Raw genomic sequence first — 66,467 nt, forward strand, 5'->3', positions numbered from 1 at the left:
GGCTGAAGCATGGTGTGCGGCCTGTGTGTCCTCTGCGGGTGCAGATTTGTGTTGTACCAGCCTTCGCTGCATTGATCTGATGTCTCGGCCTTCAGCCATAGGTTTTTGGGATCGACTCCCCATGGCTGGCATATGAGCCGTTGATTCAGGCGGTGCAGGAGAGGGAGGAATCCCAACTCTATCTGCTGGATTTCAGAATTCCTCGAGGCCCAGGAGTGGGGTAGGCCCTGGATTTGCGTTTCTGTTTGTGCAGCTTTTGGCATTGAAAGAAAGGCATCTACCGATGCAGCTTGTTGAGCTGATGCTGATTAGGAAGTTTGTGAGGCTGGATGTGTGCCAGAAAATTAGATATCATGAAGATTAGCTTGGTAGTTCAGGAGTTGAGAGAAATGGCGTCCAGTCAGGTTGATTAGCAAGCTCCGCCCCAGAGGGATTTTTAAAAGGCGGGCAATAGTAGATTATACACCACTAACTGATTCGGAAACACCTGTCTGCAAGTTGGCAGACAAAACACATAGGGATACTTATTTTAACTAATTTAGTTGTTTACTTTCTATGGGAATAATCTGGCGTACTGGAATCCAAAGGAGGTGAAGCTCTTTTCAATGGATTCTACACAAGTTTGCTTTTGATCTGCCTTTACTTTTCTGACAATTATGAGTGCAATATTATTATAATTTATGGTTTTATATCATACAAGTCTGCACTTTATTTGTCACTTTATTCTCTTACACGTTGCTGAGAATTTGGGGATTTGAAGATTTCTGATGCAGCGAGTGTTTTGCTTTGACCACTAGTAGCTTACTTTTGTGAGGGCAATCGTCCACTTTTAAGTAGATGGTGTTTCATTGTATTACACTATTTTTGATATTTTCATTGTAGATTGTATATATTATGTTGTCAAAACTAATTTAATCTGATAACTATGGCAGCTAGGAGGGTTTTAGCGGCTAGATGGCTGAAGAGAGAGGCACCCTTTTATATCCAAAATTTAAATTTAAAATTGATGGATAAACTAACCTCCAAAGATAGACATTCTTACTCCTCCTTTTCCGAAGTATGGGATTCATGGAGGGAATATATGACCAATAGGTGTTGAATAGATAAAAGGTCGTAGACCTTTTCCACGATCCACAATGAATTGTATTTACTGTAAATTCTTAAGATGCACAATATTTCTATTGTCAAACTCATTCTATTGGCATACTACAGTGGTCTCTGTACCTAATATATCATGCTTATCTTCACGATCATTTCATTTAAATAAAGAATTGTTTTTGAAATATGTGTAAATTTAAAGAAGAAAAACCTATGGGGGTCAATATGACTTCCATATTATTACAAGGAGCATTTAAAACCTTTCTTTACACCCATCTGCCATGCAGTGGGTGACAGCATACAAAACAGTACTGGCACTAAAGACAAGTGACTGGGTACCCAGGAAGGTCAGGGGGAAGGTGGCTAGAGGATTAGGGACCTCTAGCCACTGGGAGCAATAGTATATATATATTTGCAGAACTGACCCACCATCCACGGAGCCCCACATTTTTTTTTAGCACCACATGACTAAAAGGAGCCTATTGTCCCAAAAATCTCTGTTTTGTTTTGTTCAGGACTATAGGTTCCCTACTTTAACTAAAAGTACTGTCCACCCCTTTTTGCAAGTAAAAATTAAGTTAAATTAAGTTTACTTACCTTGTTTCTAGTCCCAAGACTCCTTCGCTACAGCCGCCTCTTATAGAGGAGCATCGGTGTAAGTAAACATGTACGGCCAAACGCCACAGTCCTCTAATGAAATATCGCTATGAGCATCATTTAATTGCAAAACCGAGCTTGACTGAATTCTGGAGGTGAAAGCGCCACCAATGGCTGCCAGGAAGACAGCCACAATAATTATATTTAACCTTTCAATGTAAATATTGTTGTTCCTAAAAAATGGCAATGGTCTAAATTGAAGGGTTAAATCGACATGTCCAATACACCCAGACCACTTCACTGTATATACTTTGGATGCAAAAAGCACTGATTTTAATCTGGACACCAAATGCATTTAGTTGGTTGGTGCAGATTTAGCCAGGTTGGGCAAATTCTGGCCGATGAAATCTTTAGAAAATATCAGAATTGCCATTCTGGTCAGATGTGACCATTTTCATAGACTTCTGTCTATTCATACAAAATCAAGTAAATCAAGGAATAATGTCTAAAGTTGTAATGTATACTTTATTTCAACTGGAAGTAAACTAAATGCAATTCAATAAAAAAAACTAAAAAAAAAAAAAAAAAAAAAAGGGAGCTAATGGTGCTTATTACAAGTAGGTACAGTTTAGTGCATTGTCAAATGCAGTGTCTCACATAGTGTTTTCCCCAGAGTGAGTTTGTGCAATACCTCTCTTTTATGTGCAGTGACTATAAATAACATGCAAAACCAATACAATCAGTGTAAAACCATACATAAATATACTTAAATTACAATTTTGCTTGAACTTAGACTTTATTTTTCTAAAGGTCTAAAACTGATAAAACTTCAATTCAAAGGGAAACTATATTGCCAGGAAAACTGCCCCCCCCCCCCCCCCCCCTGTCACTTACCTGGGTCCAGTGCTGATTTTGATGGGCTGAAGTGGTCTGGGTGCCTTTTGTGTTCCTTTAAGTATATTAATGTATGTTTCTACATTGGTTTCATTGGCAGTGTATGTTACATATAGTCATTGAACATAAAAGATTATATTGCACAAACTCACTCTTCTATTTTGGATATTGTAAATGCAATTGTTAGCTTGGTATAAAAAAAAACAAAAAAAAACAACAAATATTTAAAAAAGAAAAAACACACACTGTTTGAATAACTTAGAATGAAACATGCCAGTAAACAAATTACTAATGTAAAACTTAACTTTATTAATAGCAGTAATATAATAAAAATACATTTTAGCTAAAGCTATACAACATAGATACATTTTGAACATGATGTTATGGTTTGTTACTGCTCAGTTTGTACAAATCATGCAAGCACGTGTCCACGTGTCCCCTTTAAAATCTGGCTTGCCTTGCCTTGCTTGAGGAAATACTTTTTTTTGTCTTGAATTCTGTTAACCTTTCTGCTCTCTTATTTACTCCACATGTTTAGTGTCAGAGGATATGTTCTGACAGCTGAAAGAGTAACAGGACATGTGGCTGAAAAAACGAAAACATTTGCAAAAGGCCCAAGGAAGTGAAAAGTGTAGTTTTTATTCTCTTGAGACACAATAATCCCTAAATATTAAAAATACCAACACCTAATAAACTATTAGTTATGTCAAGAATTAGAAAAGATACATTTTCTGAAATACAAAATAAATAGAGTAAATCTCAGATAGATAGATAAATAGATAGATAAAAAAAATAAATGGGCTAAATGTAATTGTTTTCAGTTCTGTTTTTTAGAACAGCAGCAGGGGTCAAGTCCTATATTATATTATAAGTTAATAGTGGGAACTCATCAGATACCTCACCCCTTACTTATCTGTTGAGAAAATATGTATCCTAGGATGTTATATAAACAAGTGTTTATGTAACATCCTAAAATACATCCTAGGATACATATTTTCTCAACAGATAAGTAAGGGGTGAGGAATCTGATGGGTTATGATGTATATAATATGCCCTAGTGCTGACAATAGGCTTTCAACTCTCCTCATTATTGCCAGGCAGAGTGCTCAGAATACAGACTGAGTCGGTCCTTCTGGTGTCCCCTAAGGAAACTATAACTTTGAGTTCTTTGTGTATCTTGTCTTTATATATTTTGCCACCCCTGCGTGCAGGTATGGTGTGCATAAATAACATAAATTACAATATATAGTTTTTATATTTTACAAAAATAACCTTTTTGTGTTTGTGTGAGAATTTGATCAATACTGTAGAAATAGCAATATTATATATAATATACTTCTATATAAACATTTTTAGCAGTGAATTCATAAAACTATGAATATTTGTCTATTTAGTCCCCATAATTGATTGTACAGGATAGAGACCTCCATCACCTGTGATAGAACAGAGAGTTGTGGTGGGGGTTTCATTGTTAAATATCAAAATATGAACAATTGGAATCTATGTACACAGCATTACACATATTCAACTTACATTAAAAAAAACAAAAGAGAATTTTGATGACTTATGGCTCATTGGAGGCTGTGGTTGCCTGTAAATAGGCCTGTCTTCCCCTAGCAGCATGTTGATTGGTGAATCTAATGCCAGCCTTAAGGGACCACTATAGTCACCCAGACCACTTTCTGTCAATGAAGTGGTTTGGGTGCAGTGGTGCTATCATTTTAAAGCTGTAATGTAAAACATTGCAGTTATTTTTAGAAACACAAATCTGGATTGCCGAAGGTTGCCTAACCCTGCTCTAGAGTCATCTAACCTACACATAAAATACATTCATTTGTGAAAATTAAGCAGCATATCCTGGCATGATACACATTCTTTATATATGTAAAAAGACACGGTCACGGAAGCTCCCGTGCCACAGCCTGCTTTAGAGGCATAACAGCTAGCCTCCTGCCCACAGACTATGGGCCCGGTCACAGACTTTAAATGATATATGGATTCTGTGGGGTCCACTTGTTCGCAAATCATGTTAAGGCTTGATTGGAAGATTGTACTTGTCTCATTCTAAATATGATAAATCTGTGGATAGGTATTGTTTCTTTTGGATATGATATTGGAACACAAGGCTTGTTCATATCAAAAGACTCCTTATCTGGGAGGAAATCAGGACATATGGCAAATTAGAGAGTTAGTTTGTGCTGAAGCCAGACTTCCAGGCCACTTATGTGTGACTTCTCACACCTTGCAGAGTGGCTCTGCTGGGCTCTCAGCTTTAAACAGGAATTTGGGTTGTAGGCTCTGACCTCCCAAGAAATCAAATTAACCCCTTTTGAAATTGTCAAGGCTGCCAGTTTAAGGCAGCCAGTTTACCAAACTGACCTGGGCGCTTTTTGGATATGTTGTGTGCTCAGATCTGGGCTATTTGGGAATATAATTTTTGTGGGGTTCCGATGCTGTTGTGATGTGTAAAAATTGTATGAACGTTTTCCTATTTGAGAGATAACTTGATTAGCTTAATTGGAGCTCAATTATCTCTTAAACACAATGGCTTGTGGGAAGGAAACACCGGTGATTTTGTATTAGAAACCGCATGCTGGGGGCACTGCATAAGACGCCGAGTGTGGCCTAATATAGTTGAGATTGCTGCTTTTACCCAATACGACTGGTTGCGTCCACTATATTGGGGAAACTTTACACTGTATGCTGTAGCTGAATCCAGGACCAGCGGAGAATTAGAGAAGAGGTGACCAAGGGACACTAAGAGATCCTGGAATCCGGACAGACACATAAGAATTTAATTGTAGGAGAAATATCCACCAATTCAATGTAATTGCTATTTGATGTCTTCATGTGGCTTTCGTAACATATTTTTTTAAATGTTAAAGAGTTAGAAACAGACCGGAAGCAAAAACTAGAGATGGGCTCCGGGCATTGGTTCTACTAGCATCATTGGCATGATTTGTAAACAAACATTCACTTTTGTGTATGCTGAGATTGTCTATTAGCAGCAATCAGTTTGTTCTGAAGGCAAAACCCAGTGTCAAAGCTAGGCCTGAAAGTGAGCCTCTACTAGTGCATAGAATGCCATAGGAATATTAAATACTACATTCAGAAGATTTAGAAGACCACAACTTTCAAAGGGTTTTTACTAAAGTGTGAATTAAAAGAGAATTTGAAAATTTGGGCCAAAGCCTTCAAACTAGAGTTGACATTTTGTTTTCAAATTGGCTATTTTGACCAAAAATTTGAAATGTATTTTTAATTCACTTTAAATTCCCAACAATTGACACTTTAGTAAAGAACCTTGCCAAGTTGCCAAATATCTCCATTTATATAAATATAATAGAAGGAAAGGCAAATTTACTCCCCATATTTTTTTATATATTATAGAGATAATATGATCAAAAATATATAAACATACTCTTCGACTGTAGCAAACACCCGGTTTCTTTTCCTACTCTGCTGATGTCTTTTTCAATTAGGAAATATAGCTGATGTATCTTAGCCGTTTCTAGTCATTTTATGGGCTTCTATGGGCGTTTTAGTAAGCATGTGTTTTGTGTCTGTGCATGATTTCAAACAACTCGTAACTCTAGTAAGGCAGAAATTGTTTAGGCAGTGTCATTGGTTAACTTCACCATTAATTTTTATATACTGAGAATTATATGCACAGGCTGTTAAAAGAATGACTCATTAAATATAGCATCCAGGCTGTTTAACAGAAAGCTTCCTCTTAACTGCAGGATATAACATGTTGGAGCCATGGTGCAATGGACTTGTGCTAATTATGCATTGCAAAACACAGCTACAGCACCAGCTTGGCTATTTAAGCGTTAAATGTTGTAAGTTGACTTTTTATTCATTACAATTTGTTTTTAGAGAATAAACCCAGCTCTTGCATAAAACTAAACAGATACATTATGTACTAATACCTTGTCTGCTGATTATTCATTATTTGGTCATAAGTGAGAGAAGTGTGTGTGTGTGTGTGTACAGAATAGTACTATTTCACAGCAGATAATATATTAAAAAATTACAATTCCATTGCTTTCTGTAACTAAGTCACAAAACTGTAGTGACTAGTAATGGAAAGACGGGAAGCCAGAAGACAGGAAAAGCTGCATCTAGCTACAGGCCTTTCAATTGTCTCAGTTAGGCAGGACAGCACAGATTTCCTGTCTCACTATCCAGATTTTGTTCACTGGCGTTCTGCATCTAGGACACTGACCTCAGCCAACACATTATTAGGCATGCTCATGCTGTGCTGACGACACAAAGACTATGCAGAGAGGTCCTCAACGGTGCTCTTTCTGCATGGTCAGCTCTCAGTTGGGCGGCCTGAAGGCTGTCAGCCAGTCTTGCGAACAATAAAACTAGTAAACAATTGGTACACTGATTAATATGTACTTGGCAGAGTTACGCTGTTAGTCTTAAGCTTTTTAAATAAATAATTTTGTTAATCATGAGGTCTATCACTTATCCTATAAAAATATTAAACACCACATGTATATTTATGGTTGACATCTTGGAGTTGTCTCACCAGTTAACCAATAGAAGATTGTTGTCTAAAAGACACTTTTAGTAAGAGCCAAACAGTTTCTGGGGCTTAAAATTAAATGACTAATGTACCAAACTCTATTATTTAGCTTTAGTTCAGTGAATTTACAGCACAAAGACATAACATCTTTACCATGTATGGCCACCTTGGCACAAAGTGGCACCACGGGTTAGTTCCATTTCCAAAAACATCTGCTTCCACGTCTGTAGCATTCTGGGATGTTTGGGGGCTGCAGGCACTTTATATACAAGCAGGCTTTTGTTGCTTATTTCTCCATTTCTACTGCCATCTGGTTCATCATAGCACTCTTTAGTGTCAGTGCTAACATTGGGATGCAAGTATACGTAATAAAGCACTCTCACTGCAAGCCCTATAAATAACGCTAGCCCAACAACCAAGAAAATAGTAAGTTCATACGCATCTAAAACAGTTGAGTATCCTAAGTATTTCCACGAAAGGAGCAGTATTGTATTGTCTGACATGATGAATACATAGTAGAAAATGCATCTGTAGATTGTTTTTCCTTCAGAGATGTTAAACCAGGAAAAGTACAGGACTCCTGCAACAATAGCTCTGTAGAAATATTCAAAGAGTGTGTGCTTCATAAAGTCTGTCTTTTGCAGTCCTGCCCAAAGAAAGAAAACAGCCCAAAGGAGAAAATAGTGCAGTGTAATCCATAAGTGGAAGACGGATGTAAAGAGTGTGATGCATATAATACGAGAAAAAATTAGAAGAATGTTCCATAAGAAGTAGACAAGTGAAGAGAGGAAGTCCAACTTCTGCTTATCTTTCAAAAAGAATCTCAATGACTGGTGGTAGTCTAAAATCGCCCAGCTAATTGAAATAAACGACACAGAAATGCCCAAATCTAGAAGAAAAACAAACAAAAACAAATGGTTGTATAATTTTGCACCTATTTTACATTAGAATCTTAAGGGATCAATGGATCCAACCAGAACAAATTTATGATATGCTATATGATATGAAAACATATATTATGAGGCATGTGATAGTGTATAAATAAATGATATATATATGTATATTTTGGTTTGGATCCAGAATGACGTGACTGCAAGCTAGTAAAAACTATACTGCGCCAATACTGCTGAAACTGCAACTGGATTGAATTGGCTTTGGCAATATTTGTGTTTTTCATTATTTTAAAAACACCAACAAACAATGATTATGTGGAAAATAAACATATACATATTTTCTATTTATTAAACACTAAAAGACAGTCCCAAACTTCTTGTCAAGCTTATAAATTGCATACTCACACTGAAAGGTTTGTATTATCCCTCTCTGTAACATAATATATAAGAGCAGGATGAGTTGAGGAGTGTTCTCCAGGAAAGTCTCTATTAGCCGCATCATGCTGATATCATGGGTGACTAGGTAGGCATCCTCCTGATACTGCTTCGACAAAGTACTCCCAACTTTACTTCTATACGCTGCCACCCCCACCTCTAATGAATGTATACACCTGGGGAGATGGAAAAATAAAGAATTTCAATGACTTTAATCCTAAAAACTACTAGTGTTATTTATATCTTACATCTCATGTGTGGTCAAGATCTTTCTTCCTAACATATGCACAAACTCATACTCCTTTAAGATGCCAGGAAATGCCAAATCACATAAACCGTGGCAGCAGCTCCTAATTGTAGGAAGCATACTCTCCACTCAAGTAAAACCTCCCTCTGAATTTTACTTGCCTGGGGTGCCCTATGGCTTGACAGATTGAAATAATATTCACAAGTGGAACATTTTTATTTACACAAGGTGATTAAACAAACATACTTATAACACCATTTATATAAATTACTGGCATATTTAGTGCTTTGGTACTTTTGAAACACACTCATAGGTGCAGCAGATTACATTGAACTTTATTTCTATGGTGGCTAGTTAATCACTCTCGGTCATTGAGCTAAGTTTCCAACTCTCTGGCATCAGTAGTCCATTAACACTACAGTGGGAGTGTTCCTTTAATAAATGATGTATTGAGAATAGAATTCTGTGCCTAAAGGCACTTGACATTCAAATCATTCTCGAAGACATCCCCTGCTCCCCCCTGCGCAACACTGCCAGATAAAGTATAAAGGGACACTAAAGGTACGAGGACAACTATAGCTTATTGTATTTGTTCAGGGGAGTATAATCAATCTCTGCAGATTGCAGGAAACAGTATATTTTCATAACGTAGACGTGAAACTTCTCAAAAAATACTCTCCAACAGATTAGGTCCCCTACTGCTGAAACTCGTCCACCCAGACCAAACCGGATTTATACCCGGGAGAGAGGCCGGGGATAGCACCCTACGAACCCTTTCTATCCACCACCTAGCACTACAAAACAAGATTCAGACCCTCCTCCTGTCCACGGATTCGACCGTGTTAACTGGTCCTTCCTTATGAGCATACGGAGGGAAATGGGCCTGGGGGACCACATGATGCTATGGATTAAAGAACTATACAACGGCCTAAACGCAAAGGTTAGGGTTAACGGAGCACTCACAGACTCATTCCAGATACGGAATGGTACGAGACAGGGCTGCCCACTCTCCCCCATGCTTTCCGCACTCTCCTTGGAGCCTTTTCTAGAGGCAGTATGGCAGTCGGAGGACATACAGGGTTTCCTGTTGCAGGCCTCAACACACAAAGTAGCCGCCTACGCGGACGACCTCCTATTCTATATCTCCAACCCGGAGAACACACTACCCGGCCTGATGACATTACTTGAGGAATACGGACACCTGTCAAATTTTAAAATAAATATGACAAAATGCGAAGTACTAAACCTCACGGTACCTACACCAGAAGCTGAAGCCCTGAAATGCCAATACCCCTTCCGCTGGTGTTCGTCCCACATGCGCTACCTTGGAATAGCCCTCACCGCAGACATGTTAGAACTATACCAGGTGAATTACCAGCCCCTTCTCCAACTAATTCAACAAGACCTGAAGAAATGGATGTATCCCCATATATCCTGGTTCGGTAGAATCGCGGTGCTAAAGATGAATGTATTGCCTAGAATACTCTACTTGTACCAAACAATACCCCTGGCCCTGCCAGCAGCTTTCTTCTCGTCGTTACGTACCGCCATGATCCGCAATGTTTGGAACGGACACCAGACGCAACTCCGCCACGATCTCCTATGCCTCTCGAGACCCTGGGGGGGCTTGGCTTTCCCAGACATGCGCAAATACCATCAAGCGGCTATCCTACAGAGGTTTCTAGATTGGCACGCACACCCAAATTACAAACAATGGGTTACACTAGACAAGGGACACCTTCACCCAACCCTGATTCTGAGGGTGTGGAACACGGGTAGCTCAACGCCAACCACACTAGACCCAGACTCTACAGTAGCTCACACGTTGAGGGTTTGGGACCGCCTCAGAGGAGCCACCCAAGTGTCCCCAACGCCGAGCCCACTGATTCAAGTACAGCACAACCCCAAAATAGGAGAGGGAGTAGCTGTCAGGATTACTGTTTGATCCAGCATGTAGAACTGTATAGCACGGATGACAAATAAGTAACGTATTACCGGTCCTTAGAATGGCCGGATTTAACGTACATAGAATAGTCAAAAATACTAGCCGAGGTCAGGGAACACAGAAAGGGACGCAGCGATGAGGAAAGCCAGGAGTCAGGATACCAGAACATAGAGAAGTCAATAAACAAAGCCAAAGTCAAAAACCAGGTAGAAAACTACAGGGAGTGCAGAATTATTAGGCAAATTAGTATTTTGACCACATCATCCTCTTTATGCATGTTGTCTTACTCCAAGCTGTATAGGCTCGAAAGCCTACTACCAATTAAGCATATTAGGTGATGTGCATCTCTGTAATGAGAAGGGGTGTGGTCTAATGACATCAACACCCTATATCAGGTGTGCATAATTATTAGGCAACTTCCTTTCCTTTTGCAAAATGGGTCAAAAGAAGGACTTGACAGGCTCAGAAAAGTCAAAAATAGTGAGATATCTTGCAGAGGGATGCAGCACTCTTAAAATTGCAAAGCTTCTGAAGCGTGATCATCGAACAATCAAGCGTTTCATTCAAAATAGTCAACAGGGTCGCAAGAAGCGGGTGGAAAAACCAAGGCGCAAAATAACTGCCCATGAACTGAGAAAAGTCAAGCGTGCAGCTGCCAAGATGCCACTTGCCACCAGTTTGGCCATATTTCAGAGCTGCAACATCACTGAAGTGCCCAAAAGCACAAGGTGTGCAATACTCAGAGACATGGCCAAGGTAAGAAAGGCTGAAAGACGACCACCACTGAACAAGACACACAAGCTGAAACGTCAAGACTGGGCCAAGAAATATCTCAAGACTAATTTTTCTAAGGTTTTATTGGACTGATGAAATGAGAGTGAGTCTTGATGGGCCAGATGGATGGGCCCGTGGCTGGATTGGTAAAGGGCAGAGAGCTCCAGTCCGACTCAGACGCCAGCAAGGTGGAGGTGGAGTACTGGTTTGGGATGGTATCATCAAAGATGAGCTTGTGGGGCCTTTTCGGGTTGAGGATGGAGTCAAGCTCAACTCCCAGTCCTACTGCCAGTTTCTGGAAGACACCTTCTTCAAGCAGTGGTACAGGAAGAAGTCTGCATCCTTCAAGAAAAACATGATTTTCATGCAGGACAATGCTCCATCACACGCGTCCAAGTACTCCACAGCGTGGCTGGCAAGAAAGGGTATAAAAGAAGAAAATCTAATAACATGGCCTCCTTGTTCACCTGATCTGAACCCCATTGAGAACCTGTGGTCCATCATCAAATGTGAGATTTACAAGGAGGGAAAACAGTACACCTCTCTGAACAGTGTCTGGGAGGCTGTGGTTGCTGCTGCATGCAATGTTGATGGTGAACAGATCAAAACACTGACAGAATCCATGGATGGCAGGCTTTTGAGTGTCCTTGCAAAGAAAGGTGGCTATATTGGTCACTGATTTGTTTTTGTTATGTTTTTGAATGTCAGAAATGTATATTTGTGAATGTTGAGATGTTATATTGGTTTCACTGGTAAAAATAAATAATTGAAATGGGTATATATTTGTTTTTTGTTAAGTTGCCTAATAATTATGCACAGTAATAGTCACCTGCACACACAGATATCCCCCTAAAATAGCTATAACTAAAAACAAACTAAAAACTACTTCCAAAACTATTCAGCTTTGATATTAATGAGTTTTTTGGGTTCATTGAGAACATGGTTGTTGTTCAATAATAAAATTAATCCTCAAAAATACAACTTGCCTAATAATTCTGCACTCCCTGTATAAACAGGAACGCGCTCTCGGACAACAACAAGGGAAACCACTACAGGGCACTGAGCAGGATGAGAACTGGGCCTAAATACCCCTCCTCTAGATCTGTAACCGGCCTTTGACCCCAAAGTCAGTTACCAGGCTTTATTTGCATAATTGTTGCTCAGCATTAACCCTTCTGTGGATTAGGTTGCTGCTCGGCACAACTTTTCCTCTATTCATAAGCGGATGAATACGTGACAGTACCCCCACAAGCATGGGACTTCATCGATGAGGGAGACCACATCCCCATACACAAAATGCTGGCCAACGCGGACCTGAAACCACTAAGAGAACTGACGGACGACTCTCCACCGTCGATCATACAAACATTCCGCTACGCACAACTCCAAAATTTCTACTGATCACTTCCAAACAGAGATACACTACATCGAGACCTAACATGGTTCGAAGGCCTCTGCGACAACAAAACGACTCTTGACAAAGCCCTCTCCCTCCTCTACCAACATCTCCTAGTTGGACATCTCGACACCAAAAACACCTACAGGAGAAGCTGGGAGCGACTGCTGGAGAAGACATTCACCGAGGCCCAATGGGAAAAAATACTGATCCTACACCATAAAAGCTTGTCCAGCACCTATTACCAGGAAACTAACTTCAAACTACAAGCACAGTGGTACAAAACACCCGACAATCTACACAGAATCTTCCCAATGACACCAAACGAGTGTTGGAGGTGTGGAACAGGCCCAGGAACTATAACACACATATGGTGGGATTGTCCACACATCACAACATACTGGGATCAAGGAAATACTGGGTGACACAGGAGAATTCGATAAAGAACTAGCCCTGCTGCACTCCACACCAATCCCTATTGGAACATACCGAAAATCCATACTCCGACACCTCCTGAATGCAGCCAAAGCCCTGATCCCGCAACACTGGAAACAAACTAAAATCCCTACAATAACACAGTGGCCGGAAAAAGTAGATGGGATATACACCGCAGAATCGGTGCAGGCCACACTAATGGGTACGGAGGAGAGACACACGGATAGATGGCGACCATGGTTGGTCTATGTGGCGAGACGGATGGCAGAGGCGAGGGAGAGCACAAGACCATAAGAGATAAGCAAGGAGCAGGATTGGAAGGCCTCCCCGCATCCCTATAAGGGACGCCCACGGTGAAGAGCAGGACCACCTGCCCCTTGGGAAGTAGCTCAGGTACCTTCCCTTACCCACCCCCCCCTCCCTTTCCCTGCTCCCCCCCCCCACTGACCTAACTTTACACAGCTCTAACCAACCACTCTAATAGCTCTGGCGCTCTCAACCCCCGCTAAAGCCATATGATACCACACTTACCATCCACCCTAACACCCCACAACACAAACAAAAAAGGGAGGGGGGAAAAACACGAGACGGGTACCCACAACACATCAAACCGAAGAAACTGCAAGCTAACACGCAGTGGATAGCGCCCCACAGGCGCTCCAGAAACCACAAAAAGCTGAACTCAACAAAACCCGCTCCAAAGAACGAAACTCACACGCCACGCTCCCAAAAACCACGCAGAGCGAATTGGACATCACAAGTCAACACATTCAACATAAACCTTACACTATTTCGATAGCAGGGACAACAACACTAGGGACAAGACAACATGGTATAGGAAAATCCTCAACACCAAGAGACCTTCACGAAGCAAATGCTTATACAAGGCTACCAAAACGCAAACTAAAACGGGTCACACACCATTACACACTCATCTCATCGCACTAATTCTTTCCTCTCTAAAACCCACCAAACCAGCAAAACACATACTTACTCCATGTGACCTGAATAGTTGCATGCTATGATGTTGACACTCGCTTAACTGCCGTTAAATGCTTTCAGTTGATAGGCCCTGCGAAGCCACATTGTCACCTCCTGATAGGGAGACCTCAGAGTCTCACTTATGCTATGACTATATGCCGTTACAAAACTTTAATAAAGCATTTGATAATTTAAAAAAAATAATAATAATCTACAAAATGTATTCAAAATTAACATGTAAAAGGGGACAGGGGGAGGTTACCGTATATACTCGAGTATAAGCCAACCCGAATATAAGCCAGGCCCCTAATTTTACCTAAAAAAACTGGGAAAACTCTTTGACTCGAGTATAAGACTAGGGTGGGAAATGCAGCAGCTACTGGTAAATTTCTAAATAAAATTAGATCCTAAAAAAATTATGTTAATTGAATATTTATTTACAGTGTGTGTATATAATTAATGCAGTGTGTGTATGAATGCAGTGTGTGTGTATGAGTGCAGTGTGTGTGTATGAATGCAGTGTGTGTGTATGAGTGCAGTGTGTGTGTGTGAGTGCAGTGTGTGTGTGTATGAGTGCAGTGTGTGTGTGTATGAGTGCAGTGTGAGTGCAGTGTGTGTGTATGAGTGCAGGGTGTGTGTATGAGTGCAGTGTGTGTGTGTATGAGTGCAGTGTGTATGTATGAGTGCAGTGTGTGTGTATGAGTGCAGTGTGTGTGTATGAATGCAGTGTTTGTATGAATGCAGTGTGTGTGTATGAATGCAGTGTGTGTGTGAGTGCAGTGTGTGCAGTGTGTGTATATGAATGAAGTGTGAGTGTGTGTGATGCAGTGTGTGTTTGTGTATGTGTTTCTGCTCTATCGGAACTTAGACTACTGACATTTAGATGTGCCATCTGCCACCAGGAAGTTACTTCAGAGCTGCTTAGTAAATAGGTCTTCCAGCTTGTCCCCTTTTTGTACCTGCAGTGCCAATAAAACGAAATGGCTTTAGTGCAAGATTTTCTGTGATGAATGATGGCTTTCAGCTGTGCTTCATCGTATAGATGAGAGCAGTAATGTATAGAGGACAGGAGCTAGACAAGTCAGAATATAATGCAGTACGCTGACCTTTATATAATTATTTATTTTTAAATTATTATTTTAATATTTTTTTTAATTATTATTTTCTTTATTTAATTTTTTTTTCGTCCCCCCTCCCTGCTTGATACATGGCAGGGAGGGGGGCTCTCCTTCCCTGGTGGTCCAGTGGCATTGGTAGTTTAGTGGGGGGGCTGCAGAGCTCTTACTTACCTCTCCTGCAGCTCCTGTCAGCTCCCTTCTCCTCCACGCCGGTCCGTGCAGCTCCTCTGTCAGCTCACACTGTAAGTCTCGCGAGAGCCGCACTATGACCCCGCGGCTCTCGCGAGACTTACACTGGGAGCTGACCGAGGTGCTGAAAGGACCGGCGCGGAGGAGGGAGCTGACAGGAGCTGCAGGAGAGGTAAGTAAACGCTCTGCAGCCCCCACAGCCCCCAGTCTGTATTATGGCAATGCAAATTGCCATAATAAAAAAGAAACTGCTATGTTTATTAATGGGTTAAACCTTCCCACAAATCCTCTAGTGGCTGTCTCATTGACAGCCGCTAGAGGCGCTTGCGTGATTCTCACTGTGAAAATCACAGTGAGAGCACGCAAGCGTCCATAGGAGAGCATTGTAAATGCTTTCCTATGAGACAGGCTGAATGTGCGCGCAGCTCTTGCCGCGCATGCGCATTCAGCCGAAAGGGAGGATCGGAGGCGGAGAGCTCCCCGCCCGGCGCTGGAATAAAGGTACGTTTTAACCCTTTACTCTCCCCAGAGCCCGGCGGGAGGGGGGCCCTGAGGGTGGGGGCACCCTCAGGGCACTATAGTGCCAGGAAAACGAGTATGTTTTCCACGCACTATAGTGGTCCTTTAAGGTAAATTGGTATCAAAAGATAGAGGTTTGCAAGTGTTCAATGAGAGATAAGTGTGTGTGTAAGATACTCTAACGTCTGGGTGTGGTCCCCTCAGCCTTCACCAATAGTACATAACATAAACAAAGATTAGACGGAATATCTTACATATAAATAACAGTAGAAATTCAGATGGTGTGAGTATCGTTCCTATAACAGGATAAAAAACAAAGGGAACAAATAATAGTGCAGTATCGTTGGTACTGACAGGGGCAATTGTATTATTCCCAATGGGATCCCAATGAATTTGCACTCACAAACAAGGAGCCAATCAATATCCGGCTCAGATCATCAGCTTTGTGGGGTATCAGAGGTCCCACTCCCTCCTTTGTGTGTGCAGGGTCTTCCTTTGGTTGCAATCACAGGCATGCAGTAGTAGTAATTAAAGTGCTTTATTCCATAAAGTGCACAAGTATAATAAAAATAAATAAAAACCTTACAGTCTGTACTGGTTAGTCTTGGATAGGGTAGCAATACGCGTTTCGCCTCTCTAGGAGGCTTCCTCAGTTGCTGGTCTAGTGTCCTAGGGGTTGTCGTTCTTTTAAATCCGTTTCTTAACTCGTGTAGTGTGTTACTTCCGGGTCGCGTCTGTTCCTTACGTATTTCCGGTTTGCGTTCCACCGTTGGAACGCATAGAGGAGATGGTCGCAGACTTCCTATGTGTCTGTCTGTTGGAACGCATCCTTGCGTTTCACTCCGCCATTGGTTTCCGTTCTGGATAGTATTTACAATGTTCGTTTAGGTTCTTATTATAGTCCCAATATTGTTGAACTCCAAAATATTTCTCAAATGAAAAATAGAAGAAAAGGGGAGACAAAGGATAGGTAGGGGTAGTCAGGGATCGAAATGCATTATTTTTTTTTGCAGTTATAATCACCATTCCCTAATATCATAATTAAATACTTATGTAGCCAGTGATTATATACAGTATCTTAAAGTGCTTCCAAATGTGTACCATTTCATACCTATATATTTGTTCTTTATGTACTAATGTGCAAAGGGCTTGCTGGTATTACTTAGATATTGCCAAAAATACTCCCATTGGCAAAAATAAATGGTAGTATAAACATGATTATAAATACGAAGTGGGTGAGCTAGTCACCGGATATTTGTATATCTCAGTTTTAATAGACCATTAAAATAAAAAAAAGGTATAAAATGGCAATGTGTAAAAATGCATACAATGAGTGCTTAGTGGGAGTGTCAATCATCATAAAATCACTAGGACATCCCATATGTACAATATTAAGTGCATAAACTTGCAGTAGGATACTTTCTCCGGACAAGGGCAAATGTGGTGATATGTAGATACTCATAGTTAGCAAACAGTATTTCACCGATAATTTTGTAAAAGATTTCATTAAAAATGGCAAACTTCAAAATCAAGGTTGAGGCCGTGGGGGACTAATGTTTTAAAATTATAAATAAATTTAATTTCTTCTTTTCCTAATTGTTTTATATAGTCCCCTCCTCTCCAATCTTTCTTTACTTCTTTAATAGCACAAAAGAACAGGCTCTCTGGGTTTTGGTTATGTGCTTGTTTAAAATGTAGCGGAACACTATGGGTCTCCATTCCATTTCTAATATTCCTTATGTGCTCCGCTATCCTAATTTTGAGGGGCCGAATTGTTCTCCCTACATATAATAAGTTGCACGGGCACTTGAGGATATATATAATGCCCTTCGTGTGACACGTTAGATGGTCTGTTATCGTGTAGGGTCGTTTTATTATATTTTCTATATCTGTCAGGTGTCTTTTATTGCTATTGGTGGTTCTACAAGGGAGGCACATTCCACATCCATAAAAACCCTTTAGGTCCTGTATAAGATGGTTGTTTTTTTTAGGGCTTAAGTGGCTTTTAACTAAATAACTCTTAAGATTTCTTGCTCCCCTATATGTGATTCTTGGTCGTGAAGGTAAAATCTTTTTTAAAATAGGGTCGTTCCTAAGAAGGTGCCAATACTTTTTGATGGCCTTTTGAATATTTTTGTTTTGCCCATTATAGTTACAGATAAATGGTATTTCATTCTTATTAAGGGCTTCCCTTTTAGGTTTATATTTTATTAGTTCCCTCCTTGGTTTCCCTTTTACTTCTTCTATGTCTCTTTCCAAGGCTAGTGTGTCGTATCCTTTTTCCTGAAATTGTTGCTTTATATAATTAACTTGTTCTGTATAATCTGTGTCATTCTTGCAGTTCCGTCGTATTCTTAGGAACTGGCTTTTTGGTGCGTTTTCAAGCCATGGATGATGGTGGCAACTGTTTCTATCAATATATCCATTCGCATCTACAGGTTTAAAATGGTTCTTGGTAATTATATTTGAATCTTGGATGTTAATGTTGAGATCTAGGAAATGGATCTCCTCCTCACTGTATGTGCTAGTTAAATTAATTCCCCAATCATTGGAGTTTAAGTATTTAATGAAATCCTCCAGTTGGTCTCTGTTGCCTTTCCAAATAAAGAAAATGTCGTCTATGAAACGGCAATAGGACACCAAGTTTGCTACCCAGTCATGACCCTGGGTCACATGTGTCTCTTCCCAAAAGGCCATGAACAAATTGGCGTAACTGGGAGCAAACTTGGTGCCCATCGCCGTTCCACAGACTTGCAGATACATATCTCCCTCGAACCAAAAAAAATTATTTGTTAAAATTAATAAAATACCTTCTAGTATAAAATTCACTTGTTCCATTTTAAAATTTGATTTTAATAAAAAGTGTTTAACTGCTGCTATCCCTTTTTCGTGCGGGATTCTACTATAGAGGGAGGTGACATCACATGTTACCAACAAATTTCCTGTTTGCCATTCTGTTTCCTCTAGTATCTGTAAAACGTGCATCGTGTCTTTAAGATACGATGGGGTTTTCGTGACTATCGGTTGGAGAAGAACATCTATATACTCCGATATCCTAGTGGATATGGAGTCTATACCTGATGTAATAGGTCTTCCTGGAGGGTTCGTAGTGTTCTTATGTACTTTCGGTAAGTGGTAAAACACAGGGATTTTGGGGTTTTTAATCCAAAGGTATTCTGCTTCTTTTTCATTTAAAATTCCTACTTCTTTCCCTTTATTAACATATTCCTTAAAGGTGATTGTGACTTCTTTTAGAGGGTTATTTTTTAATTTTTTGTATGTTGTAGGGTCTGACAGTATTCTTAGTGCTTCCTCTATATATTGTGCTTTATTAAAAATTACGATTCCTCCTCCTTTATCCGCTGGTTTCACTACCCAGTCTCTATTATTCTGGATGCTTTTGTGTCCTATTGCCGTTTCATAGACGACATTTTCTTTATTTGGAAAGGCAACAGAGACCAACTGGAGGATTTCATTAAATACTTAAACTCCAACGATTGGGGAATTAATTTAACTAGCACATACAGTGAGGAGGAGATCCATTTCCTAGATCTCAACATTAACATCCAAGATTCAAATATAATTACCAAGAACCATTTTAAACCTGTAGATGCGAATGGATATATTGATAGAAACAGTTGCCACCATCATCCATGGCTTGAAAACGCACCAAAAAGCCAGTTCCTAAGAATACGACGGAACTGCAAGAATGACACAGATTATACAGAACAAGTTAATTATATAAAGCAACAATTTCAGGAAAAAGGATACGACACACTAGCCTTGGAAAGAGACATAGAAGAAGTAAAAGGGAAACCAAGGAGGGAACTAATAAAATATAAACCTAAAAGGGAAGCCCTTAATAAGAATGAAATACCATTTATCTGTAACTATAATGGGAAAAACAAAAATATTCAAAAGGCCATCAAAAAGTATTGGCACCTTCTTAGGAACGACCCTATTTTAAATAAGATTTTACCTTCACGACCAAGAATCACATATAGGGGAGCAAGAAATCTTAAGAGTTATTTAGTTAAAAGCCACTTAAGCCCTAAAAAAACCAACCATCTTATACAGGACCTAAAGGGTTTTTATGGATGTGGAATGTGCCTCCCTTGTAGAACCACCAATAGCAATAAAAGACACCTGACAGATATAGAAAATATAATAAAACGACCCTACACGATAACAGACCATCTAACGTGTCACACGAAGGGCATTATATATATCCTCAAGTGCCCGTGCAACTTATTATATGTAGGGAGAACAATTCGGCCCCTCAAAATTAGGATAGCGGAGCACATAAGGAATATTAGAAATGGAATGGAGACCCATAGTGTTCCGCTACATTTTAAACAAGCACATAACCAAAACCCAGAGAGCCTGTTCTTTTGTGCTATTAAAGAAGTAAAGAAAGATTGGAGAGGAGGGGACTATATAAAACAATTAGGAAAAGAAGAAATGAAATTTATTTATAATTTTAAAACATTAGTCCCCCACGGCCTCAACCTTGATTTTGAAGTTTGCCATTTTTAATGAAATCTTTTAAAAAATTATCGGTGAAATACTGTTTGCTAACTATGAGTATCTACATATCACCACATTTGCCCTTGTCCGGAGAAAGTATCCTACTGCAAGTTTATGCACTTAATATTGTACATATGGGATGTCCTAGTGATTTTATGATGATTGACACTCCCACAAAGCACTCATTGTATGCATTTTTACACATTGCCATTTTATACCTTTTTTTGATTTTAATGGTCTATTAAAACTGAGATATACAAATATCCGGTGACTAGCTCACCCACTTCGTATTTATAATCATGTTTATACTACCATTTATTTTTGCCAATGGGAGTATTTTTGGCAATATCTAAGTAATACCAGCAAGCCCTTTGCACATTAGTACATAAAGAACAAATATATAGGTATGAAATGGTACACATTTGGAAGCACTTTAAGATACTGTATATAATCACTGGCTACATAAGTATTTAATTATGATATTAGGGAATGGTGATTATAACTGCAAAAAAAAATAATGCATTTTGATCCCTGACTACCCCTACCTATCCTTTGTCTCCCCTTTTCTTCTATTTTTCATTTGAGAAATATTTTGGAGTTCAACAATATTGGGACTATAATAAGAACCTAAACGAACATTGTAAATACTATCCAGAACGGAAACCAATGGCGGAGTGAAACGCAAGGATGCGTTCCAACAGACAGACACATAGGAAGTCTGCGACCATCTCCTCTATGCGTTCCAACGGTGGAACGCAAACCGGAAATACGTAAGGAACAGACGCGACCCGGAAGTAACACACTACACGAGTTAAGAAACGGATTTAAAAGAACGACAACCCCTAGGACACTAGACCAGCAACTGAGGAAACCTCCTAGAGAGGCGAAACGCGTATTGCTACCCTATCCAAGACTAACCAGTACAGACTGTAAGGTTTTTATTTATTTTTATTATACTTGTGCACTTTATGGAATAAAGCACTTTAATTACTACTACTGCATGCCTGTGATTGCAACCAAAGGAAGACCCTGCACACACAAAGGAGGGAGTGGGACCTCTGATACCCCACAAAGCTGATGATCTGAGCCGGATATTGATTGGCTCCTTGTTTGTGAGTGCAAATTCATTGGGATCCCATTGGGAATAATACAATTGCCCCTGTCAGTACCAACGATACTGCACTATTATTTGTTCCCTTTGTTTTTTTATCCTGTTATAGGAACGATACTCACACCATCTGAATTTCTACTGTTATTTATATGTAAGATATTCTGTCTAATCTTTGTTTATGTTATGTACTATTGGTGAAGGCTGAGGGGACCACACCCAGACGTTAGAGTATCTTACACACACACTTATCTCTCATTGAACACTTGCAAACCTCTATCTTTTGATACCAATTTACTCTTCCCCTTGCGAGTTAGTAAGTGAGTTTATACTGGAATATAATGTCGTTTCTGGAGAACAGAAACTATCAGACTAACAATATTGATATGTGTTTTGATAAACATACAGAGCAAACACAAATGCCAATTTATAATGATAAACACCAATCTAGATATAATCTAGAAAAGAACCTAATAAAGGAGATGAAAACGAAATGGGAAATAGCTACCCTTAAAAAAATATGTGAGGGACCAAACAACCCCTAGAGGACTTAGATTCCATAAAGATCCCAGTTTCGATAAAGAAGATCCACACTTCATGTCTGGATGGAATAAACTTTTAGATGGCTTCTCATACAGCATGATTGGCTACATAGTAGCAAGGAGAGAGGAAAATCTCCCAAAATTAGATGAAGAAATAAACAAATGGAAGAATAATTTGATAGAATCCACAAACCCAGAAATCTACAATAATATTCTGAAAGAGATTAAGACGAAAGTAGATAAAATAGAGTTAGATATAATAGAAATAAAAAAGAAAAAGTATCAAAGGGATGTCACAGATTACCGGACAGGGAACGTTAGGAACAAAAACCAAAAAGAGAATAGACATAAACAGTACCAGGGAAGAAATAACCGGGAAAAATGGAGAACAAACTACCCAAATCAATGGGAAAAAAAACCCAGGCCCAGCACATTTGAGGAAACTGTGAGAAGGGAAATGGACAAACCACAAAGAGATCGACTTGAAGAAAGAACAAGAAGAGTAAGAGAGAGAGAACAACAGACAAAACCACTACAGAGGAATGAAGAACGGAGGAGTAGATGGGAACCAAACAGAAAACTTGACCAATACCAGGAGAGCCAAACTCCCCATAGGGAACACCACCAATTCAGAAGAAACAAAGATCAGATAGAAGGAAAAGAGAAGCAGACGTCTAAGCCAAAGTCATACAGTGAGGTGGTCAAAGAAGGACCCCAAAGGTACCCTGAAGGTAATAAAGCGAATAGTTCTAAACACCCGATCACAACTAGGTTAGAACCACATAACCCCATGAATAGAAATAGAAGTATAAGCAGATCCCTACCCCCAGATACTCCCCCTTCACCTTCTTTTTTTCGGAAGGACCTGATCCAGAACAGGCGGAAGTGGACACAGAGTCCGCAAGCCTGGGAGATACCAGGAAAAAGACAAAGATCCACGGAAGGAGAAGAAGAAAGAGAAGAACCGGGAAGGAAACACAGGGAGAAGAGAGGCAAAACCTCAATGTAGACGGAATTTTTAATCTAACTACCCAACCCCTTACTGAAGAACAAGTGAATATTTTTAGGAAAGGTCTGAAATTTGCCCCTACTGCGGATTTTAATTCTTTTAACTTTTTTGTAGATATGAACCATTTTATCCGTAAGCTATGCTTAAAGAATTTTTTTTACAATAAGGAAGAAAGACAACAGAGTGAAGTAGAAGACGATTACCTTCACACATCACTAAGGGAAAAATCCGACTTTTTCCCAAGACATTTGATTTCAAGTGAAATAAAAACATTTGAGACCATGGTCATGGATGAAGTAGGCAAATTGAAAAAGATTAATAAATACCAACATAACTTATCAGTGAAAGAAAAAGCAACACTAAAAAGCATCCAGAATAATAGAGACTGGGTAGTGAAACCAGCGGATAAAGGAGGAGGAATCGTAATTTTTTATAAAACACAATATATAGAGGAAGCACTAAGAATACTGTCAGACCCTACAACATACAAAAAATTAAAAAATAACCCTCTAAAAGAAGTCACAATCACCTTTAAGGAATATGTTAATAAAGGGAAAGAAGTAGGAATTTTAAATGAAAAAGAAGCAGAATACCTTTGGATTAAAAACCCCAAAATCCCTGTGTTTTACCACTTACCGAAAGTACATAAGAACACTACGAACCCTCCAGGAAGACCTATTATATCAGGTATAGACTCCATATCCACTAGGATATCGGAGTATATAGATGTTCTTCTCCAACCGATAGTCACGAAAACCCCATCGTATCTTAAAGACACGATGCACGTTTTACAGATACTAGAGGAAACAGAATGGCAAACAGGAAATTTGTTGGTAACATGTGATGTCACCTCCCTCTATAGTAGAATCCCGCACGAAAAAGGGATAGCAGCAGTTAAACACTTTTTATTAAAATCAAATTTTAAAATGGAACAAGTGAATTTTATACTAGAAGGTATTTTATTAATTTTAACAAATAATTTTTTTTGGTTCGAGGGAGATATGTATCTGCAAGTCTGTGGAACGACGATGGGCAGCAAGTTTGCTCCCAGTTACGCCAATTTGTTCATGGCCTTTTGGGAAGAGACACATGTGACCCAGGGTCATGACTGGGTAGCAAACTTGGTGTCCTATTGCCGTTTCATAGACGACATTTTCTTTATTTGGAAAGGCAACAGAGACCAACTGGAGGATTTCATTAAATACTTAAACTCCAACGATTGGGGAATTCATTTAACTAGCACATACAGTGAGGAGGAGATCCATTTCCTAGATCTCAACATTAACATCCAAGATTCAAATATAATTACCAAGAACCATTTTAAACCTGTAGATGCGAATGGATATATTGATAGAAACAGTTGCCACCATCATCCATGGCTTGAAAACGCACCAAAAAGCCAGTTCCTAAGAATACGACGGAACTGCAAGAATGACACAGATTATACAGAACAAGTTAATTATATAAAGCAACAATTTCAGGAAAAAGGATACGACACACTAGCCTTGGAAAGAGACATAGAAGAAGTAAAAGGGAAACCAAGGAGGGAACTAATAAAATATAAACCTAAAAGGGAAGCCCTTAATAAGAATGAAATACCATTTATCTGTAACTATAATGGGCAAAACAAAAATATTCAAAAGGCCATCAAAAAGTATTGGCACCTTCTTAGGAACGACCCTATTTTAAATAAGATTTTACCTTCACGACCAAGAATCCCATATAGGGGAGCAAGAAATCTTAAGAGTTATTTAGTTAAAAGCCACTTAAGCCCTAAAAAAAACAACCATCTTATACAGGACCTAAAAGGTTTTTATGGATGTGGAATGTGCCTCCCTTGTAGAACCACCAATAGCAATAAAAGACACCTGACAGATATAGAAAATATAATAAAACGACCCTACACGATAACAGACCATCTAACGTGTCACACGAAGGGCATTATATATATCCTCAAGTGCCCGTGCAACTTATTATATGTAGGGAGAACAATTCGGCCCCTCAAAATTAGGATAGCGGAGCACATAAGGAATATTAGAAATGGAATGGAGACCCATAGTGTTCCGCTACATTTTAAACAAGCACATAACCAAAACCCAGAGAGCCTGTTCTTTTGTGCTATTAAAGAAGTAAAGAAATATTGGAGAGGAGGGGACTATATAAAACAATTAGGAAAAGAAGAAATGAAATTTATTTATAATTTTAAAACATTAGTCCCCCACGGCCTCAACCTTGATTTTGAAGTTTGCCATTTTTAATGAAATCTTTAAAAAATTATCGGTGAAATACTGTTTGCTAACTATGAGTATCTACATATCACCACATTTGCCCTTGTCCGGAGAAAGTATCCTACTGCAAGTTTATGCACTTAATATTGTACATATGGGATGTCCTAGTGATTTTATGATGATTGACACTCCCACAAAGCACTCATTGTATGCATTTTTACACATTGCCATTTTATACCTTTTTTTGATTTTAATGGTCTATTAAAACTGAGATATACAAATATCCGGTGACTAGCTCACCCACTTCGTATTTATAATCATGTTTATACTACCATTTATTTTTGCCAATGGGAGTATTTTTGGCAATATCTAAGTAATACCAGCAAGCCCTTTGCACATTAGTACATAAAGAACAAATATATAGGTATGAAATGGTACACATTTGGAAGCACTTTAAGATACTGTATATAATCACTGGCTACATAAGTATTTAATTATGATATTAGGGAATGGTGATTATAACTGCAAAAAAAAAATAATGCATTTCGATCCCTGACTACCCCCTACCTATCCTTTGTCTCCCCTTTTCTTCTATTTTTCATTTGAGAAATATTTTGGAGTTCAACAATATTGGGACTATAATAAGAACCTAAACGAACATTGTAAATACTATCCAGAACGGAAACCAATGGCGGAGTGAAACGCAAGGATGCGTTCCAACAGACAGACACATAGGAAGTCTGCGACCATCTCCTCTATGCGTTCCAACGGTGGAACGCAAACCGGAAATACGTAAGGAACAGACGCGACCCGGAAGTAACACACTACACGAGTTAAGAAACGGATTTAAAAGAACGACAACCCCTAGGACACTAGACCAGCAACTGAGGAAGCCTCCTAGAGAGGCGAAATGCGTATTGCTACCCTATCCAAGACTAACCAGTACAGACTGTAAGGTTTTTATTTATTTTTATTATACTTGTGCACTTTATGGAATAAAGCACTTTAATTACTACTACTGCATGCCTGTGATTGCAACCAAAGGAAGACCCTGCACACACAAAGGAGGGAGTGGGACCTCTGATACCCCACAAAGCTGATGATCTGAGCCGGATATTGATTGGCTCCTTGTTTGTGAGTGCAAATTCATTGGGATCCCATTGGGAATAATACAATTGCCCCTGTCAGTACCAACGATACTGCACTATTATTTGTTCCCTTTGTTTTTTATCCTGTTATAGGAACGATACTCACACCATCTGAATTTCTACTGTTATTTATATGTAAGATATTCCGTCTAATCTTTGTTTACTTTAAGGTAAATGATTTTGTTTCAGGTTAAGGTCTGGAATGCTTAAATTTTGGACTAAAGAAAGAATTTGGATGTTTTGGTTTAAAGAAAGAATTTGTTTAGGTTTCGGGAGGGGTTACATTTATGGTTATGGAAAATGGGTTGTTGTAGAAACGTGGAGTTTATAGGGTTTTCTGCAAAGTATTCATCCTCCAATGTTTGATAGTAGAAATGCAGGAATTGTTATACAGTGTGAATCACTCAGTGCTGACGTGGCTCCTGCGGTCTGCCAGGATTACACGTCAATGCATGCACAATATTAAAACATTGAGGTCTCTATGGAAGTTCCCACAAGACTGGGAGCTTCCATAGATATTGACTATTTCACTTTTATTTAAATTCACTTAAAGTCCTATAGTGATCAAGTTCAGAGACAGCATAGAGTTGGGATTGAAAGGGGTGCGAGGTGAAATATCATTAACAAACTTTTGTTTAGTCATAAACAAATGAATAGCCATAGCTGTTTGGCTTGCTGTGGATTACATGAAGAAAAGGGTCTATTGTAAGGACAAAAAGGAGGTGGATATGGGGCACCCCTGCCTAATCGCATTGTTAATAGGGGAATCAGGGAGTACTGATCATTCACACGGACAGTAACCAAGAGATGGTAGAAAAGAGATTCCACCTACCTCATCCCAAACACCAACACCTCCAACACAAAAAAATAGATAAGACCAGTACACTCTTTCAAAAGCCTTTTCAGCATCAATGAAGAATGGAATATAGTGCGTGTTTTAGTAAAAGAAGTGATATGTGTGATGATAATAAAGTTAGTCTGTACAGTTGTCTCTATAGGGAATGAGCTCTGCTTGCTCCAAGTGGATCAGTTCGGGTAGAAGGGGCTTGAGGCGAAGAGCTACACTTTTGCACACAGCTTCAACATGATCTTTAATACATTACAAAGTTTAGGACATGGAAATCAAAAGTAACTGGGAAAACTGCCACACCTTGTAAAATCTCTAATCAGTGGCCTATGGACTTTAATTGATAGCATATATGTTGCGTAGAGATTTATTGCATGGATGACCTCAGTGGTGGGAATTACTCTTTAGTATTACAACCTCCAAAGTTTTTTCTATGGATTCAGAAGTACAGATTGTGTTGTGTGACTTAAAAATAACAGCTATGAAACTCATTTGCATGTAGAGTGTTGACTAAAGCTTAAAATATGAAAGGCCTTCTACTTACAGTCTGTGATACCAGACCAGCATATTGCTTTTTAAAATGTGTCTTAATTTTGGAAAACATGTAACATTTCTGTGACACTAACACTTCCATTTGTATGTCTACAATAATTTCACCCCTTATTATTATTAATAATAATATTTATGGAGCGCCAACAAGTTCTGCAGTGCAGTACAATGGGTGGACTATCAGACATGCATTTGTAACCAGACGAGTTGGACACACAGGAACAGAGGAAATGAGGGCCCTGCTCAATGAGTTTATATGCTAGAGGGAGTGGGGTATAGTGACACAAAAGGTAAGGGTAGGGTAGAAAAGTAGGTTGTTAGGATAGTGTTCACTGAGGGCTAGGTGTTGTTTTGATGACAGTTGCAGGAGAGGAAATGGGATGCGGTGAGAGAAAGCTGTTTACAGTTTAATTGATATGCTTTCCTAAAGAAGTAAGTTTTCAAAGATTTTTTTGAAGGAGTGGAGATTGGGTGAAAGTCTAACAGAGAGGGGAAGGGCGTTCCATAGGAATGGTGCAGCCCTAGAGAAGTCTTTAAGGTGAGCATCAGAGGTAGGAGTCCCTTATGGGACATATAGAGAACCAGTGGACAGGCTCCTCTTCAACACAATCTTTCAGATACTTGTTTACATGCAAACACACAAATTCATATTCACAGTCACAAAGATACAACACACTGACAAATAGGTACACACTACCAGATACAGACAAGCAAATACAAAAAGCAAGATACACACACCACGTAACAGACACACACAAATATACACTGCCAGGTATACAGATGCATAACAGACCTCCACACACATACACACTACCAGGCATAAAGCTCCATCAAAGTTCCATGTGTCTGGAAATATGTCTGGAGGGTGTGTATGTGTTTCAGCATGTATATGTAAGTACTTGTGTGTTTGGGAGCATATATATATGTGTGCATGTCGAAGAGTTTCTGGTCACTGGTTTTGTAGAGCAGACACCCTCCCCCTCATCCCCCTGGTGGAGGCTCTGCATACAGGTGTCAATAACATATATCTTCACTTTGCTTGGGGTGCTGCAGTTCTGTACACACTGAGTGATTTGGTCATCTGCCCTAGTAAACATTTTGCTGTGTGACTTCAGCTGACGGAGCTTGAAATATATGACACATGATCACTGTCCTCTTAAGATCAGAGCAATGTATTGGCAGGCGTTCAATTATACTGTAAATAGGAGCAGAGCGTCTGCCAGTAATCACATTGAGTGTCTACATACCAAGGCACTTCCATGTCTGTGTAACTAAATAGGCTAATCAGAATATAAAAAGTTATTTATATTTATGAAAAGATAACAGTTCCAATATTACGGGCTTTAATTTTTTTTTTTTTATATAACCTGAAGCACAATGGATTAGTCAATGTGTTCTGTTCCAAAATGTGGTCTGAAATACTAAAAGTGTGGCAATTACCATGGAAACAGTGGTACATTCTCCTAGGAACTCCTCACCTTTTACATTTTTACATCACATTTTAAAACAAAACCCTTTGATAAATCCTTGAGTTTTTTGATTGAAAAGGTAAGCTTATAAGAACCTTCCAAGATCACATATAATTATGAGTAAAAGGGAAAGAAGAACTTAATTTATGGTTTATGACTGTGTATCCTTCTCTGCCAAGAGGGCTTCCGGTGGTACTTGGTACTATTAGTAAAAACCAAAGAAAAAAAGTTACCTGCGCTCTCTCCTTAATCCCTATGTATATGTAAATAAATGGAGGTCATTTAGTTGCTCTAATGGCCACTGGAGGGAATGCCTGAGTGCCAACGTCAAAGCAGACCCCCCTAGACGGGTCCTACTCTGACCCTTCACCTTGCTTCCTTGAGTTTCTGGCAAATATATCTCTAATGAGACAGAGAGGGATAATTTTTATGTACACCCCTATATATTATTAACTCTTAATAGGGAACACATGGGATGGGCGGCTGCATTGTAACAAGGCTTAGTGATACAAAAAATGGATACAAATGCAGAAAGATTTATTGTTAAACACAAGAAAGGTTGCCTAAGAGGGTGAAAGCATGAAGGGCGACCAGCCTTTCCTCTAACACTCCCCCTAGGACTCAGGGGTAGGCAACCTTCGGCTCTACAGATGTTTTGGACTACATCTCCCATAATGCTTTTACAGCCATATTGCTGGCAAAGCATCAAGGGAGATGTAGTCCACAACATCTGTAGAGCCGAAGGTTGCCTACCCCTGCCCTAGGTATACCCACAGTAGTGAAAATAACTCATAGGGTATGAATAGAGTAAAAATTAAAAACTTATGTTTATTAAATTCTATTTAAAAATCTCTTTAAGGACAAAAATTGATAAAATAAGTGAAACACACAGTGTTGGTGAATTTAAAAAGGAAAGGTTCGATGCAGTCTAGATAGTCTCTTGTATATGTATATGTAGCTAACTGTAAGTAGTTGCTAATAAATTGATTTATACAGTAAAATACGGTAGTCTCTTGTATATAGAAGTGTAACTAACTGTAAGTTGTTACTAATGAATTGACTTCTACAATAGACACAGTAGTCAAGAATATATTTAAGAGATAAAGGTCAAAAGCTAGTAACTGTCAATAAGTTGCACTTAGTTGGATAGTATCTGATAGGACAGTGATGGCGAACCTTTTTGAGCCCGAGTGCCCAAACCGCAATACATGCCAACTTTTTTTTCCTTAAAGTGCCAACACGGCAATTAAACCTCAATACTGAGGTTTAAGTTTAGAAAAAAAAACTCGTACTGTTGTCCGAACTAATTAACAACTTTTGTTTTAAAAAAACACAACAACAGAGAGTTTAATGATACAAATTTTAAATAATGATATAAATAGATAAAATTAAGATTATATTTATTAGTATCTCCAACAAATGCAATACATACACACAGAGACTGCTGAATACAGAGACTGATGAATACACACACAGTCTGCTGAATACACATACAGACAGACTGCTGAGTACACACACACACACAGACTGCTGAGTACACACACACAGACTGCTGAGTACACACACACAGACTGCTGAATACATACACACACACACACACAGTCTGCTGAATACACATACAGACTAACTGCTGAATACATACACACACAGTCCGCTGAATACACACACACATACAGTCCGCTGAATACACACACTGCTGAATACACACACACAGAGTGCTGAATACACGCACACACACACAGACTGCTGAATACACACACATACTGCATTGAGGGGTGTAGTGTATGTGTTTGTGTGTGGGGTGCTGTGTGTGCTGTGTGTGAGGGGTGCTGTGTGTGTCTGAGGGTTGCTGTGTGTGTGTGTGAGGGTTGCTGTGTGTGTGTGAAGGGTGCTGTGTGTGTGTGTGTGTGAGGGGTGCTGTGAGTGTGTGTGTGTGTGTGAGGGGTGCTGGGGCTGTGTGTGTGTATGAGGGGTGCTGGGGCTGTGTGTGTGTATGAGGGGTGATGTGGCTGTGTGTGTGTGAGGGGTGCTGTGTGTGTATGAGGGGTGCTGTGTGTGTGGGGGGGTGCTGTGTGTGTGTGTGTGGGGGGGTGCTGTGTGTGTGTGTGTGGGGGTGCTGTGTGTGTGTGTGTGGGGGGGGGTGCTGTGTGTGTGTGTATGAGGGGTGCTGTGTGTTTGTGTGTGAGGGGTGTTGTGTGTGTGAGGGGTCCTGTGTGTGTGTGAGGGGTGCTGTGTGTGTGTGAGGGGTGGTGTGTGTGTGTGAGGGCTGGTGTGTGTGTGTGAGGGCTGGTGTGTGTGTGAGGGGTGGTGTGTGTGTGAGTGTATGAGGGGTGGTGTGTGTGTGTGTGTGTGTGTGTATATGAGGGGTGCTGGGTGGGGGTAGGGGTGCTGGGCAGGGGTAAGGGTGCTGTGCTGAGTAGGGCTGCTGTGTGTGTTGTGGGGTGCTGTGTATGGGGGGTAGGGGTGCTGTGTGTGGGGGGTAGAGTTGTGTGTGTGGGGGGGTAGGGATGCTTGGTGTAGGGTAGGGGAGGGAAGCTGGGTGTAGGGGAGGGGTGGGATGCTGGGTGTGGGGGATGGGAGGGATTCTGGGGGAATAGGTGTTGCTGGGAGGGGAGGGTTGCTGTGTGGGGGGTAGGGGAGCTGTGCTATGTGGGGGGTAGGGGTGCTGTGTGGGAGGGGGTAGGGGTGCTGTGTGGGAGGGGGTAGGGGTGCTGTTTGGGGGGTTGGGATGCTGTGGGGAGTAGGGGTGCTGTGGGGGGTAGGGGTACTGTGTGTGGGGGGTAGGGGTGCTGTGTGGGGGGGTAGGGGTGCTGTGGGGGGTGGGGGTACTGTGTGTGGGGGGTATGGGTGCTGTGGGGTAGGGGTGCTGTGGGGGGTAGGGGTACTGTGTGGGGGTAGGGGTTCTGTGTGGGGGTAGGGGTTCTGTGGGGGGGTAGGGGGTCTGTGTGGGGGGGTAGGGGTTCTGTGTGGGGGTAGGGGTACTGTGTGGAGGGTAGGGGTACTGTGTGGGGGGGTAGAGGTACTGTGTGTGGGGGGTAGGGGTGCTGTGCGGGGTAAGGGTACTGTGGGGGGTAGGGGTACTGTGTGTGGGGGTATGGGTGCTGTGGGGGTAGGGGTACTGTGTGTGGAGTAGGGGTACTGTGTGGGGGGGTAGGGGTACTGTGTGTGGGGGGTAGGGGTACTGTGTGTGGTGGTATGGGTGCTGTGGGGGGTAGGGGTACTGTGTGTGGGGGTAGGGGTGCTGTGGGGGGTAGGGGTACTGTGTGTGGTGGGTAGGGGTGCTGTGGGGGATAGGGGTACTGTGCGGGGTAGGGGTACTGTGTGTGGGGGTAGGGGTTCTGTGGGGGGTAGGGGTATGGGTGCTGTGGGGGGTAGGGGTACTGTGTGGGGGGATAGGGGTACTGTGTGTGGGGGGTAGGGGTACTGTGTGTGGAGGGTAGGGGTGCTGTGGGGGGTAGGGGTGCTGTGGCGGGTAGGGGTGCTGTGGCGGGTAGGGGTACTGTGTGTGGGAGGATAGGGGTACTGTGTGTGGGGGGTAGGGGTGCTGTGGGGAGTAGGGGTACTGTGTGTGGGGGGTAGGGGTACTGTGTGTGGGGGGTAGGGGTGCTGTGGGGGGTAGGGGTACTGTGTGTGGGGATAGGGGTACTGTGTGTGGGGGGTAGGGGTGCTGTGGGGAGTAGGGGTACTGTGTGTGGGGGTAGGGGTACTGTGTGTGGGGTTGTAGGGGTAAAGGTGTTTAAAAAAAAAATAACACAGCATGGGGATCCTGTTTTTGGTCCACACCTAGGGTTTACAGCAGGCTTCCCCAAACTCCGGCCCTCCGGATGTTGCTGAACTATCCATGATTCTATGAATAAAATAGATAGGCTTAGAATCATGGGAGTTGTAGTTCAGCAAAATCTGGAGGGCCAGAGTTTAGGGAAGCCCGGTTTACAGTAACAATACAAGTACCATAAACACTACAGCAAGCTGTAGTGTTTGTGGTGTTAGGCATGCCCTGGTGTAAAGTATACTTTAACCCCTTAATGCCGTCCCGCATTAAAAGGGCTTTAAAGCCGTTGCGGCGGCATGGAACGCCGTTGCATGGAACGCCGTAACGGCTTTCAGCCCCAGGAGGAGAGTTGTACTCACCTCCGCCGCGATCCTCTTCTGGGGGGCTGCCTGACAGCCCAGGCAGCCCCCTTCCGGCAAATGAGGCCCCCGGGGGCCATGTGATCGCTCTCAAAGAGCGATCACATGGCCCCCTATAGCTGGCTATGGATCTGCCAGCAGGGGGACTGTCTAAAATATCAGACAGTACCCCTGCTGGTGGGAAAGTGAAAAAAAAAAAATTAAACAAGTGTAAAAATAAATTAAATATATTTTTATATATATATATAATATGCATATATATTATATATATAATATATATACATATTATATATATGTAACGTCATACAAAGTGTATGTTAATATTAATATAAGTATATATATTAATATTAAAATACACTTAGAATGACATTACATATATATAATATGTATATATATTATATATATAATAGATGTACTTATATATATTATATATAAATACGTATAATTAAAATAATAAATAAAGAAAATAATAAAATAAATAAATAAAATATTGAAACAAAATTTAATATAAATTATATATGCATATGTAATTTCATTCTAACTGTATTTTGTTATTAACCCGTTAAGGACTGGACTGTTTTTGCGATGTTGTACATTTGCGACCAGGCCTCTTTTTACACTTTTGTGGTGTTTGTGTTTAGCTGTAATTTTCCGCTCTCTCATTTAATGTTCCTATACAAATTATATATTGTTTTTTTCAGGACAAAAAAGGCTTTCTTTACATACCATTATTTATATAATCTCATGTAATTTAATTTTAAAAAACAAACAAATATGATGAAAAATGTAAAAAAAAATACATGTTTTTTTTTACTTTTACTTGAAAAATCTTTTACTCATCTACAAAAGTGAATAAAAAAAAACTGCTACATAGATTTAAAATGTTGTCCTTAGTTTTAAAATACCCAGTGTTTACATGCTTTTTTGCTTTTTTTGCAAGTTATAGGGTTATAGGTACAAGTAGGATATTGCGGTTTCAAAACATATATATTTTCAAATTTATCAATAGTGACATTGTAACACTATTATCTGTCAAAAGTCTCTGAATAACACCCCACATGTACATATTTTTTTTTAAAGTAGACAACCCAGGGTATTCAATATAGGGTATGTCCAGTCTTTTTTAGTAGCCACCTAGTCGCAAACACTGGCCAAAGTTAGCGTTTAGTAAAAAACTAAATTGAACGCAAATTTTGGCCAGTGTTTGTGACTAAGTGGCTACCCAATTTGCAATACCTGGGGTTGTCTTCTTTTGCAAATGGTATGCCATCATGGGGTAATTCTCATTCCTGGGCTACCATACGCTCTCAAAGGCAATGTAACCAACCTGGCCATTTTCAATGTAAAAATATTTGACCCATATATTTGACCCTGTAACTTTCAAAAACGCTATAAAATCTGTTATACTTGGGAGACTTTCCTGAACACAAATATTAGTGTTTCAAAACAGGAAAACATATCACAACAATTATATCATCAGTAAAAGTGCTGTTTGTGTGTGAAAAATGCGGAAAAAAGTCACTTTCACTGAAAATATCATCGCTGTGATAGGTTTTACTGTTTTGAATCACTAATATTTGTGTTCAGCGAAGTCTCCCGAGTAAAACGGTAGCCCCCATGTACAGGTTTTAGGGTGTCATAGAAAGTTACAAGGTAAAATACAGTGCTAGCAAATTAAAGGACCACTCTAGTGCCAGGAAAACATACTCGTTTTCCTGGCACTAGAGTACCCTGAGGGTGCCCCCACCCTCAGGGACCCCCTCCCGCCGGGCTCTGGAGAGAGGAAGGGGTTAAACTTACCTCTTTTTCCAGCGCCGGGCGGGGAGCTTTCCTCCTCCTCTCCATCTTGATCGCGACGTCATCGGCTGAATGCGCATGCGCGACAGGAGCCGCGCTCGCATTCAGCCGGTCGCATAGGAAAGCATTTACAATGCTTTCCTATGGACGCTTGCGTGCTCTCACTGTGATTTTCACAGTGAGAAGCACGCAAGCGCCTCTAGCGGCTGTCAATGAGACAGCCACTAGAGGATTTAGAGGCTGGATTAACCCTCATTATAAACATAGCAGTTTCTCTGAAACTGCTATGTTTATAAAAAAAAGGGTTAATCCTAGAGGTACCTGGCACCCAGACCACTTCATTAAGCTGAAGTCGTCTGGGTGCCTAGAGTGGTCCTTTAAATTCTCTTGAATTTCAGCCTGGGTTGGCAGGCAGGTCCCTCAAATTGCAATTAATAAAATTACTTAATTATGTAAAAATATTACATAAATATGCACGTAGAATTTAAATATATATGCATATTTATATATTTGAAGTCTTATGTATGTCTTATGTATATTTCGTATTATTTTTATTTATTTATATATACATAGATAGATATACAATTTCATTCTAAGTGTATTTTGATATAAATATATATATATTTTAATATCAAAATACAGTTAGAATAAAATTTCATTTAGATATGTAATTTTTTTTAAAAAAATTATTATTATTTTTAATTTTTTTAATTTAATTTAATTTACTTATGATTTGTATTTTATAATAATATATATATACAATATATATAGTTATTATATATATTATATATATATACGTGTGTAATTTAATTATAAGTGTATTTTTATATTAATACAGGGAGTGCAGAATTATTAGGCAAATTAGTATTTTGACCACATCATCCTCTTTATGCATGTTGTCTTACTCCAAGCTGTATAGGCTCGAAAGCCTACTACCAATTAAGCATATTAGGTGATGTGCATCTCTGTAATGAGAAGGGGTGTGGTCTAATGACATCAACACCCTATATCAGGTGTGCATAATTATTAGGCAACTTCCTTTCCTTTGGCAAAATGGGTCAAAAGAAGGACTTGACAGGCTCAGAAAAGTCAAAAATAGTGAGATATCTTGCAGAGGGATGCAGCACTCTTAAAATTGCAAAGCTTCTGAAGCGTGATCATCGAACAATCAAGCGTTTCATTCAAAATAGTCAACAGGGTCGCAAGAAGCGTGTGGAGAAACCAAGGCGCAAAATAACTGCCCATGAACTGAGAAAAGTCAAGCGTGCAGCTGCCAAGATGCCACTTGCCACCAGTTTGGCCATATTTCAGAGCTGCAACATCACTGGAGTGCCCAAAAGCACAAGGTGTGCAATACTCAGAGACATGGCCAAGGTAAGAAAGGCTGAGAGACGACCACCACTGAACAAGACACACAAGCTGAAACGTCAAGACTGGGCCAAGAAATATCTCAAGACTGATTTTTCTAAGGTTTTATTGGACTGATGAAATGAGAGTAAGTCTTGATGGGCCAGATGGATGGGCCCGTGGCTGGATTGGTAAAGGGCAGAGAGCTCCAGTCCGACTCAGACGCCAGCAAGGTGGAGGTGGAGTACTGGTTTGGGCTGGTATCATCAAAGATGAGCTTGTGGGGCCTTTTCGGGTTGAGGATGGAGTCAAGCTCAACTCCCAGTCCTACTGCCAGTTTCTGGAAGACACCTTCTTCAAGCAGTGGTACAGGAAGAAGTCTGCATCCTTCAAGAAAAACATGATTTTCATGCAGGACAATGCTCCATCACACGCGTCCAAGAACTCCACAGCGTGGCTGGCAAGAAAGGGTATAAAAGAAGAAAATCTAATGACATGGCCTCCTTGTTCACCTGATCTGAACCCCATTGAGAACCTGTGGTCCATCATCAAATGTGAGATTTACAAGGAGGGAAAACAGTACACCTCTCTGAACAGTGTCTGGGAGGCTGTGGTTGCTGCTGCACGCAATGTTGATGGTGAACAGATCAAAACACTGACAGAATCCATGGATGGCAGGCTTTTGAGTGTCCTTGCAAAGAAAGGTGGCTATATTGGTCACTGATTTGTTTTTGTTATGTTTTTGAATGTCAGAAATGTATATTTGTGAATGTTGAGATGTTATATTGGTTTCACTGGTAAAAATAAATAATTGAAATGGGTATATATTTGTTTTTTGTTAAGTTGCCTAATAATTATGCACAGTAATAGTCACCTGCACACACAGATATCCCCCTAAAATAGCTATAACTCAAAACAAACTAAAAACTACTTCCAAAAATATTCAGCTTTGATATTAATGAGTTTTTTGGGTTCATTGAGAACATGGTTGTTGTTCAATAATAAAATTAATCCTCAAAAATACAACTTGCCTAATAATTCTGCACTCCCTGTATATGTTCATATTAATATAAAAATACACTTAGCATGACATTATATATATATGATATATAGACATATATTATATAATATATGTCTATATATCATATATATATATACACACACATATATAATAATTCTTATTTTTATTAACATTAACTTTATTTATTTTTTCTGATTTTACACTAGCAGGGAGACTGCCTGTCAGCACAGGCAGTCCCCCTGCAGGCAGACAGATGGACACCTATTGTGGCCATGTGATCGCCCTGTTGAGCAATCACATGGCCCCAGGGGTCCTAATCCGCCATGGGGAGACTGTCTGGGCTGCAGGCAGTCTCCCCACACCGGGAGCACCGCCGATTGCCGAGGGGGGAACGACGGCAATCGGGTAAGTACAATGCACCGTTAGGACGGTTCAGGACCGCATTTTTGCATTGCCGACCGATGACGGTCCTGAACCGTCCTCGGTCGCTAAGGGGTTAATATATATATATCGGTAACAAAATACACTTAGAATGACATTCTATATATATCTATCTATATATAAAATACAAATAACCGCAAATATATATATATAGATAAATACATATAATTACATAAAAGATTACATTAGTATAAACGTAGAATTTAAATACCTATAAATGCATATATATTAAAATTCTACGTGTATATTTGAATAATCTTTTAACATAATTATGTCATTTGATTAATTAAAATTTGATTGACATGCCTGACAACACAGGGAGAAAGTGCAGATAATTGAATTCGCAAGCACTATATTTGACCCTGTAACTCTCCATGACACCATAAAACCTGTACATAGCGGGTACTGTTTTACTCGGGAGACTTCGCTGAACTCAAATATTAGTGTTTCAAACTGGTAAATTGTATTACAACGATGATATTTTAAGTAAAAGTGACGTTTTTCGCATTTTTTACAAACAAACGGCACTTTTATGGTCTATATTATTGTTGTAATATGTTTTACTGTTTTAAAACACTAATATTTGTGTTTAGTGAAGTCTCCCGAGAATAACAGTACCCCCCATGTACAGGTTTTATGGTGTTTTGGAAAGTTAGAGTGTCACATATAAGGCTTGCATTTCCTTTTTTTCACATTGAAATTTGCCAGATTGGTTATGTTGCCTTTGAGAGCGTATTGTAGCCCAGGAATGAGAATTACCCCCATGATGGCATACCATTTGCAAAAGTAGACAACCCGAGGTATTGCAAGTGGGGTATGTCCAGTCTTTCTTAGTAGCCACTTAGTCACAAACACTGGCCAAATATTCGTTTTTTGCTTTTTTCACACAAAAACAAATATGAACGCTAACTTTGGCCAATGTTTGTGACTAAGTGGCTACTAAAACAGACTAAACATACCCCACTTTCAATACCTTGGCTTGTCTACTTTTTCAAATGCTATGCCATTATGGGGGTAATTCTCATTCCTGGGCTACCACACCGTCTCAAAGGTAACATTACTAATCTGGAAAATTTCAATTTGAAAATGGAATGTTCTATATTTGACCCTGTAACTTTCCAAAACAACATAAAACCTGTTAATGGGGGCTACTGTTGTACTCGTGCGACTTCGCTGATTACAAATATGTGCATTTTTTTGCAGTAAAACCGTATTATGACAGTATTATGACATTCACAGTTAAAATGTCAGACGGAAATGCAAATGTAAAAAAAAAATCTTATTTTCTCACATTTTTTTTAATTTTATTCATAATAAATTATGTTCCATATATGAATAGTTAATGATAAATTAAAGCCCTGTTTCTCCTGAACAAAATGATATATAAGAGGTGTGGGTGCATATAATTTGAAAGAGGGGAACTACGGGTGAACAGACATATAGCGCAAATTCCAGTTTTTGTTTCCGTTTTGTTTTGATCAGAACGTGCACTATTGACTCCGTCCTGAAGGGTTTAATACACAAATAAATAGTGACTATGCATAATAATACTACTAATAAAAATAATAATATCACTTCAAAATATTTAGACTCATACTGTGAATTTTTATTAACCCCTTAGCGACCAAGGACGGTTCAGGACATTTTTGCATTGCCGACCGATGACGGTCCTGAACCGTCCTAACGGTGCAATGTACTTACCCGATTGCCGTCGTTCCCCCGGCGGCAATCGGTGGTGCTCCCGGTGTGGGGAGACTGCCTGCAGCCCAGACAGTCTCCCCATGGCGGATTAGGACCCCTGGGGCCATGTGATCGCTCAACAGGGCGACCACATGGTCACAATAGGTGTCCATCTGTCTGCCTGCAGGGGGACTGTCTGTGCTGACAGGCAGTCTCCCTGCTAGTGTAAAAACAGAAAAAATAAATAAAGGTACATGTTAATAAAAATAAAAATTATTATATATGTGTGTATATATATGATATATAGACATATATTATATTTATATAATATATGTCTATATATCATATATATAATATCATACTAAGTGTATTTTTATATTAATATGTACATATATTAATATAAAAATACACTTACAATTAAATTACACACGTATATATAATATATATAATAACTATATATATTCTATATATATATATATTATTATAAAATACAAATAATAAGTAAATTAAATTAAAAAAATTAAAACTAATAATAACAATTTAAAAAAATTACATATCTATATGACATTTTATTCTAACTGTATTTTGATATTAAAATATATATATTTATATCAAAATACACTTAGAATGAAATTGTATATATATCTATGTATATATAAATAAAAATAATACGAAATATACATATGTCCATATACAAAATTACATAAATAATTATATGAATATACACGTAGACTTCAAATATACAAATATGCATATATATTTAAATTCTACGTGCATATTTATGTAATATTTTTACATAATTAAGTAATTTTATTAATTGCAATTTGAGGGACCTGCCTGCCAACCCAGGCCGAAATTCCAGAGAATTTAATTTGCTAGCACTGTATTTTACCCTGTAACTTTCTATGACACCCTAAAACCTGTACATGGGGGGTACCGTTTTACTCAGGATACTTCACTGAACACAAATATTAGTAATTCAAAACAGTAAAACCTATCACAGCGATGATATTGTCAGTGAAAGTGACTTTGTTTCGCATTTTTCACACACAAACAGCACTTTTACTGATGATATAATTGTTGTGTTCAAGAAAGTCTCCCGAGTATAACAGTACCCCCCATGTACAGATTTTATAGCGTTTTTGAAAGTTACAGGGTTAAAAAAAAGGGGGTCAAATATTTTTCCATTGAAAATGACCAGGTTGGTTACGTTGCCTTTGAGAGCGTATGGTAGCCCAGGAATGAGAATTACCCCCATGATGGCATACCATTTGCAAATGAAGACAACAAAATGTATTGTAAATGGGGTATGTCCAGTCTTTTTTAGTAGCCACTTAGTCACAAACACTGGCCAAAATTAGCGTTCATTTTAGTTTTTTCACACAGAAAACAAATATGAACGCTAACTTTGGCCAGTGTTTGCGACTAGGTGGCTACTAAAAAAGACTGGACATACCCTATATTAAATACCCTGGTTTGTCTACTTTAAAAAAAATATGTACATGTGGGGTGTTATTCAGAGACTTTTGACAGATAATAGTGTTACAATGTCACTATTGATAAATTTGAAAATATATATGTTTTGAAATCGCAATATCCTACTTGTACCTATAACCCTATAACTTGCAAAAAAAAAAAGCAAAAAAGCATGTAAACACTGGGTATTTTAAAACTCAGGACAATATTTTTAATCTATTTAGCAGTTTTTTTTATTCGCTTTTGTAGATGAGTAAAAGATTTTTCAAGTAAAAGTCAAAAAAACATGTATTTTTTTAAATTTTTCATCATATTTGTTTGTTTTTTTAAATTAAATTACATGAGATTATATAAATAATGGTGTGTAAAGAAAGCATTTTTTGTCCTGAAAAAAACAATATATAATTTGTATAGGAACAGTAAATGAGAGCGCGGAAAATTACAGCTAAACACAAACACCACAAAAGTGTAAAAAGAGGCCTGGTCGCAAATGTACAACATCGCAAAAACTGTCCAGTCCTTAAGGGGTTAAATTCCAAACCAATCTTCATATAAACATACCTCAAAGGATAACCTAGCTGAAGAATGTGCAAGATAGTAGCCAATGAATGGCAGTATAAGGGTCGCGAAGTATAAAAGTTGTCCAGGCGGCTGGTGAGCAGGGAGTTTTGTATTTCGCTATTTCCTTGACTGATTTCATTACGATAAATATCTCTCCAGGCTGACTGGTCTTCAGGGCATTGTGGAACCGCCTGCTGCCCAGGCCATTCAACCTTATATGCTTCTGCAGGGAGCCAGGGCTGTGCATCTGGGCAATCTGGGGTGGGCAGCATGGCACCATTCCTACTGTCAGGAGACGCACTTTGTGGGGTATGCAGCATGGCAAAATTCTCTCTGTCAGGACACTCACTGTCTGGGATATCCAGAATGGAACCATCCCCTCTGTCAGGACACTCACTGTCTGGGATATCCAGAATGGAACCATCCCCTCTGTCAGGACACTCACTGTCTGGGATATCCAGAATGGAACCATCCCCTCTGTCAGGACACTCACTGTCTGGGATATCCAGCATGCCACCATCCCCTCTGCCTGGGGTGGGCACTGTATCCGGAGTGTGATCACCCATGTCACCCCCCGCAGCAGCACTGTCCACCAGGGCTGGGGCTTGAAATCCATTCAGTCCGTTAATTACCCTGGAGTCCCCGGTCTTGTTACTGGCACCCCCCTCTGTCCCCTGTCCTGGGGGGCTGTTGTAGGGCTGCAGTTCCAAGCAGCACTTTCCATGCGGGGTGCCATTCTCGCCATGCTCACCCCTGTCCTCCTGGCCGCCCTGCCTGCATTTAAGGCGATCCTGTCGGTCTACCCATAACCAGCCCCAGCTGAGGAACTGCAATGCCACGGAGGACAATCCGTAGAAGGAGAGTTGCAGGGCGGCCCAGGCCAGGTCCCCGGCTCTGTAATACTGCACCGCCGCCCACACGTCCAAGCCCAAGTCCACCAGGAAGGTCAGGGTACCGCCTAGCGCGATGATCAGGTCCAGGAAGCGGTAACGAGAGGGCAAACAGTTTAGCATCTCGAGCCCGAGTCACCCCGGAGGGGGCACCGAGCAGGGTGACAGCCTGGGGGCGGGAAGGGGGGGGGGGGAGGAGGCATTGCTTATTGGAGAACTGTGACCCTGTCAGCAGGAGCTGGGGTGTAATGCCCCTCCTATGTTTGGGAAACTGAGCGCTCCTTCACTACTTCTAATGTTATTAATGTCTGATTGTAATATGAATAGATCACCGTTACAGTATTCTTTATTTTTTTTGAGGGAGTGGGGTATTTGCATATTGGCCTGAGGAAAAGGAAATGAGGTGAGAAGGCATTTTTTTTAGCTTCTGGTTTTTGTATATTTATTTTTTTGCAAAACAGTCATGATGGAATTTATAAAATGTTACTTTGGCAATGCACCATCATTTTAGAAATATTTGTTCATTTGATTTAAAAATATGTGTCAATGTCAAATGCAGTCTTTTAAATCTGTATCCGGTTATTAGTATTGAAAAGCTAGAAAAGTTACTTATGGATACCTGGTAGGAACAAAAAAAAAAAAAAGGAGGTCAGGGTATCAGACATTTTCAAAATTCTAAGTTTACTGTGAGAAGCAGGGCTCAGTTTAGGAGTTAATAACGAACGTTGCTACCTAGGAACCTTCAGGTCTCTGGCATTAGTAGTGGATGCAGGGAGTGGTGCCTGTTGGACCTCAGTTAAGATGTCAAACCAATCAAAAATGTATTGACACCCATAGGCGTGCGCAGCCTATTGTATAAGTGTGTGTGTAAGGGCGCTGTGTGTGTGAGGGCGATGTGTGTAACGGTGCTGTGTGTTTAAGGAGCACTGTGTGTGTAAGAGCGCTGTGTGTGTAAGGGCGCTGTGTGTGTGTGTGTGAGGGCGCTGTGTGTGTGTGTAAGGGTGCTGTTAGTGTGTATATGTGAGGGTGCTGTTAGTGTGTGTAAGGGTGATGTGTGTGTAAGGGTGCTGTTAGTGTGTATGTGTAAGGGGGATGTGTGTGTGAGGGTGCAGTTTGTGTGCTGTATGTGGGTGCTGTGTGTGTGTGCTGTATGTTTGGGGGATTGTGTGTATTGTGTGGGGGGCCGTTTGGTAAATATCCCCCCTCCCTTCTTACCTTATGTAGGGAGGGGGGACCTTGCTGCTGCTGCCTTCCCTGGTGGTCCAGTGGAGGTGGGGGCAGATTTCTTAATATCCCCCCTCCCTTCTTACATTATGCCTGGGAGGGGGGATCATTTCTGCTGCTGCCTTCCCTGGTGGTCCAGTGGAGGTGGGGGCAGATTTCTTAATATCCCCCCTCCCTTCTTACATTATGCCTGGGAGGGGGGATCATTTCTGCTGCTGCCTTCCCTGGTGGTCCAGTGGAGAGTGAACTCTAGCCTTGCAGGCTAGAGTTCACTCTCGCGAGATCTGAGCGTTGCCGCGGTAACCGCGGCAACGCTCAGAATCCCGCGAGAGGACCCGGCGGAGCTGCTGGCAAGAGCTCCCCGGGTCCTCTCCTGCCTCCCTCCCTGCCTGTGGGTCGGTGGGGAGGGAGGCTTAGAGCAGAGCCGACGCTCGGATATCGCCGGCTCTGCAAGAGCCGACAGGGGAGATCCCGAGATCTCCCCTGCCAGTCTAACTCCAGAGGCGTGCCGCGGGGATTAGGGTGTGCCCAGGCCTATGTTGACACCCCTTTATTAGTAACACCTCCTCTCCCCATCCTGTCTCGTTTGAAGTCCTGAAGGCTCTATCCTATCTCTTCTTCTGTTTTCTCTCTATACTGCCTCTCTTGACAAATGTATTAATTCCCTTGGATTCCACTACCACCTGTATGCTGATGACAGCCAGATATACCTCTCCTTCCACAATCTCTCTTGCTCCACTTCACTCTCACATTCAAACGTTTCCACTTTCCCACCTTTTCACCTGGTTGCTATCCCCATGCTACCTTTCCTATTGTATTTTTATATCCCAACTATTTGAGGTTGTAAGCTCGTTAAAGCAGGGTCCTCAGCAACCTATTGTTCCTGTCAAAGTTTGCTCTGACCGGAGCTCGCGAGACACATGGTCTGCAGCTCTGTACACTGGAGAGCTGCAAACCTGAGGTGTTCTCCTCCCGGGCAGACAGACTGTATGATACCACGGACCACCAGGGAGCCCTCACTGGCTGGACCACCAGGGAATTAAATACTTGAAAAAAGGTACTAACACCCCAAACCTCCACAAACAGTCACCCACTCACACTGTGCTGTCACCCCCCACACTATACTGTCATTGTTTTTTATCTGTAACTTTATTTGGTAAATTGTTTTTTAAAAGCTTTTTTGCTTAACATTTTCATTTTTGTTTTCAATAACCCCTTGACACCAGCATTTATATATACACGAATGCCAGGCTCTGCACCCATAACCCAAAATTCTGTATAAACAATTAGCATAATTGCAAAATACATTTGTTTATTGCAAATTAATTTTCTTTGCAAATTATGCTACATTTACAGCCAGAGAGCTCACAATGCAGAGGCACAGGTAGCCGTGACACTACAAGCTTCTGAACAATGAATACAGAAACTAGCTCTATGTAACCAAGCCTGCCTTTCAATACGACTGCTCTTTATACACACGCAGAATGCAACCCCTATTTTTCTTTTACTTTAAGTATTTGAGTTTTGTCTAAGGCCTCACAAAGTCTAGAGCAGCCCCTGCCCACTGGGATATTTCCCAGTGAATTGCAGTATCTGAAGCTTAACAGAAACAAGATGCCCCTGTAGAGGGTTGCCAGCGACCGCCAGGTGAGATGAGACAGTGATTATAACATACAACAGTTGTCATTACTGGGAGTGGAGTTGGTGGAAAGAGTTTGTAGTGGATTATCAAAGTGTTGCAAAGATTTAACCCCTTAGTGACCGCGGACGTATCAGGTACGTCAGACAAAAAAAGTCTGTTAACGACCTCGGACGTACCTGATATGTTAGCTGCAAATTTGAGCGCTGGAACCGATCGTGATCGCTTCTAGATGCTCTAACGGTATTTCAGTGATGCCTCAATGTCGATGTCGAGGCATCCTGCAATACCTCTCCTGACTGCCGGGCCCACCGGGTTGCCCCACGTGGCGCACGGCAGTGAGGCACAGCATCGGAAGCCATCAGGCAGGCTTCCAATGCTCTGCCTGTCTGCTGAGTACCTAATACGTCCGAGGTATTCCTAATAACTGCTGCGTATCAAAATACACTTAGAATGAAATGATATATATATCTATGTATATATAAATAAATAAAAATAATATGAAATATACATAATTACATAAATAATTTCATAAATTTACACGTAGACTTCAAATATATAAATATGTATATATATAATTCAATTCTACGTGCATATTTATGTAAAATGTTTACATAATTAAGTAATTTTATTGATTGCAATTTGGGAGACCTGCCTGACAACCCAGGCCGAAAGTCCAGAAAATTTAATTTGCCCGCACTATATTTAACCCTAGGCATGTGCATGGGAAAATTTTTCGGTTCGGCTCGGCATTCCGAAATTAAGGACTTCGGCACTTCGACACTTCGGAACTTCGGCTCTTCGAAACTTCGCGCACTTCAGAACTTCGTACCTTCGTAATTTCGGAACTTCGGCACTTCGGAATTTCGGTAACTTTGGCACTTCGGCAACTTCGGTACTTCGACACTTCTGAATTTCGGAACTTCGGAACTTAGAGAAGATTCTAGCATGTGCCCTGAAACATTTTGAACAGATATGCAACAGTCTGCATGCACTGAATCTACATGTGCCAACATTGAAATTGTTGCAAATCTGAGATTCGCCAAAAAAGATAATGGGACGACCCAATTTGTCTCTGGTAGTTCTTTCCATTCTACCAGAGGTGCTAGGGACTGGAGCATAAGAGTGATCATCCGCTGTATTGGGACAAAAGTTTGTTGTGTGGGTAGTAGAAGAGAAGGATGCACAAGCTGGTGTCTTAAGACCTGCAAAGTGTAGCGGTACTTACCCTCTCCAGGGGCCGGCCGGGGTCCTCTCTTCTCGCCGCGCGCGGTCCTGCTCCTGCACGAGCCGCGCGCGGCTCAGCCAACGATAAGATCAGTCAGGCGGGCAGTGACCGCGAGAAGCGGTCACGTGTCCCGCCCGACACTAAGAGCGCGCCGCGCGTCTCGGGCGCGCTCTTAAAGGGACAGTGGGAGACTAAATTAGAATCAGTCTCCCATTGGCCCCTGTCATGCCACGTTCCCCATACACTCAAGTTTTGGGGGCGTGGATATGACAGGGGCCAATCAAAGTGAACATTAGGGTATTTATACTCACCTGTTTCCTTTGCTCCTTGCCCTATCGTGGTTTCTGTCCAGTTCCCTTTAGTGCTTGTATCGTTCAGTTGTTTTTTTGGTGCTTGACCTTGGCTTTGTTCCTGACTCCGCTCTCTCTTTATCCTTGCTTGCTTATCCGCTGTTTTGTCCTCTGTGTACCAGTCCTCGGCTTGTTCTACGTTACGCTGTCTCTCAGTTCCCTTGACCTCGGCTTGTTCTAGACTCTGTCTTTCTTATACTCGTCCAAGTCCGGCCATTCTAAGGTCCGGTAAGACGAACCCTGGTTTCTTGTCTCTTGACTATCTGAACTATTCCTGCGTGTTGGGGTATATTACCGTGACATTACGATAGGGCCATGGACCCCGCAGGTTTAGGACAACAGATGGCCACTCATGAGGCTAGATTCGCAGAACAGGATCACCGTATGGATCAAATGGCTCAAGCCATCCAGACACTGTTATCCAGATCAGCTCCGGTACCTGTACCTGCGCCTCCTGTAAACCCTATACCAGACACAGCTAATATGCCTAATGCTTCAGCACATCTAACCCCGCCACCTAGGTATGGAGGGGACGCTAAGACATGTAGGGGATTCCTTAATCAAGTGGAATTCCACTTTGAAATGTACCCACGTTCATTTCCCACTGATAGATCTAAGGTGGGTTTTCTTATGCACCAGCTTACGGATAAGGCACTAGAATGGGCAAATCCTATTTGGGAGGCTAATGGGCCTATGGTACACGACTTCAATAGCTTCCTCACAGCGTTTCGTAGAACATTTGACACGACTAAAAGGTCAAAAAATGCCGCCAGGGCATTAATGAGAATAAAGCAAGGATCTAAATCTGTAGCCGATTATGCTATTCAGTTCCGTACCCTTGCCTCACAGGTAGATTGGACTAATAATGGGCTTACTACTGCGTTTATGGAAGGTCTGTCTGAAACTATGTTGGATGAGGTAGCAGCTAAGGACCTCCCTGTACCCCTGGAGGACCTGATTGACTATCTTATCGATATAGATAACAGGATCCGTGACAGGTTATATACCAGGTCCAGAAATAGACGTTTTGTTCCCGTTAACTCACCTAGAGCTGAGACTCCCGAGGGATCTAAAGGGTCAGAGGAGGAACCTATGCAGTTAGGGGTTGCCAAACTTACTGACGCTGAAAAACTTTATAGGAGAAAGGAGGGACTTTGCCTTTATTGTGGTAGGAGGGGTCATATGAGACAAGAATGTCCCGTGCGTCCGGGAAACTATCGCACCTAAGACCGTATAGAGGACTGGCCTTGGGTGTGACATCACAGTCCTCACATTTGCCTCTTAATAAATTACTTCTCCCTGTTTCCCTGCACCTTGGTAGTAACTGCATAGTAGGGAATATACTAGCCCTGGTTGATTCCGGAGCTGCCGAAAACTTTATTGATTCCAGTTTTGTCAAGGAGAATAACATACCCACCAGAGAGAAGGAGACACCCTTGGCCGTTGAGGCCATAGATGGTAGACCATTATGCTCTCCAGTTATCACACATGAAACTGTTCCACTACATATGTCTACAGGGGTGTTACACTCTGAGACCATTCGGTTTCAGATCATTACTTCTCCTTCCTCTCACCTCGTGTTAGGGTATCCTTGGTTGCGTACTCATAATCCCACCATTGATTGGGAGTCAGGACAAATAGTTTCTTGGAGTGATTCTTGCCAAGAGTCTTGTATTGTTAAAATCACCCCTTTGAATTCTACTAATATTCCTCCCGTGCCTACGGTCATACCCCCTCAGTACCTGTCTCTTAAATCTGTTTTTGATAAAAGGGAGGCTGAAAAATTGCCACCTCACAGGCCTTACGACTGTGCTATTAATTTACTACCTGGTACGATGCCTCCCAAAGGGAGAATATATCCTTTATCTCCTCAGGAGAATCTGGTTATGGAGGAATATATTAAGGAATCTTTAGAGAAGGGATTTATAAGAAGATCCTCTTCCCCGGCAGGGGCTGGTTTCTTCTTTGTATCTAAGAAAGATGGCGAATTAAGGCCTTGTATTGACTATAGGGGCCTAAATAAAATCACCGTCAAAAATGCGTACCCCATACCTTTGATCACAGAACTATTTGATAGGCTTAAACAGGCCACAGTTTTTACTAAATTGGACCTTAGGGGTGCTTACAATCTCATACGTATCAAAAAGGATCACGAATGGAAGACCGCCTTCAATACCAGGAGTGGCCACTACGAATATACTGTGATGCCCTTTGGCCTTTGTAACGCCCCAGCAGTTTTTCAAGAATTTATTAATGATGTCCTACGTCAATATATACATACATTCGTTATAGTATACTTGGACGACATATTAATTTATTCTACTGATTTACAGACTCACCACATGCATGTTAAATTAGTGTTGAGAACTCTTCTGGTTAACGGTCTCTATTGCAAACTCGAAAAATGTTCATTTGATCAATCTGAAGTCCAATTCTTGGGTTATATAATCTCTGCCAAGGGTTTTCGTATGGATCCCAAGAAACTGTCTGCCATTATGGAATGGCCTCTACCTCAGGGTTTGAAAGCCATTCAGCGTTTTCTGGGGTTCTCAAATTATTATAGGCGTTTTATTAAAGGGTTTTCTGCCATTGTAGCACCTATAACCAGAATGACCAAGAAGGATGGTAATACTCATGTCTGGAAACCAGAAGCACTCGAGGCCTTTGAATTCCTGAAGGCTTCATTTGCCTCTGCTCCTATTTTACAGCATCCTGTCCCTTCACTGCCCTTTATTCTTGAAGTTGATGCTTCTGAGATAGGGGTAGGTGCTATCTTGTCTCAAAGAGATTCACCTGAAAAGCCGTTACACCCTTGTGGCTTCTTTTCCAGACAGATGTCCAAAGCAGAGAAGAATTATGATGTAGGCAATCGTGAACTCCTTGCTATCATTTTGGCGCTCAAGGAATGGAGACATCTGCTAGAGGGTACTAGGGATCCCATCCTCATTTTAATAGATCACAAAAACCTCTCCTATCTCAGTGAAGCTAAAAGATTGTCTTCTAGGCAGGCCAGGTGGTCTCTGTTTTTGTCTCGTTTTAATTACATAATCACATACAGACCAGGTGATCGTAATACTAAAGCTGACGCTCTGTCCAGACAATTCGAGACTACTGACAAACTCGAGATCGATGTTACCCCTGTCATTCCGCCTGACAGAATAATAGCTACTACTGTTCTTTCTATTTCGTCTTCCCTCTTACAAGCTATTCAGGCTAAACAAAACTTGGCTCCTGGGGAGAGGCCTGCTGATAAGCTATTCGTTGATATACCGGAGAGACAAGACATCTTGTCATTATATCATGACACTAGAACTGCTGGACACCCTGGTATTTCTAAGACATTCTCAGCAGTTTCTAGATATTTCTGGTGGGCTTCCTTGCGCAAGGACGTCACCGATTACGTTAATGCCTGTAGTACTTGTGCCAGTATGAAGTCCTCCCACAGAGTTCCTTGTGGGTTGTTGCATCCGTTGCCCATACCCGAGAGGCCGTGGTCCAATATATCCATGGATTTTATTGTTGAATTACCTCCCTCTAATGGTAAAACTGTCATCCTGATGATTGTGGATCGTTTTTCTAAGATGGCTCATTTTGTGTCTCTTGTCAAATTGCCATCATCCAAGGAACTTGCCTCTATCTTTGCCAGGGAGGTGTTTCGGTTGCATGGTATTCCCACTTCGATCGTGTCCGATAGGGGTAGCCAGTTTATCTCCAGATTCTGGAGAACGTTTTGTACAGAGATGGGTATCTCCCTCTCGTTTTCTTCCGCTTACCACCCCCAGTCTAATGGAGCTGCTGAACGTGCCAACCAATCTCTAGAGCAGTATCTTCGTTGTTTCGTGTCCCACCATCAGAACAATTGGGCTGACCTTCTTCCTTGGGCTGAGTTTGCTCGTAATAATGCTGCTCATGAATCCTCCGGTAACAGCCCTTTTTACGTTGTTTATGGCCGGCATCCCGTGGTTCTTCCAGCTGCGTTCTCCTTGCAGGGCATGCCAGCTCTGGATGAACATTTGGCTAGTCTACGTAATACTTGGGAGCAGGTTCAGTGTTCTTTGGTGGCTTCCGCTGCTCGCCAGAAGGTTCAGGCAGACAAGCATCGCAGGGCGGCTCCATCCTATGCTGTGGGAGACCGGGTTTGGCTTTCTACTCGCAATATTCGTCTTCGTGTGCCTTCTATGAAGTTGGCCCCTCGTTTTATTGGTCCTTTTCGTATCTTGCATGTGGTTAATCCTGTCTCGTATGCATTGGATCTTCCTAGGAATCTACGCATTCCTAACGTGTTTCATACCTCCTTGTTAAAACCCCTCCTGTGCAACCGTTATACTCGGCATGTCCCTCCTCCTCCTCCGGTTTCTGTGGAGGGCCATGAGGAATTTGAAGTGGCGGCTATAATTGACTCTCGTTTTCTTCGGGGTCGCCTCCAATATCTGGTACATTGGAAGGGCTATGGGTCTGAGGAACGCAGTTGGATTTCCGCTGGCGCTGTTCACGCTCCTCGCCTTGTGCGTTCTTTCCACGCTCGTTTTCCTGCCAGGCCTGCTCCTCCCCGCCCGGTGGGCGTGTCTTCAGGGGGGGGTACTGTAGCGGTACTTACCCTCTCCAGGGGCCGGCCGGGGTCCTCTCTTCTCGCCGCGCGCGGTCCTGCTCCTGCACGAGCCGCGCGCGGCTCAGCCAACGATAAGATCAGTCAGGCGGGCAGTGACCGCGAGAAGCGGTCACGTGTCCCGCCCGACACTAAGAGCGCGCCGCGTGTCTCGGGCACGCTCTTAAAGGGACAGTGGGAGACTAAATTAGAATCAGTCTCCCATTGGCCCCTGTCATGCCACGTTCCCCATACACTCACGTTTTGGGGGCGTGGATATGACAGGGGCCAATCAAAGTGAACATTAGGGTATTTATACTCACCTGTTTCCTTTGCTCCTTGCCCTATCGTGGTTTCTGTCCAGTTCCCTTTAGTGCTTGTATCGTTCAGTTGGTTTTTTGGTGCTTGACCTTGGCTTTGTTCCTGACTCCGCTCTCTCTTTATCCTTGCTTGCTTATCCGCTGTTTTGTCCTCTGTGTACCAGTCCTCGGCTTGTTCTACGTTACGCTGTCTCTCAGTTCCCTTGACCTCGGCTTGTTCTAGACTCTGTCTTTCTTATACTCGTCCTAGTCCGGCCATTCTAAGGTCCGGTAAGACGAACCCTGGTTTCTTGTCTCTTGACTATCTGAACTATTCCTGCGTGTTGGGGTATATTACCGTGACACAAAGTGTCTGTAGAATATCTCGGTATCCAGTTTGCTCCAGTTGGTTCTGTTCCCGAATTGGGAGAGAGCGCCAGGTACTTTGGCTGAAAAAGACCTATGGTAGTCATAAAACACTGTACCACCATATTTGTTGCCTAGGTCTCCAGCTTGTGCGTGTATAGATCTGATGTGGATTAATTTAGAAATAAACAAATATATTTAAATGTCTAAATTAATCCACATCAACTTGGCGCCCAACGTGGGGCATCGGGCTATGTCCGGCCGGTGAGCCGTCCTAAGGAAGACAAGGGTGGACGGAGGAATCCAGGGGGAAGGAAAGGAGATTGATCACCTCCAGGCACACTAAGGTTAAGCGTGACGCCCCAGTGAAAGGAAGTTTTGATCCTCATGTGTATATTGATGCCATTGGAGTGCCTAGGGGGGTGCCCAATGAGTTTAAAGCAAGAGATGAAGTTGCTGCAGGATTTGAATCACTTTTTGCCATAGTTACCACAAACAAGAATTTAAATTGGATAAATTACATTTATTATAATCAACAGCGTTTTGTTAATTATACCAGAGACGCCCTCCAGGGATTGGCCGAACAGTTGCAGGCCACATCCCAAATGGCTTTTCAGAATAGAATGGCCCTAGATATGATCTTAGCCGAAAAAGGAGGGGTTTGTAAAATTTTGCCCGACACCATGACATGTTGTACCTATATCCCAGAAAACACAGGCCCTAATGGTAAAGTTACATTAGCCATAGAGAAATTAAATGACCTGTCTGAAGAGTTAAAAAGGAATTCTGGGATAAAAGATCCCTGGGAAAGATGGTTTGGTTGGATGACAGGATGGCAAAAGGCTTTAATGCATATTGGTATGGCTATACTAATTTTTCTTTTTATCTTTGCTCTTCTCTTTTGTTGTATCCTCCCATGTCTGAGAAAATCCCTCATGAAGACTGTTGACCAAGCGGCACCCACTTTCACCCATCTCGAAGTTGATGACCAAGATTTCCAAGACATCAACTCACCCTGTCTGCCGCTGCAAACAATCCCTTTTGTTGATAAAGTGCAGGAATTCTAGGAAGGGACTAGCTTAGGGACAGCATCTGTCAGTGAATGGTAAAGGCCCCGTGTGGAGAAGTGGTGGGTTAGCTGCCATGGGACACCCATGGGTGTGAAGTGTTCGAGAGCCATACTGACGGATGAGTTAGCCTATTAGGGTCAGCTCTAGGGACAGACTTGCACTTTGCATTAACACCTAGCTAGCGGCCACGGGGTTTCTGTGCCTTTGGGTTAACACGTCTTCCTGGTACTAACTTAATAAAGTTTTATCTCTTAGAATCTAACATTTCATAGGGGGGACTGATGTGGGATTATTAAAAATCCTTATTGTACTTGTATTGAATTATTGCACTAACTCCATTTTAACTTTATACTGTGACAATCCTCCATTTTGTCCTCCTAACCTGACTTCTTCAATCCTCCATTTTGTCCTCATAACCTAACTTGTTCATTTTAAAACTACCTTACATGACAGAATTTCCCAGCACATCTAATACAATAGACAAAGACTGTATGTTCTAACAAAGACATGATTAACACAGGAATTGCTGACTTTTCCTTAACTTGCAACATAGTATAATTCGAAGGCCATGAGAACACAGTAGTAATGAAATGTTCTATTCATAAGAGACCTTGCACCTGGCCACAAGGCCTGAGATCACCGACCGTGTAAAATGACGCTCAAGACCCCCTTGTCCCCACCCGTGTCCAGAACAATCCCACCTCTTGGTGGGTGGACACGGGACTAACCACTTAGTTTTTGAGCCAATTAATAATATTGATAGGTGGACACTAATCCCGACACTTAACAATTAATCAAATTAATGATGTTTATTTGCTGATATTCTAATAATCAATGATGACGTGAAATGTCTCTTAAAAGGGCCTGCGCGCCCGCTTTTTAATCACTTGCCAATAAATTTTCTCGAAGTTATTTTAACCTGAACCTTGTGTGTCAGACTTAATTACTTCAGCGTATATACGCAATTTAATTTTATTGATTTGGACAGGAACAGATAGACATTTAAACATTTTGGTTTACTGCTAAAAAGTACCATAACAACTCCCGTTGGGGGCCAAGTTGTTATGGTACTTTTTAGCAGTAAACCAAAATGTTTAAATGTCTATCTGTTCCTGTCCAAATCAATAAAATTAAATTGCGTATATACGCTGAAGTAATTAAGTCTGACACACAAGGTTCAGGTTAAAATAACTTCGAGAAAATTTATTGGCAAGTGATTAAAAAGCGGGCGCGCAGGCCCTTTTAAGAGACATTTCACGTCATCATTGATTATTAGAATATCAGCAAATAAACATCATTAATTGGATTAATTGTTAAGTGTCGGGATTAGTGTCCACCTATCAATATTATTAATTGGCTCAAAAACTAAGTGGTTAGTCCCGTGTCCACCCACCAAGAGGTGGGATTGTTCTGGACACGGGTGGGGACAAGGGGGTCTTGAGCGTCATTTTACACGGTCGGTGATCTCAGGCCTCGTGGCCAGGTGCAAGGTCTCTTATGAATAGAACATTTCATTACTACTGTGTTCTCATGGCCTTCGAATTATACTATGTTGCAAGTTAAGGAAAAGTCAGCAATTCCTGTGTTAATCATGTCTTTGTTAGAACATACAGTCTTTGTCTATTGTATTAGATGTGCTGGGAAATTCTGTCATGTAAGGTAGTTTTAAAATGAACAAGTTAGGTTATGAGGACAAAATGGAGGATTGAAGAAGTCAGGTTAGGAGGACAAAATGGAGGATTGTCACAGTATAAAGTTAAAATGGAGTTAGTGCAATAATTCAATACAAGTACAATAAGGATTTTTAATAATCCCACATCAGATCAAATTCTTCCCTTCTGTTTGGGTAAACTGCACAAATCACATCTCTATAAATGCCAAAAGCTTAATTCATCTATCACAGTCATACCACTTGCCCAGCTTCCTGCTCTCGGTCGACGCTGAAAAAGCATTCGACTGAGTTGACTGGTCCCTCCTAAAAGCCCCAATGCGCACTATGGGCTTTGGGCCAAACTGGGCAAAATGGCTTGAGGCTATATACTCTACCCCCTCAGCTAAACTCAAAATTAACGGACAACTGTCCGACCCAGTGCACATACGGAACGGCACGAGGTAGGGGTGCCCCCTGTCCCCTCTTCTCTGCATCCTCACGATGGAGCCTTTCCTTCAGGGAATTCGGGACAACACAGACATCACAGGCTTCCAGGTGGGACATCAGGAATACAAGATCTTGGCATTTGCTAACGATCTGCTTTTTATACTAACCTCCCCCAGCACATCCATGACACCACTCTTAGGGGAAATAGCCACATATAATAATGTATCCAATTTCCAGGTTAACTTTACCAAAAGCGAGATTTTGCCCTTGGAAATAACCCAACAAATGCAAACAGCAATAAAGGAGAAGTACCCTTTCTCGTGGGCAGAGACAGATATTATATACCTGGGAGTGAACCTGCCAAACAATCTCGCTGACACATATACCATACATTTTATCCCACTCCTTCAACAGATAGTAATAGACCTGGCCAACTGGCATAAGCCCCAATTCAGATAACTGTGCCGCATCAACATTCTAAAAATGAATACGTTCCCAAGACTGCTATACCTCTTGCAAACGCTTCCAATCCAAATCCCCAATTCATTCTTTGTCAAAATCAGGCACATCTTCACCAAATTTATATGGGCGAAAAAGCATCCCAGGATAACTTTCACAACACTCACGAAACCCAAAGGCCAGGGCGGACTGGGGATGCCACACTTAGGACTCTACCATAAAGCAATCATGCTCACTAGGATTTATGAATGGGTCAACCCGAGCCCGCAGATGCAATGGGTGCAACTGGAGAAATCCTTTTACCAAACCCCGTTTCACGGGATCCCGTGACACAACTCCGGATCCACGTTGTCTCCACACCATTCTCGCCACCCCACCATTACACCCACGCTCCAAGTCTGGAAGCTCATGAGACAGGGGACCTCAGTATCAGTACAGAGACCGGGACCCCTGAGTGCCTGATGTTGATGGGAGTCTCAGCGTGGAAGTGGATTATCAGGGCCTGGTGAAGGGTAACCACACGCCCCCTGGTGTTGGGAACCAGCATTTGTGCGGCCACATACCAAGACCCTGATGCAGCTTCTGCGGATCCCAAGAGCTAGGAGCATGATATGCAGACCTCCCAGGAATTGGATAGGGGGGCTCTGCAGTAGGAATGTATCCAGTACACAGATGTAAGAAAATTGAAAGACGGTCTGGTCACTAAGGGGTTAAAACGTACATACAGATTATGGTGCCTGACTTTGGATAACAGTTTAGTGTCTCAGTGCCATCCTTCAATTTTTCCTTTTACAATTCTGTATTTGAAAGTACAAAATGGTAGCATTGCATACAAAGCGTACATAGTTGAGGCATATGACAGGGTTCACAGTATGTACTTAATATTCAAATCAATGAAGATGACCAATGACTGTGTATGTTAGACATGTGCAATTCGTTTCATTCCGAATGACAATTTTGACAAATTTTGGTCAATTCGGACATTCGGATACATCCAAATGTCCGAATAACTGAATTGCCGAAGTTCCGAAGTGTCGAAGTGCCGAAGTTCCGAAGCACAGTATTGCCGAAGTACTAATATACCTACCCAGTGGAAAAATGAAGAATGTTACAAGTTTAAATAAAAAGTATACAAACATAGTCAGGATTCAGCTGTAAGCATTTGCAACACTTCAACAATCAAGTAACACACATTCATATAAAATGTAAGTTACTTAGTCTGTCAATGGAATGACAGGAATGAATAAGTAGAGAACTCCCTAATTCCCACTGTATTAGGGAGCTATCTACTAAAAGGCTGATAGACCTAAATTGGTCTTTCAGTCAAATTTACTAATACTAAGTAAAGATGACTTAGTATTAGTAAATTATGCTCCTATTTGCTATATCGCGAGTAGAGGCATGTCTATTAAACAGTGAGCAGCCTTTTAAAATAAAACAACAACAAAAAAAACATTTCCTGATCAGAGGGGGGGGGGCCCTAAAGTAAAATAAGAGGGGGGACCTATTGTCCTCCTCCCCCGGCCCCCACCCCTGAGCGGTGGGTGGGGACCCTAAAGAAGAATAAGGGGGGAGACCTATTGTCCTCACCCCTGATAGGCGGGTAGGGGCCCTAAAGAAGAATAAGGAGGGGGGGACCTATTGTCCTCCTCCTCTGCCCCCACCCCCGAGAGGTGGGTGGGGGCGCTAAATACCAATAATGGGGGGAGACCTATTGTCCTCCCCCCCAGCCCCCACCCCTGAGCGGTGGGTGGGGGCCCTAAATTAGAATAAGGGGGGACCTATTGTCCTCCCCCCTGGCCCCCACCCCTGAGCGGTGGGTGGGGGCCCTAAATATCAATAAGGGGAGGGACCTATTGTCCTCCCCCCTGGCCCCCACCCCTGAGCGTTGGGTGGGGGCCCTAAATACCATTAGGGGGGGACCTATTGTCCTCCCCCCTGGCCCCCACCCCTGAGCTGTCCCCAAACCCCTAGTCACCCCCCTCCCAAAAACCCCTACCTACCCCCTAACCCTAAAAATAATGAGGGGGGACCATTAACTAGATACCTGTAAAAAAAAAAAAAATAATAAGACTTACCATTTGATGTCTTCTTTCTTCTAATCTTCTTTTTTTCAGCCCCAAAGAAGGCCAAATAAAAATCCATATTATCCGTCGCACTTAAAAAAAAAAAAAAAAAACCAGAGCGCCAAAAAAAAAATCCATCTTCACACATGGAGGGCTCCGCGCAGACTGAGCACTGCAGGGCGGGGGAAGGCTTATAAAGCCTTGCCCTGCCCTGCAATTAGGCTCAGAGTACTCTGGTTGGTTGGTTTAATCCATCTAATCAGAGTGCTCTGACAGGTAAATGAAGAACTGAAGGTAAGTCTACATTTACCTGTCACAGCACTCTGATTGGTTAGCTTGAAATCCAGCCAATCAGAGTGCTCTGTGTCATTTTACACAGCGTGGGAAAGTTCTTTGGAATTTTCCCAACGCTGTGTAATTTGAATCATAACTCTCTGATTGGTTAATTTCAATCCACCAATCAGATAGTTGTGTTAAGGATAATAAAATCACGTGAAACAACTGGTTCAAATTAAAATAGTATTATTTAACAGATATGCAAAATTACAAAACAAAGTGACAGAGGTTTTAGCACTTTCAATGTTATTTAGCTGGCGCGCACATAATCAGATAAAAGCTGTTTCTTATACGTTTTGCAGATATCCCAGTGATTCAGTTTGTCCAATAGAGTTCTCTGCACATTCTCCAACTCAGGGATTTTTTATCTCGTCCTTACAGCTTTTGGGTGTTGTAACATCATTTGTGCACATAAAACAGAATTTAGCTGAACTATACAGAAAAGCTTTTGTTTAATATGACTGTAAGCATCAAACTGATATTAAGCATTGGACAAGATATAGGCAGGTAATGTTTTCTTTAACAGTTGTTATGAGTCAAATTACACAGTGTGGGAAAATTCCAAAGAACTGAAAAAAGAAAATTTTTAAAGAAAGAAGACATCAAATGGTAATTTTTTTTTATTTTGTTATTTTTTTTTACAGGTAACTAGTTAATGGTCCCCCTTCATTATTTTTAGGGTGAGGGGGTAGGTAGGGGTTATTTTTTTTGGGGGGAGGGGGGTTGTGACGATGTGCCCTTCACCACTTGTTCTTGGAGAGGACTAATGGCTAGCCTTTTGTCCTGTGATTATGGCCCCTGTGACTTATTGGATTTTAAAACACTTTTTCTGTCCCTTTAAGTCCATGGGAAAATGTGCCTCTTCCCCTCCCCCTTTTTCCTGTCCATTGTTCTCCAGCAGGGCGTTGTCCCAGGGACACTGCCAGACCAGTTGAAACTGGCTGCTTTATCCCTCCTCAATCTCTCATCAGCCCTTGCTATTGTTTAACCCCATGGCAATCCAACTGTATTCGTGAGATCTAAGCGCTTTTTTCAAACATATTGAGTGCTCAGATCCAAGCTATCTGGGGGTATGTTGGACATATAGGTTAAACATTGTATTATAAGAGTTATGTATATTGATGTGGTTTTTGTAACAGGTTTTGGACTTAGAGATATTTCCTGTTACTGGAGATAATTGGCTTACCACAGCCACTTAAGCCACTTATCTCCAGGATAGAGGAGAAGATAGACTGGCCGCACAGCCTAAATCTGTGGAACTGTTTTGGGCATTAAAACCAGGCTTGCGGTTGGTCAAATGTGACTTCCACAAAACTTTTGAACCCCTGCTCTGATCTGGGTGATTTTTGGATATGTTGTTAACCCAGATCAGGGCTACCCAGGGATGTGGTGTTTTGGGGTGTTGTCTGTATTTTGTGAAAAATGTGTGTTTTCTGCCTCTGGGTAATTGAGTTAGTACATTGTGTTTGGTAAATCACAGGCAGAGGGGATTGTTTGTGTACATTATCTGGGAGTGCCTAACTGTACAAGAGTGGTTTGATTGGCTTTGTAACGTTGTGTCCTGTGTACCACAAGGTTCACATAGGTGGTAACCTTGTGGGAAAACTTATATAAAAGTGACAATAAACCCTTAGTTCATTCTGTTCCTGTTTGACCCTCAACACGTAGTCTTGTCTTGTGATTGGAGGAGAACTACTATAATCACACTGGGGTTTGCTATACTTTGTATACTCCCTTGAGCTCTAATCTCTTAGCTCTTTTAAGAGCTCTTCCTGATACGCTCTCCTGGAGGAGAGGTCTTTTCCACATGGTCCTGGAGGACAGAAGCTGATCCAGGGTGGAAGGAAGATGGCGAGACTCCAGTTAAGCTATGGCGGTTGTGGCGTCTGCTGTGGTTGTGGTGTCCGGTGCGGTGCTTGTGGTCCTCGGCACAAGCTAGGATGCTTCCATCAACGGAAGGTACTTGGTCAGAGTACAGGTGATCCGTTAAAGGGGTGACTAGGGATTTGGGGAACCCTAGTCACCTGGGGGGGTTTAAATTTTTATTTAGGCCCCCACCCGCCGCTCAGGGGTGGGGGCCGGGGGAGAGGACAATAGGTCCCCCCTTATTCTAATTTAGGGCTCCCACCCACCGCTCAGGGGTGGAGGCCGGTGAGAGGACAATAGGTCCACCCCCTTATTCTAATTTAGGGCCCCCACCCACCGCTCAGGGATGGGGGCCGGGGGGGAGGACAATAGGTCCCCCCCTTATTGATATTTAAGGCCCCCACCCGCCGCTCAGGGGTGGTGGCCGGGGGGAGGACAATAGCCCCCCCTTATTCTAAGGGGGGAGAACAATAGGTCCTCAGGGGGGGAGGACAATAGGTCTACCCCCCTTATTGATATTTAGGGCCCCCACCCTCAGGGGTTGGAGCAGGGAGGAAGACAATAGTTCCCCCCCTTATTCTTATTTAGGGCCCCCACCAGCTGCTTATGGGTGGGGGCCGGGGAGGACAGTAGGTCCTCCCCATTAGTTTACTTTAGGGCCCACACCCACCACTCAGGGGTGGGGGCCGGGGGGGATTTCAATAGGTCCCCCCCCTTATTCTTCTTTAGGGCCCCTACCCGCCGCTCAGGAGTGGGGGCTGGGGGGGAGGACAGGCTGCTAACTGTTTAATAGACAATAGACATAGTTTTTACTTAGTATTAGTAAATGTGGCTGAAAGAGCAATTTAGGTCTTTCAGCCTTTTGGTAGATAATTCCCTAATACCGTGGGAATTATGGAGTTATCTACTAAGCGGCTGGAAGAGACGTGCCGAAGTCCCGAAATGCCGAGGTTCCGAAATTCCGAAATGCAGAAGTTGACAAATTCCAAAGTGCCGAAGTTCCGACGTGTCAAAGTGCCGAAGTTCTGAAGTGCCGAACCGAACCGAAGTTCCGAATTGCCAAAGTCCCGAAGTTCGGAATGCTAAACCGAATATTTTCCCCATGCACATCCCTAGTGTATGTTACGTTACCCTCCGTGATGCAATTGACGTAGTCATTCAGGGTAGCTGGGCACCAGCTGTGGTGTGCACTGTTTAGTAAGGTGCAGATACCTTGGTGTGCCCATCAGAGGGATTTCTCTATCTTGGACTGTGTTGTAATGAGAGCATTGTAGAGAAAGAGAGGGGGGGGGGGGTTAGCAGGAGAGGATAGAAAGAGAGAACTGGGGAGTGGGGGGTGGAGGTGGGAGGTAAGAAAAATGCAATACTTGCATAGTTGTTGAGCATATTGAACAAATCTCTTGATACATACATTTCTGTTTCAAATTTAACTGGTAAAACCCGGTCTTATCCTACGCCAGGTCAATCAAGGGAGGCCATCCACCGCGCCGAGTAGATTACTCCGGCAGGGGGATGGGGGAGATGTACAGCCATCGAGCACCCTAGCAAAGTTTTACAGTGTTATGTACAATCCCTTTTGATTCTAGTGATGGCCAAAGGGCTATCCGGTCCTAAGGCCCAACACCGCCCTGATCACTTTTAGTATTTTAGACTAAACTTTTCAGAACAGAACACTTTGATAAATGTCTGTCAGGTATTGTCAGATATCGGTAAATGTTGATTCATGCCATGCAGGTCATGCTGATAGATTTTGCAGAGATATATGATGGCACACCTTGCAACTCCAGCAGCATTCTCATTTCTCAAATCTATATATGACATGCTCCACCTGAGTATTAGAATCCACAATACAATCTGTAAGTTTAGCCCATGAACTGCTTTATGTGTCCCTTTAATAGTATGTGTTGCTGAGCCGCATGGTAGTTGAACTTTGCAGGTTTTGTTTTTAAATTAATCAGTTTTTTGTCCCTGTGTTTCACTGTAGTGGTTATGATGCCCAGTGTGTCTTAGCAACTGTCGTTCAATAAGAAGCCAAATTTACTTGGGTTTCTTGGTGTCTGGCCATAACAGTCTTTTGTGATATTGCAAATAAGTTCCCATCTCACTTTAGTAATCTCAATTTTGTCTCTATTACGATTTATTACCTGAAGCTTTCAGCCAATCGGAAAAGTTTTGGGGAAAATATTGTTTCAGAGAGACCAAATTTAGCCAAAACATTTAATTACCAAAATCTGAAGCCGTTATTTCCAATAGGCAATGAAAAAAGTGGAAGCTTAGGGAGCTATCAAGTAAACAGCAGAAAGTGAAAATTATTAAGTTGCTAAAATGTATTTTCTTAATTTTGCTCTTTCAGCAGTTTAGTAGATTACTCTCTAATATGCTACCCCTATGTGGGATTGCCTTAAGTATGCCAATTATCCGATAAGGGCATTCTCTGCTAAACAGCACCCTAATGTGGTATACTTAAATATTGCAATCCTACATAAGGTACCTATTTAGGGAGTAAACTGTTAAACTGCTGAAAGAGCAAAATTAAGAAAAATCCATTTAGCAATTTAACAGATTGTTCCCTTGGTAATCTTAATTATGAAAATCCCATGTAAGGATATGCAGCTATCTACTAAAAAATAATTATATACTTAGATGTATACACATATACATACACACACACATACACTGTCTAGGTGTATTTTACTATTAATATATATATATATATATATATATATATATATATATATATATATATATAAAATTATATATATATTAATATCAAATTACACGTAGACTGATACTGATTAAATATATATATAATTATTGTTATATATATTTATATATAGTATAAAAAAATATGTAAATACGTTAAAAAATAAAATTAAAAAAATTATAAAAAATAAAGAATTAAAAAATATATAGATGTGTGTTATTTTGTTCTAACTGTATTGTGATATTAATATATATATATATTTATATCAAAATACACGTAGAACAAAATAATATATATATCTATATACATAAATATATACGTATATATCACTATATATATACCTATATATAAATAAAAATATTTAAAAAAAATTATATATATATATATATAAAATACACAAGATCCAGCGCACTCTCCTATCTACTAAACAGCAACTTCAATGTTGACAGATTTTATTAGTTTTTAAACATTTTTATTTAAAAACACCTTATCTAGGCAAAAAATAATGGGGATTTAGTTACATTATATGATCATACATTGCATAAGCCTGCCACAACGTCAATGTACCCCATCTTTGGCAGGTCCTACTCTCACAGTCTAATGTCTGCTCTTATGAGATTAACCCACTTACTTGGGGAAAAAATTCCGTCTGAGGCTCTCTGCAGTACAAGGCTAAATAGGGACCTGAGATGAGGCACCTGTGACAGGGAGGGGTGCAAAACCAAGGAGTTGGCTAGACTCCCAAATATATATATATGGAACATGGGGGGTGGTTGCACTCACCTGAACATGCTTAAATGGGGTGCTGCTGGGGGCCATATTATACAATACACAAGATCCAGCGCACTCTCCTATCTACTAAACAGCAACTTCAATGTTGACAGATTTTATTAGTTTTTAAACATTTTTATTTAAAAACACCTTATCTAGGCAAAAAATAATTGGGATTTAGTTACATTATATGATCATACATTGCATAAGCCTGCCACAACGTCAATGTACCCCATCTTTGGCAGGTCCTACTCTCACAGTCTAATATACATATATCAATTCTACATATATATTTATGTAATATTTTTACATAATTAGGTATTTTAATGAATTACAATTAGCGGGATCTTCCTGACAACCCATGCCGAAAGTATAGGGAATTTAATTTGCTAGCACTATATTTAACCCTATAACTTTCCAAGACACCATAAAACCTGTACATGGGGGGTACTGTTTTACTCAGGAGACTTCGCTGAACACAAATATTAGTGTTTCAAAACAGTAAAATGTATTACAATGATGAGATCGCCAGTAAAAGTTAAGTTTTTTTTGCATTTTTCACACACAAACAGCACTTATATTACACGATATTATTGCTGCGATACTTTTTACTGTTTTTAAACACACATATTTGTGTTCAGCGAAGTTTCCCGAGTACAACAGTACCCCTCATGTACAGGTTTTATGGTGTTTTCAAAAGTTACAGTGTCAAATATAAGGCTTGTGTTTCCCCTATGATAGCATACTGTCACGTATTCATCCGCTTATAGAAATGTGGTTAATGACATTTACTGTCCACACAGGAAAAGTTGTGCCGAGCAGCAACCTAATCCACAGAAGGGTTAATGCTGAGCAGCAATTATGCAAATGAAACCTGGTAACTGACTTTGGGGTCAAAGGCACAGAAGTAAAGGAGGGGTATTTAGGCCCAGTTCTCATCCTGCTCAGTGCCCTGTCGTGGTTTCCCTTGTGGTTGTCCGAGAGCGCGTTCCTGTTATTAGTTTTTTACCTGTTTTTTTACTTTGGCTTTGATTATTGACTTCCCTATATTCTGGTATCCTGACTCCTGGCTTTCCTCATCGCTGCAACCCTTTCTGTGTTCCCTGACCTCGGCTAGTATTTTTGACTATTCTATGTACGTTAAATCCGGCCATTCTAAGGACCGGTAATACGTTACTTATTTGTCATCCGTGCTATACAGTTCTACATGCTGGATCAAACAGTAATCCTGACATTACGATAGGGCCATAGATCCTGTAGAACTGTGTCAGCACATAGCTGCTTGCGAGAGGAAATTAAAGGAGAATGATCACCGCATGGATCAATTCGCTCAGGCTTTCACTACGCTTCTCGCTAGAACGGCGCATCTGCAGCCTGCAGCGTCTCCTCCTATAGCACCTCTACCCTGTGGACCTCCACCCACTGTTAATAGGACTCCTAGCATCTCCTTATTGCCATCCCTACAGTTTGATGGCAATATCCAGGAATGCAGGGGTTTTCTTAATCAGGTGGAGTACCATTTTGAGGCCTCACCAGGGTCGTTCCCCACGGACAGAGCAAAAATTGGTTATCTAATGAATCAATTAAAGGGCAAGGCCCTTGCCTGGGCTAATCCGTTGTGGGAGAGTAATCGGAGCATAGCTCATAATTACCAGGGATTCCTTGCCGAATTCAAGCTCACGTTTGAGCCATTGGGTAGAGAGGATGACGCCTCCACTGCCCTAATGCACATCAGACAAGGTAACCGGTCTATCTCGGATTATGCTATTGAATTCCGTACCTTAGCTTCCGAGGTGGACTGGACTAACAATGGGTTAATCTCAGCATTCAAAAAGGGTCTCTCAGAGACTATACTAGATGAGATAGCCGCTAAAGAATTACCTAAGAGTCTTAACGAATTTATTACGTTTGTCATGCATATTGATAATAGGTTAAGACTCAGAGAAGTCTCCAGAAGCAAGACCAGACGTACGGCTATGTCCCTAGCACCTCAATTCTCTAAACCTGTTTTGTCTAACCTCCCTGTACAGTCCAAACCCGAACCTATGCAGTTGGGGGTCACTAGACTGTCGGAGGCCGAAAAACAGTATAGGAGAAGGGAGAGGTTATGCCTATATTGCAGTAGAAAGGGACATATGATAACTAATTGCCCAGTGCGTCCGGAAAACTTCCGCACCTAAGAACCTTAAGGGGACAGATCTTAGGTGTGATGGAGTTGTCCTCTAACAAAAACAAAAGTAGATTCCTCCTTGAGGTATCTATTTCCCTTGATAACAAGAAGTTTTCTTGCAGTGCCCTAATGGACTCAGGTGCTGCTGGAAATTTTATTGATGTCCAGTTTATTAGGGGTAATGAGATACCGGTCATGGAGAGACCTACACCTCTAGTTGTAGAGGCTATTGATGGTAGACCACTCACACAACCGCTTATAACCCACGAAACTGTCCCTATTACAATCTCTATCATAGGGAGGAGATGACGTTTCAGGTTATTACTTCTCCATCATGTCCTATCATATTAAGGTTTCCGTGGCTGAGTAAGCACAATCCCTATATTGACTCGGCTAATGGGGAGATT

The 66,467-nt window shown here is 41.3% G+C and overlaps 1 protein-coding gene across 1 annotated transcript; it reads right to left on the reverse strand.

The window, feature by feature from the left end:
- Nucleotides 1-6,575: 6,575 nt before the first annotated feature.
- On the reverse strand, nt 6,576-43,001 carry XKR8 (XK related 8). Its single transcript, XM_063444459.1, has 3 exons — nt 41,940-43,001; nt 8,425-8,630; nt 6,576-8,015 (listed from the first exon to the last, which is right to left on the reverse strand). The coding sequence occupies exons 1-3, from the start codon at nt 42,950-42,952 to the stop codon at nt 7,276-7,278; spliced, it is 1,959 nt and encodes a 652-aa protein (XP_063300529.1). The 5' UTR covers nt 42,953-43,001; the 3' UTR covers nt 6,576-7,275.
- Between the last annotated feature and the right edge of the window lie 23,466 nt (nt 43,002-66,467).

The sequence above is a fragment of the Pelobates fuscus genome, chromosome 1 (assembly GCF_036172605.1).
Source record: "Pelobates fuscus isolate aPelFus1 chromosome 1, aPelFus1.pri, whole genome shotgun sequence".
Classification (NCBI taxonomy): domain Eukaryota; kingdom Metazoa; phylum Chordata; class Amphibia; order Anura; family Pelobatidae; genus Pelobates; species Pelobates fuscus.

Coding starts and splice junctions, on each gene's coding strand:
- XKR8 (XM_063444459.1), bottom strand. CDS start 42,952: ATGCTAAACTGTTTGCCCTCTCGTTACCGCTTCCTGGACCTGATCATC. Junction 8,631..41,939: donor CAGCTAGGTTATCCTTTGAG/GTATGTTTATAT, acceptor CCATCTCCCCAG/GTGTATACATTCATTAGAGG. Junction 8,016..8,424: donor GATAATACAAACCTTTCAGT/GTGAGTATGCAA, acceptor TTTTTCTTCTAG/ATTTGGGCATTTCTGTGTCG.